Source organism: Pinus tabuliformis, chromosome 2_2, assembly GCF_031772625.1.
Source record: "Pinus tabuliformis cultivar Carrire ecotype Pingquan chromosome 2_2, CPIR1, whole genome shotgun sequence".
Taxonomy (NCBI): Eukaryota; Viridiplantae; Streptophyta; class Pinopsida; order Pinales; family Pinaceae; genus Pinus; species Pinus tabuliformis.
This window is the reverse complement of record NC_142300.1, coordinates 997,780,814-997,852,902: the sequence shown is the minus strand read 5'-3', so window position 1 is coordinate 997,852,902 and position 72,089 is coordinate 997,780,814. Positions and strand designations below refer to the sequence as shown.

Here is a 72,089-nt window from a genome sequence, read left to right as displayed (position 1 = left end):
GAATGTTAATGAATTGGCCAGTAGACTTGTTCAGGAAGAAGGACGTTTGAAAAATCAAGTGAATCACTCAGTAAGTTTTGTGAGTAATAAAGCTGGTAAAGAAAAGAAAGGAAAATCAAGTCATTTCAAGAAGAAAAAGGTACCTGCTAAGAATGGGCAGGATAAGGAAAAGAAGGAACTAAAGGATGTTCAATGTCATTTCTGTAAAAAGAAAGAACATTATCAAAGTGACTGTCCGAAAAGGAAAGCTTGGTTCGAAAAGAAAGGTGATTATCTATCTTTCGTATGTTTTGAATCAAATTTAGTTGAAGTTCCTATTAATACATGGTGGCTTGATACTGGTGCTACAACTCATGTTTCCAATAATATGCAGGGATTTCTTACGATCCGAACCATAAATCCAAATGAAGATCGTTTTCTCTTTATGGGAAACAGAATGAAATCTTCAATTGAAGGCATTGGGACTTATCGTCTAATTCTAGAAAGTGGATATGTATTAGACTTATACAGTACCCTTTATGTACCTTCATTATCTAGAAACCTTATTTCCGTAAGTAAATTGGATATTTCTGGTTTTAGGTGTATGATTGGATCTGGTTGTTTTGATATATATAAGAATACTGATAATGTTGGTTCTGGTATTCTAATTGATGGATTATATAAATTGAAACTGAATGACACTTATGCGAATTCCTTGTTGAATGTAGTAAATAATGTTGGATGTAAACGTAGCATGTTGAATGAAAATTCTGCTTTCTTGTGGCATAAACAACTAGGTCATATATCCAAAGAAAGAATGATGAGATTAGTAAGTAATGAAATTTTGTCAAATTTGGACTTTAGTGATCTAGAATTATGTGTGGATTGTATTAAAGGTAAACAAACCAAACATAATAAGAAAGGAGCCACTAGAAGCAGCCAGCTTCTTGAAATAATACACACTAATATTTGCGGACCTATGGACACTTCAGCCTTTAGTGGAGAAAAGTATTTCATCACTTTTATTGACGATTTTTTCCGTTATGGTTATGTCTATTTGCTTCATGAAAAATCTCAATCTGTGAATGTCCTTGAGACGTTTGTAAAGGAAGTTGAGAGGCAATTAGATAAAAAGGTGAAAATCATAAGGTCTGATAGAGGTGGTGAATATTATGGTAAATATAATGAGTCAGGCCAGTGTCCAGGTCCGTTTGCAAAATTCCTCGAAAGTCATGGCATATGTGCGCAATACACAATGCCAGGTACACCACAGCAAAATGGTGTAGCAGAAAGGCGCAATAGGACGTTAATAGATATGATTAGGAGTATGATGTCAAATTCTACACTACCTAAGAATTTGTGGTCGTATGCTCTCAAAACCGCTAATTATTTGTTGAATAGGGATCCTAGTAAAGCTGTTCAAAAGACTCCTTTTGAGTTATGGACTAACAGGAAACCTAGCTTAAGACACCTGCATGTTTGGGGTTGTCCAGCGGAAGCGAGAATTTATAATCCACATGAAAAGAAATTAGATTCTCGAACGATCAGTGGGTATTTTTTAGGTTACCCTGAGAAATCTAAAGGGTATGTGTTTTACTGTCCTAATCATAGTCCAAGAATTGTAGAAACTGGTAATGCAAGATTCATTGAGAATGGTGAAGTCAGTGGGAGTACAAGAAGAGAAATAGTAGAAATAAAGGAAACAAGGGTAAATGTTACATTGCCTAGAATAGTTCCTCCATCTACTATTACACCAAATGTTGTTCCAGCTGTTGTAGAACAGCATGATGATAATGAACAACATATAAATGAAGAAGTACTTCCTGAAGGAAATGACTTACATAATGCTGATATGCATGAACCACAACAAGTAGCATTAAGAAGACCTCAAAGAAATCGTAGGTCAGCTATTTCTAATGATTATGTGGTTTATATGCAAGAATCAGATTATGATATTGGAATCAATAAGGATCCAGTTTCGTTTTCACATGCTGTAGAAAGTAAAGAGTCAAAGGAATGGATTAATGCCATGAAAGAAGAACTGAAATCCATGCAACATAATGAAGTTTGGGATCTCGTTGAGTTACCACATGGCTGTAAAAGAGTCAGATGCAAATGGGTTTTTAAAACCAAACACGACTCTAGTGGTAATATCGAACGGTATAAAGCTAGACTTGTTGCTAAGGGTTACACTCAGAAAGATGGTGTTGATTACAAGGAGACATTTTCTCCTGTTTCGAAAAAGGACTCACTAAGAATAATAATGGCATTAGTAGCTCATTATGATTTGGAGTTGCATCAAATGGATGTGAAAACAGCGTTTCTGAATGGAGATCTTGATGAGGATGTTTATATGGATCAACCTGAGGGTTTTTCTGTAGAAGGTAAAGAACAATTGGTGTGTAAACTTAAGAAGTCAATATATGGGCTTAAACAAGCATCCCGGCAATGGTATATTAAGTTCAATACCATTATTACATCTTTTGGCTTTAAGGAAAATACGATTGATCACTATATATACCAAAAGATCAGCGGGAGCAAGTTTATTTATCTGGTCCTTTATGTTGATGACATCTTGCTTGCTGCAAATAATTTAAGTATATTGCATGAGACTAAGGAATTTCTCTCAACGAACTTTGAAATGAAAGATATGGGAGAGGCATCCTATGTGATTGGAATAGAAATATTCCGTGATCGATCACAAGGAATATTGGGATTGTCTCAGAAAGGATATGTCGAAAGGATTCTAGAGAGATTTGGAATGAGTAAGTGTTCACCTGGAACAGTTCCTGTACAAAAAGGTGATAAATTCAATCTCATGCAATGTCCTAAGAATGATGTTGAACGAAAGGAAATGGAATCAATTCCATATGCATCTGTTGTTGGTAGCCTAATGTATGCTCAAACCTGTACTAGACCGGATATCAGCTTTGCGGTCGGTATGTTAGGGAGGTATCAAAGTAATCCAGGAAGAGAACATTGGCAAGCTGCAAAGAAAGTTTTGAGGTACTTACAAGGCACGAAAGATTACATGCTCATGTATAGAAGATCCAATGAAGCGGAGGTGATTGGATATAGCGATTCAGATTTTGCTGGATGTATCGATACTAGAAAATCGACTTTTGGTTACCTGTTTATGTTTGCTCAAGGTGCCATATCATGGAAAAGTGCGAAACAGACTATCGTTGCTTCATCCACTATGGAGGCAGAATTTGTTGCATGTTTTGAAGCCACAATTCATGCATTATGGTTGCGGAACTTCATTTCAGGACTTGCGGTTGTCGACACCATTAGCAAGCCGCTGAAAATTTATTGTGATAACTCTGCAGCAGTATTTTTCTCAAAAAACGACAAGTACTCTAAAGGTGCCAAACATATAGAACTAAAGTATCTTGTTGTGAAAGATGAGGTTCAGAAACAAAGAGTGTCAATCATGCACATCAGGACAGAACTTATGATTGCAGACCCTTTGACGAAAGGGTTACAACCAAGACAATTTAAGGAACATGTTCAAAGAATGGGTCTTGGTTGTAATAATTGATGTGTGACATTCTGAGCTCTTTTATGTGTTTCTGATATACAATTATATGTCTCTTGTTTTAATGTAGTAGTACGTATTTTATGTAATTTTAAACAAGAAAGAGTCTTATAAAGATATTATGTTTAATCATTATGATATAAAACATTATGTGGACCATTATGCTGTTTTATATAAATTATGAGTATGAATTGAAGGATTGCTGGTATTGTAGTATATGGAAGGGAATGCATTGAATTAATAGTGCACAACCGCCATAACTCTCAGCAATTTATCATAGTATGATGTTCAACACTTAATATTATGAATAGTCGGGTCAAGTGGGAGAATGTTAGAAATCTGCTATTAGAAACAGCAAATGGTTGTTTCTAATCTTAAACTGCAAATGCTGTTTCTACTTTTAACGTTATGCAGTTTCTAATCTTAATGTGACCCGATAGATCATTCTATAATTAAAGCATTAGATCTGTGATTAATCTTAAGCGTTGAATTGGTATATGATGGACGTACCAGATTAGAGTTAAATGATATATAAAGGATTGGGTCCTCTCTCTCCCTCCCAAGAGTCGCATTCTTCTCCATCAAGAAGCGCATAAAGAAACAGGGCTAGAAAGAGAAACCGAATTCCGAGAAGAAGAGTAACCGTCAGGAGTCAGAAGAAAGAAGATGGTAGCCATTACATCTTCCACTGTTAATCAAGGTATGTCATCTTAAACAATAGATCATATTAAGTTCTGTTTGTGAAATATTCGGTATTGATGATCTTTGGGCTGTTAATTGGAATTTTTACATCCATTCTACCCTAAGTTGGGGGCTTCGATGCCGTTAGCGAAAATGCACCCTAATTCAAAGCAATCCCCTTTGTCGAGGACATCTCTGACCAAAGCACCTCTCTGACCAATAGAATAGTAGCATTACCCGCCTGGACATCACACACCTACACCTATGTCTGAACAAAAGTGATATAACCCTTGGCTGGAAGAAGATATGGGCTTGCTTCTTGCTGGCTTAGCGATCCATTTAGTGTCTGTGGGTTTCACTAACTTGCCAGCAAAGTTAACAGATGAGAATTTACCCCATCTTTATATTTTAATGTTTTATAGATGCTTCCTTGGATCTGAAGATATCGTTTTGCTTCGTTTTTTAAAGGTAGGATCGGTATTATGGGAAGTCACAACCGGATATAATAGGTGACCCATTGAATCCCATGGTCAAGACAAGCACATATGGCTATCTCACTTCCGAGCAAGCGTTGGTTGATTAAGCGACTCTGATTACAAATTTTAAGAAGAATTTATCTACGGAAAATACATTTAAACCGATTTTATGCTAATTTGGGCTGGATTTGGTTGCATGGAATAGAGCAATCCCCGGTATAAAAAAACAAAATACATTTTATTCCCTATTTATCCAGCATATAAAGCAAAAAAGAGACCACATTTAAGCTGTTGGTGTACACGACACAAAGTTCCATTGTCCCTCTATCTCAACAAAGGGTGTTTAGCGGATTAAAAAAAATGACATGGTGTGAGTGATTGAAGGACCCACCTGGTTAATCATACCTCTGACTGTAGATGTGTTATTCTTGACGACAGTGCGATGCAAAACGCGAAGACCCAGAGCCTGGAGAGTTCGTTTGTGGAGTTCCCTGGCGCCAAAGAGGCCCCTCACAAGAGTTATATACAGAGGTGAACTCCATGTGATGGCAGAGGGGGCCTTGGTGCCTCCATACACAAATATTACCACGGAAGTGGGCGCCTTGATGCCTCCATACACAAATATTACCACGGAAGTGGGCGCCTTGATGCCTCCATACACAAAATTCCCATCCCACTTCCAGTCTTCTCTCCCGCCCTCAACAATGTTTTCTCTTGTTCTCGACAATGGTGGAAACTTGTAACTTTGTAAGTCGCTGCAGAGTCACAGCAATTAATTACAAATCGTGTGAAAACCACTCACTTTCAATGCAACGTCTACGAAATAAATTTAACTTGTCTTCGAAGTAATGGCTGGAATCGACAGTTAAAATGATGCCTGGGTACGATTTTAGAAATAACAAGGCAAGTGAAACCAGGGATCCAACCTTGAGAGATATCCGGCAATTTATCTGGCCGGTTGCAACCCTTCAGGCCCCAGGGGGCATTTTTTTGATATTATTTTTTTTTTTTTTTAAATCCAGTAGAAATGAAAACTAGCATTTTTTCTGATGGTTAATTTTAACTTCGCCCTTCTAAGACGGGCGAGCTAGATCTCTAGATGAGCTGTGACGTGTTCAATTTCTGGAACCTTCTATTTTCCCTGCAAGTTTGAGATGACAATTGTTTTCCCTTTTTCATCTCAAGAGCACCGGTTTTTGGTGCTCGTTCTTGGTTTTTGAATATCTATACACAAGTGCGCAATAAATACTCTAGTTTTTTAATATATACACACAAGTGAGCAATAAATACTAGCAATTATATCCAGAGGTGCAAAGGAACAACCATAAGAAAAGTGAGGGAATATGGAAGGAAATAATTAAGGGAAATATATAGACAATGAAATACATTACGAGGTGTGTGGGATTTGGATGGAGATGAGTACAACATCAATAAAGTGGGGGAATATGGAAGGAAATAATCAAGGGAAATATATGGACAACGAAATACACTACGAGGTGTGCAAGATTTGGATGGAGATGAGTACAAAGGTCAATAGGAGATTATGTGGGATTTGGAATTGATAAGCCACATGTCAAGGTTCGTGTCATACTCAAATTTGAGGAAGACGAAAAAAAATGAGGCTTTGTGATTAGGTGGGGTGAAGAGAAGCACATATTTTTCGTTTATGACAATTGTTTTCCCTTTTCAACTCAAGAGCACCGCATTGAGGTGGTTTTTGGTGCTAGTTCTTGGTTTTTGAATATATATATACACAAGTGAGTAATAAATACTAGTTTTTGGTGTTCGTTCTTGGTTTTTTAATATATATACACAAGTGAACAATAAATACTAGCAATTATATCGAGAAGTGCAAAGGAACACCGATAAGAAAAGTGGGGGGAATATGGAAGGAAATAACGAGGTGTGCGGGATTTGGATGGAGATGAGTACAAAGGTTGATAAAGTGGGGGAATATGGAAGGAAATAGTCAAGGGAAATATATGGACAACGAAATACACTTACGAGGTGTGCGGGATTTGGATGCAGATGAGTACAAAGGTCAATAGGAGATTATGTGGGATTTGGAATTGATAAGCCACATATCAAGGTTCGTGTCGTACTCAAATTTGAGGGAGACAAAAAAAAATGAGGTTTTGTGATTAAGTGGGGTGAAGAGAAGCACCTATTAGCGTAATTACAACATTAATATAGTATGATATTGCAAGCAACCGGAAAAGATAATATTAAATGTTGTCAAATTTAGAAGGGAAATGTGTTTATGAAGAAAGATGCATGAGGCATCATCCGATGAGCTACAACTTCAGCAAATGTTTCAGACAAATATTTTCCTTCAGCCAGACTAGAAATCAGACTGGGCTAATGAAAGTGACTTGTTTCTTCAGAAAACATCACAAGCAGGCATTTTATTTGGTTGAGATGGGTAAAAGTAGCATTTCCAACAGTTGAAGCTAACATAATAAGTTCACTTGTAACAACAATAAGATAATATGAATAAATGTGAGTTTGCAAGACAATACCGATAATATTTGGGGATTTTGGCTTGCAAAAGAACTTGTATTCATCAAGAACATCACGAATTGTTTAAGCCTATATAATTTTCATGAATTGAGAAGATTTATGAATTAGTTTTTGTCGCTTACACAACGGTTTGTGCTTGACATAAAGACACTTGGTTTTAGGAGCACTCATAGAAGTGTGATATTTCTCATAGAGAGACTTCCTTTTTTTAGAAGAACCTAGGCTATGTGGCAAAGAAACCTTAAAATGAGACTTAGGGTTGTTTGCTTGAAGAACTCGTGTGAGACAAGCTCACTGAAAAATCAAGCATAGACTTGGTGGTGTTGATGGTACCTTCTTATGGAGTCTTTGTTGTCACTTAATAGCTTGGTGGAAAGCCATGCTATGCCTTTGCATTGTTGGATAGGGCTTGATATTTTGATAATTGATACCCTAACTGGGGCTTAGAGAGCATTGGAGAGTCATACTAGCTTGTGATGTGCATGAAGGACTATATTGTACAAAATCGTGATAAATTGTGAGTGCACTCTTGTAGCTTCATTCTTATATATATATGAAGTTTAATTTAATGTTAAAACTTTGTGTACTTGGAAATCTGATTTTAAGTGTAAATTCTCATGGCGAATGAATAACTTATACCACTATTTGTTAGATCAATTTATCATGGACAACTAACTGATAAATAATTTGTATTTAAGTAATTTTCATATCTATTACATGTTGAGATTTGCACCCTATAGTTTGGAAACATAATTCCTTACAATGCAATTGTTCAATGTTTATTTTCGTGATGCACATTGGAATAAACATTGTTGCAATTTATACCTGTTCATGGAAAATAGATCTAAAAACCTCAGGGTTGAAGCAATTTTTTCGAGTTCATGTTAAGAAACAATTTTGCATAATTCGTGTAACTATAAAAGCATTTTAAAATTCCTAAGAATGTTGAATTAAACTTGAACATAATTTTAAAAGAAGTTAAAGAAGATAGAAGTGACTTGATCAAACAAAACAAGTCAATAGCATCATTTCATATAATCCAACATAAACAATTATAAAATGCAAACCTAAACTAAAAATACCATTATCCAAATTCACTAAATAAAAGAAATGGTGGGTAGATCATTGAGGATCCTTAGAGGTAATGAAAGTAATTTGAAAATGCTCAACGTTATTTCCATAAAATAAAATTGGTGCCCAATCTTAATAAATTATCAATAATGGGTAGAGTCCATTTAAAACTCTATCATCCCACAACCTGTTTGACAATTATTTATGGTAGAGTAACAAGATTTGACAATAAAGACATTATTGTAAAAATTCAATGAAAGTACGGGTCACCAAATTCTTTGTACAATATGGATACAAAATGCTCAACTTATTATGATTCTTTCTGATAATAGACCACTTGTAAGTAATATCATGTACTCGTAAACCCATATAAAAAACTACCCAAATTTATTAAAACTCTTGAATACATCTATAAATATACCAATGACAATGTTACAAAGTGAACTATTTTTTCTGATTTACAAAGCATTCTTAAAACTAAAATATTGTTAAAATTTGAGCATAAAATGTAAAACATCTTATTTATGAGATGTATATTTCAATATTGGCATAGTATGGGATTTCTTTGTTATGCAATTTTTATATGTCAAATCACATTCAAATTTAAATTCATATAGTAACATTGCTACTATGATTTTAAGTATCTATGAAGGCATTTAAAACTTCCTATGCATCTTGTATTATAACTGCGCATAAAATTTTAAAATGCAATCAAAGATGATCAAGTGTGATTATCAAACAACATAATGGAATCAAAATCATTTGTTATAGTTCAAGACACAACTACCAAAATGAAAACCCAACTAAAACCACTGGATATCCAAACTCAGAAGAATAAAATGGTTGTAAGCAAATCCAGGAATGATGTTGCGGGATCTAGAGAATGCTCAGTCCCACAACCAGAAGACAAAAGAACACAAAAACAAAAGAACAAAGAAAATTCCAAGACTAACTATAACTAATTTCTACATAAATACAAAAATACCATATCCAAACATAACCAAATTGATAATTGATATGATGATTATCACCATCATCATATCATCATTGATTCATTAAAATTTGAAATGTCCATGGATCATGGAGATTCCATGATTCATGAACCAAATGATCAAAGTTTTTCAAATAGTAAACCCTCTAATATCAAGATTCAAAAGGTAAAATTTGAAATCAAATGATATGTCAACTCGATGGTTCCCACGTGTGGAAACTCCATTGGTCTATAGGGGATTTTGGCAGTTTTGGAAGGGTTCACCTAGGTTTGAGTCAAGCCAACCTATGTTGGGTGGTGAATGGGGTACTCATAGAAGTCCCGCGACTATGAAAAAAAATCAAGGTCTGGGTTGGTGAGTCGGGTACCTATAAAGTCCTATAGGTATGACAAAAGAAGCAGACACACCTAAACATTGTTAGTAGTGCCTGGCCAACTTCCAACAATAGGTTTAACAATTCAATTCTCATTTTCTCATAAGGATATGACCTTATGCCATAAAACTAACTTAATTATAACCATACCTTACATGCAGTGGACAACTTCAAACTAATTTGTACCAAAAAAGTAACTTATATCACAATCATTCTGGTGATCCAAGTTGACTCAACTCCCAGATTTAACCAATATATTTTGCTTTCGTGATGTGATTATAATTGCATTTAAAATAACATAAAGGAACATAGATGCATGATGTAAAGAATAAGGAACATGACAATCATCAGCGACATAAAATAACAAGATGTTGATAATTAAGCTCGTCTAGGAGGGACTACATCTCTGAGCCTTGGTGTCAAGATGGTGTAGGCCGCTGCATTAAGTGCTGTCAAAAGTGAGGATGTACATAGGTGGTGACGTTGTTATCATACAAGGAAAATTCCCTCACGCGGGAGTGGCTCCAAGAGATGTTTCGTTGAAGGAACTCTCATTCAAAAGGGACTCCTATCAGTATGACCTAAATTCATTCATGATGATAATGAGCATCCCGCCAACATGGCATCAAAGGGATCTCAATACAAACATACATGGCGACACATGAGTATCCTCTCAACATGACGACAAAGGGATCTCAAACAAAAAATGACGAATCATGACAACAAGTACATCCCACAAATGATTCTGTGTCACATCAAGCAGGAATCATGAAACAAGTAAGAAAACAAGATCCCACATCAAACATCAAACAGGGATCTATGCAACACAATGCATCTCATAGAAAAAGAAGTACATGAACGCACTTCATATAACTCACCTTTTGGGGCCTTCTAAAGAAAAGGATGTCAAACTGTTGAAGCTAGTTGTACCATCAATCTTGCGGCATCAGATCTCATGGAATGAATGCTCACATGTTGAATGCTGACACCTGTACTCCACTTTGAAAAGTGGCCGAACAATGAAATGATCAAATGGAAAATCTAAATGCACCATCAGATTTTTGGCATCGAATACTGCAAAATCGACCATCAAATTTCTAAATTTTGAGAAAGTGGAAATATGGGGCTTAAAGAATCTTTTAAATTCCCCCTAGATTCCTCAAAGATTCCCTCCTACGGGTCATCTAAAGATCTGCTGCTCCGATAAGAAAACAGACTGTGCCATCATGTTCGTGTCACTGAGAGGTGTAAGATCGACATAAAATTTGTCCAATTTGGACACTGCAAAAATTTCACCCTCCTGAGAATTTCGCCCAATCATGGGTCTACCTTCCTCTTCTCTGGGCTCATGGTTCCACCTGCAATAAATTAATTAAAAAAATTAGCGTCTCAATTTCTGTGCGCGCTCTTGACTCCTCCATGTTTCCATGCCTCCATTCCGTCGTTCTACCCCACCGTTTCGTCCTTAAATCCCCCCGTTCCGCACTAATAAAAAATGGGTTTATATATAAAATCAGGCGGAGTTACCAACATTGGCGCATTGGTAAATAAAGCAATTCGTTGAGGAGGGGTCAGGGGATCAAATCCCGCACCTTCCAAATTAACATAGAAAAACATTTTGATTTTATTATTGGGCAGCGGGTCCACTGTTTTGGTGGCCTGCACCCCATTCCCTGCCATCGATTCCGTGTAGTATTAATGGTGGAGGGGTATGCGTTAAATGGAGGTACATGGGGCTGCCCGGTGGGGGATAGCCCACGTGGACCGGGCGGGTTCAATCCCCGCCAATCCTGCATTAACATGTCATTATGGTTGTGTGTTGGGATGTGGGCCAGGTCCATTGGAGGTGGCCCACCCACCCATTTAATGTTGTGGAGCGCAATATGGTGTGGTAGTTGAGGGAGAGTTAGGCAAGGTAACGACGACCGACCGAAAATTTAATTTTTGATTTACGTGATTGGATGGGGAGGCCAGTGAGGGTCATGGCCTGTCGGCCATTTTTAAATATGAATTTTTTATATAGTTTGGGGGTGGCGGGGGTGGTGGCTCGCCACCTCATTTATAATTTTTTGATTTTTATTTTAAATAGGGCATTTTTTTTATTTTGTCTAATATAGGGGATATTAGACAAATTAACGATCCAACAAATTTACCCACTTTTGGGAGCTAGGTTTCATGCCACGGGGTTGGTCAAATTATAGGATGCTTAAACCTAGCCCACAACCCAACTTTGACCAAAACTTTGACTGGCTCTTTCTCCCTCATACAAGCTCGGATTGACCAACTGTTCACACCGTTGCGATCAAGACGACGAGCACTTCGATCTGGTGCTCGTTTGGGAGAAATCTGGCCACTTTGAATTTTTCCCCTTCCTGAGTCATCTTCGTCTGGAGCCACCTGGATCAATCCTCCCCACTGACGAGCTTTTGATCCTCCAAAAGCATGAAAAATAATCTGTAATTTCTCTATACCTTGTTTGCATCACAAGTGTCCTGAAAAGGTTTCACTTCCATCTCCTTCACCTTTGTTCTTTGAAGCCTTAAGTGATGAGCCGACACCTGCAACCTATGCAACCCGTAGTACCTTGTTTTGCAAATTACATGCTTGATTTTCATGTCCAACTAATGACCCAAGCATCCCACACTTGCCACGATTTTATAACACATACTCAGTGGTTAAGTTTATATCGAAATGGAAACAATACCCCAACTACGAAACAAGGCCAACATATCATTGTTGCTCTAACAAGTGATGGAAAACACATCATCACGACAACACATGATTTACAAAGATAAGGCCAAACACTATTTTTGCTTTGACAAGTGATGGAAACACAACATCACTTTCAGAGTTTAAAATGCAACTCAAGACCAAACATCATTGTTGCTTAACAAGTGATGGAAACACATCATCACTTTTACATTTTGAAATGCAACAAATGATTTACAAAAGCATGACCATGACAAGCTAACATATCTAGAATCCATTTTTCACTTATCACTGTGAATGGGTCATCCCCCTGTGGTGGTTTTGCTTGTCGAACAATTGTTTCACCTAGTTCATGCACCGACACTTTGTCTTTAAGGTGTTGCTCTGGATGGAGCCTCCAACATGTGGCTCTTTGATGGTCACTTTTGTCGCAATGACTACAATAGGTCTTCTTCCTCGAGATCTTCTTAACATGTTTCTTTCCTTGCTATTGAGAGGGCCTAGCATACCTCCTCCTTTTGGGTGCTGATATTATTTTCCAGCACTTAGAAAATGTAAGGTTATGTCATCCACAAAAGGTACATGTTTTTCAATGCCATGTTTTATGTTCATCATTAACAACATGATTGTAATCAAAATGAACATTTGAATGTCGAGACCGATTATACCTTTCCTTGTCGACTCTGGTGTAAGTATGGCGATGAGAGCTTTCCTTAGCTCTTTCCCTACAATGGACACTACCATGGGATGATTGGGATGTGTTCCCATCATTCTCTTTTCTCGACGATTTCGACGATGTTTCGGAAGAATTTGACACCTTCGAGCATTCTCCTTCGGTGTATCCCAAGCTTGCAAATCGAGGTCCTTGCACAACCTCCAATGGTTGAGTTATGCCTTGGTTATTAAAACCAAGTTCTTCTTCCTCCTCGTGCCTCGTCCTGGTAAGGAACCTCATCCATGTAATTGGGATCTCCAAATCTCCAACTGAAATCATACTATGTGAAGATGAAACTGAAAGGAAATCAACATCTTTTACCTCCATTTTCAAGTTGGAAAGAACTGATAAGGCCTGCTCATCATCTATTGTTGGTGGTTCACTATCTGTCTTGGCGGATTCCCCAACTTCTTTCTTGAGGTACCCAAGTCCTGCTTGATGGGGTAATTCTTCTACTTTGATGGGGTTGACAATTCCTTGGCCATTAACGCCCAAGCCTTTTCCTTCATACCCCATTCTCTTCAACAGTTTGGAGCTAATTCTTGTGGTATGATTCTCAAAAACAGTGAAATCATCATCAAGAAACATACATGAAGATGGAGAACTAGATTTTACCTCACATGGGTCACACTATAGCTTTTCCAAGGCCTCGTCCTTAGCTTGCAACTGTCATAGAAAACTTTGTTATTCCTCTTTCCCTTCATGTAAAAGCATCTATGATTCAACGTTCTCTGGTTGAAGATTCTGGTTGTTGTGCTTGAGTTCTTCCAGGGCCTCTTCCATGGCTCACAACTGAAGCTGCAATCGCTCCTTTTCCTCAGTCTCTTTTTGTAGAGCTTCATACATTTTTTCCACCCTTTGGGAAATTTAGAGCATGGTTTCGTACATCGCTTTTTCATCCTCTGTCGCTACACATTCCATTGTTCATGCTTGCAATTCACATTCACGCAAAGACTGCTCTGATACCAAACTTGATCCGAGTTGACTCAACTCCCGAATTTAACCAAGATCTTTTGCTTTCATGATGTGATTATAATTGCATTTAAAATAGCATAAAGGAACATAAATGCATGCTATAAAGAAGAAGGAACATGACAATCATCAACAACATAAAATAACAAGACGTTGATAACAGAGTTCATCGAGGAGGGACTACATCTCTGGGCCCTAGTGTTAGGATGATGTAGGTCGTTGCATTAAGTGTGTCAATAGTGATGATGTACATAGATGGGACGTTGCTATCATACAAGGAAAATTCCCTCACGCAGGAGTGGCTCCAAGAGATGTTCCGTTACAGGAACTCTCATTCAAAAAGGACTCCTATCAGTACGACCTAAACTCATGCATGATGATAATGAGCATCCCGCCAACATGGCATCAAAAGGATCTCAATGAAAACATACATGGCGACACATGAGTATCCCGTCAACATGATGACAAAGGGATCTCAAACAAAACATGATGAATCATGACAACAAGTACATCCCACAGATGATTCCGCATCACATCAAGTAGGAATCATGAAACAAGTAAGAAAACAAGATCCCACATCAAACATCAAACAGGGATCTATGCAACACAATGCATCTCATAGCAAAAGAAGTACATGAACACACTACATATACCTCACATCATGGGGCCATATAAAGGAAAGGATGTCAAACTATTGAAGCTGGCTGTACCATCAATCTCACGGCGTCGGATCTCATGGAATCACTGCTCGCACGTTGAATGTTGACACTTGCACTCCACTTTGAAAAGTGGCTGAACAATGAAATGATAAAATGGAAAATCTGAATGCAACATCAGATTTGTGGCATCGAATAGTGCAAAATTGACCGTCAAATTTCTGAATTCTGAGAAAGTGGAAATTTGGGGCTTAAGTAATCTTTTAGATTCCCCCTAGATTCCTCAAAGATTCCCTCCTCCGGTTCATCTGAAGATCTGCTGCTCAGATCAAGAAACTAACTGTGCCATCAGGTTCGTGTCGCTGAGAGGTGTAAGATTGACATAAAATTTGTCCAATTTGGACACTGCAAAAATTTCACCCTCCTGAGAATTTCACCCGATCATAGTTCTGCCTACCTCTTCTCTAGGCTCATGGTTCCACCTGCTATAAATTAATTAAAAAAATTAGCGTCTCAATTTCTGTGCACGCTCTTGGATCCTCAATGCTGTGATGCCTCCATTCTGTCATTCTACACCACCGTTCCATCCTTAAATCCCCTCGTTCCGCACTAATAAAAAAAATGGGTTTATGTATAAAATCGGGTGGAGTTACCAACATTGGTCATTGGCGCATTGGTAAATAAAGCAATTTGTTGAGGAGGGGTCAGGGGATCAAATCCCACCCCTCCCAAATTAACATACAAAAAAAAAATTATTTTATTTTTGGGTGGCGGGTCCACTGTTTTGGTGGTCGCGCCCCATTCCCTATCGTCAGTTCCATGTAGTATTAATGGTGAAGGTGTATGCGTTAAACGGAGGTATATGGCATAATCATTACAGTTGTGTGTTGGGATGTGGGTCGGGTCCACCGGAGGTGGCTCGCCCACCCCTTTAATGATGTGGGGCACAATATGGTGCGGTAGTTGAGGGAGAGTTCGGCGGGGTGATGGTCGCTGACCCAAAATTTAATTTTTGATTTATGTGATTGGATGGGGAGGCCGACGGGGGTCATGGCCCATCGGCCATTTTTAAATATGATTTTGTTATATAGTTTGGGGGTGGAGGGGGTGGTGGCCCGCCACCTCATTTATATTTTTTTTAATTTTTATTTTAAATAGGACATTTTTTTTTCTTGTCTAATATAGGGGATATTAGACAAATTAACGATCCAACAAATTCACCCACTTTCAGGAGCTAGGTTTCATGCCTTGGGGTCGGTCAAATTGTAGGACGCTTAAACTTGCCCACAACCCAACTTTGACCAAAACTTTCACTGGCTCGTTGTCCCTCATACAAGCTCGGATTGACGAATCGCTCACACTGTTGCGATCAGGACGACGAGCACTTCGATCTAGTGCTGGTTCGGGAAAAATCTGGCCGCTTTGAATTTTCCCCTTTATGAGCCCTCTGTGTCTGGAGCCACCTGGATCATCTGGTCATGCTCACCTTGGACAACAAGAAGACATAAATGGAAGGTTCTTCTTTGAACTCAACTTATATTTAGGCTTCCTACAGTTCCATGAAAATTTACATCAAAAAGAGAAATTCACACTTGTTTATCAAAATTGCAAAATCAAGAATAAGAAAATTTCCTTAAAGATAGGGTTGTAAAGGTTCTTTCAAAGAAAATTATACACAAGGAAGAAGAAATATAGGGCACCTTCACCTGCGGCCCATCTTCCCTATAACCATTTACATGTCAGGCCCTAAAATCATCTTCTCTTCCAGGCTACACCAATTAGCGGGGGTTCTACACCTTCTGCCATACAACACCTCATATGGACTCATTTTTAATGATTCATGGTAGTTGTTATTATAAGAAAACTTAACAAAATGAAGATATTCTTCCCATTTGGTTGGTTTTCCCATTTGTTTGTGGGTGATAAACAATACTAAATTGAATCTAGGTACCCAGCCTTGTAAAAAGAGCTTTCCAGAATGCAGATGTGAACTTTACATCCCTATCTGAAATTACTACCTTTGGCATGCCATGCAACCAAAATATTTCCTTCATAAAGATATTTGCAATTTCCACCGTTTTATAGGTGGATTTAACAAGAATGAAATGAGCAGCTTTTCTTAACTTATCCACCATTGCCATGATGGATTCATGTTGTTTCCAGGTTTTGGGCAGTCCAGTTATAAATCCAATGTAATCACTTCCCATTTCCATTCAGGTATAGGAAGCGGTTGGAGTAAACCAGCAGGGTGTTGATGCTCAACTTTAACCTACTAACATTCTAAACACTTGACTAAATACACAATGATATCCTTTCTCATCCCAGACCAAAAATACTCTCTCTTAATCACAGAGAATAATTTCTGATGCCTAGGGTGAGTAGGATAAGGATGGAGTGAAATTCATCCAACAATATTTTTGTAATAACCACTTGATTAGGAACATAAACCCTTACTTTGAAAGTTAAAAAATTTCTATCATTTATACCATACTCAAATGGTTTTCCAGAACCTCGTACTTGTTTATTTTTCTGCCATAAGAATTCATAATCAGGATCCTCAAGGGAAACTTATTTAAGTTGTTCTATCACATCACTCTCAATGTGGTGGTACTGAATTTCATAAACACATTGCACTTTTCTACTTAAGGCATTAGCTACATGATTTTCCTTCCCTTCAAGGTGTCTTATATCAAAGTCAAACTCTCTCAATAATGTATTCCACCTGGCTAGTCATGCATTTAAATTAGTTTGTTTGAAGAAACCGGTTAAGCTAATGTGGTCTGTCATTAACATGAATTTCTTCCCCAATAAGTAATGGCACCACACTTTTAAAGCATGCACCACTGCAGTAAGTTCTAAATCGTATGTCAAATACCTTTTCTCATGCTCCTTTAGCTTCCTTGATTCATAGGCTACTACTTTACCATCATGCATCAAGACACCTCCCACCCCTTCTTGGCAAGCATCCATACATACAATAAATTTATTTTCTGGATCAACCACTTTTAATACTGGAGAGGATGTTAATAAATGTTTCAATTTCTCGAAACTATGTTGACACTCAGTTGTCCACTTAAAAATTCTCCATTTCTTTTGTAGAGATGTTTTTTTTTTTTTTCCGGGGAAAATAGAGTTCATAATTTCTATTAAAAGTAGATAATAGAGATTACATGCTGTTAATGCCAAGGCATATGCAGAAGTGTGGCGATAAACCACTTACAATATCCAATACTTCAGGGAAGTATGCAAGTAAAGCCCTCAGGGGGCATCCAGAAACAGGGTATGTAACCCCCAGCAGGAGGAAACGCCCACCCAAAACTAGCTAATAAAAACAGTAAATAAAACAAATGCTCAGAAACCGGGTATGTAAACCCCAATACAAGAGAATACCCTACCCAAAACAGCTAATAAAAACAGTAAATATCGATGGCTCCAGTGGGAAGTGCAGGAAGATGCAACCAGAGGGAAGAGGCACGAAATGGAGGCCACACCCCCATCCCCTCAACTCTCCACCAAATACCCGCAGAAATCCACGCAACTGTCCAGTGGAACCAGAAAAAACGAACCAAATACAGCCATAGAAGAGGGGCACGAATCGCAGATCCCTCAACACTCTCCAACGCTGCAATGGTAGACAAGCAGAGGACCAAAAATAGAACCCAGCATCAGCAAAAGAGCCCGAACAGGTCCCAACATGCTGCGGCGGGTCGGTGCGGGGGCAGAGGCGGCTAGGGCAGCCACCTCGCCCCCATGAAGGATTTCAGGCCCGAAGCCTCGGTTCCACACAGCAGCGCGGAAACAAAACGCACAGATGCCAAAACCCCTTGTAAAAACCGCCTAGACTGAAAATGTGCAGAAGAACGCCGCCGCCTCGCAGGTCAAACCCCGGGTCACCGAAGAGGGTGTCTCACCGCAGTCTCAAAACCTCCAGATCCGGAACCGCAGAAACCTTCTTTTGTAGAGATGTTATGGGGTAAGAAATTCTATAAAACCCCTCAATAAAACGATAGTAATAACCTGGTAATCCCATAAAAGACCAAATATCTACAACATTCTTAGGAATAGGCCAATCTAGAATGGCCTTGATCTTTTCCAGATCAACAACAATACCTTTAGAGGATATTACATGCCCCAAATATTGAATTTGTTCCTTAAAAAAGTCACATTTACTGAATTTGGCATAGAGTTGATTTTCTCTTAAGGTTTGAAGAACTATCCTCAAATGTTCCTTATGTTCCTTTGCATTTTTCGAATAAATCAAAATATCATCAATGAAAATTAGAACAAACTTGTCTAAATAGGGGTGGAAAATCCCATTCATTAAACTCATGAAGGTTGCAGGAGTGTTTGTAAGACCAAAAGGCAACACAATAAATTCATAATGGCCATATCGTGTTCTAAATGTGGTTTTACAAACATCTTCATCCTTATTTCGAATTTGGTGATACCCCGATCGCAAATCGATCTTAGAGAATACCATGGCACCTTTAACTTGGTCAAACAAGTCATCGATCCTTGGCAAAGGGTACTTATTTTTTATGGTTAGCTTGTTTAACTATCTATAATCAATGCACAATCTCAATGTTCCATCTTTCTTCTTTACAAACAACATTGGCACCCGCCCAAGGTGACACACTTGGTCAAATGTATGCTTTGTCAAGTAGTTCCTACAATTGTATCTTGAGTTCAGTTAACTTAGGAATACTCATACAATATGGTTCTTTTGACACCGAGGAAACTCTAGGAATAAGTTCTATGGTAAAGTCAATGCTTCTTTTTGGGGGCAATCCCAATATCTCTTCAGGAAACACATCTACAAAATCTTGAATGACAGGTATATTTTCTAAGGCTGTTAATTTATCTTTGGAGTTGGCATAACCCACCCGCACTGCATAAACTTGGAAACCTTTTCTGACACATTTCTTTAATTGATTAACAATAATGGATCACATCTTAACATTTCTCTTAATGCCCTGAATTTCTTTTCTATTTCCTTCATCTGTGAGGAAACTGATAGTTTTGTCTTTACAATTTACTAGGGACCAATGTCCCTCCAGTCAGTCCATCCCAATTAACACATCATATGACCTTAGAGGTAATATGTTTAAATTTAATTTAGTTTCTTGGCCTCTAATCCCCACAGGACAACCTTTTACTTTGGTTGTCACCTTACTTTTTTACCCTGTGGCCCGTTGCACTAACCATGAATTTTCAAAATTAATACTTGACGGGTGAAACAATTCAATTGTTTTCGGACTAACATAACTAAGACTTGCTCCTGGGTCAATCAAAATAGACACAGACTGGTTAGCTATATTAGTTTCGAACTCCACCATGGTGGGTTGATACTCTGCCTAGTGATCTTCTAAGGAAACACTAATCTTTGATATGTTTCTAGCCACATATCCTACTGGAGAGGCTTCTTGAAAACTTGATGTGAGCCTGATTCTAGTGTGGTGAGGACAATTATTGTAATAGTGAGGTTATCCATAACCCCAACATTGAAGGGGAGGTTTCTGTGACTGCCCAAATTCTGTTTTGTTTGATGCTTCATCTGCTTTGCGTTCTCTAGAAATTATGTTTCACTGTTGACTCTTTCCTAGGGTTTCTCCCATAGGTTTTCTTGGGTATACATTTTTCACTACCTCATCTGGCACTCTTATTATTACTCAAGAAACTCCTCTGCCCCTTTTTACCTCACCAACCTTTACTATGTTCTCCTTTTCTCCACATCTGTTGATAGCAAATACGAGCCTTCCTTATGGTTTCGTCCATTGTCTTGGGATTATCAAACTCCAACTTATCCTTCATGTAAGTTGGTAGGCTGCTTACAAAGCACTACACTTTTTCTTTCTCCTCTCGTATGTAAGGAACACAACGCAACAAATAGGTTAACTTGGTTATAAATTCATCCATGGACTATTTTCCAAACTTCAGATAATGAAATTCCTTTGACTTCTCATCCTAAAATCTATCAGTTAGGCATTTTTCCTTAAAATATTTTTGGAAGGTATCCCAAGTCACCTCTTGTTCATCAATGTTGAGAATTGTTTTAATTTCTTCCCACCATAGTGTGTCTTTACCCTACAATTGATAGACTACTAGTCGGGCTTTTAAATTATCATCATATTCATAAATCTAGAAGTACTTATTCATATTAATCAACCAGGCTTCTGTAGCATCTTTCGCTTCTCCGTCAAATGACAGGGGAATTATTTTCTTGAATTCCCCTTGTAATTAAATCTTTGGCCTCTTAACCCCCCTGCCACCACAAGTATTGCCTGAATCTTCCTCGTTATGCATTCAAGTTCCCTCTCCTTTTGGATGATCTCCTTGTTGTTGCCTTGTCTCTTCCCTATTCCCATTATCTAGACTAGGATTTATATTTCTTGGGTTCTGCCTATATTAGAGACTTTTCATGATGCTCTCTTGCTCCATCCTTAGACTCTCATTATCGGCTTATAGATTCATCATGTCTGCTAGTAATTGTTGAACAATCTCCAACAGAATAACATTCACCTTTGTAGTGCCTTCTCCCAGCTGGACCCACATCTCCGGGTAAGATCTGGCTCCACTGGGTGGGGTGGTTCCTATTCCCCTCCTCATATTATTCCAACTACCTCTATTTCTCTCTGTGCATTATAAACACTTTGGTTAATCACAACTTTTCCTGCACAAGGCTACAGTGCTGCAACCTGTGGCTCTGATACCACTTGTAACATGTAGAGCACATTATCATTTAACATATTGTTTTTATTTTCTTTTACCATGCACTTTACAAACCACACATATGTATATATCTAATTAATCATGTATTAGTATGAAATATTTTTGCTGAATGGCAAGATCAAAGTTTATAAATGTTTTAACTTAGGCCATAGACAAATTTACTGTCACCTTAACCAAGTGATTCAAAAGAATTCACAGAATCTTCTCAAAGAAGTTGTGACTAGCAACTGTAGGTCGCAGTAACGGGTAGCCGGAGTGATTTGAACCATAGCTCACCCAATTCCTCATCTGATGGTCCTTCGTTCCTAGTGAGGAATTAGGGCAACCAACCCTTGCTTCCTTCACGCTCAGCCTGCTCATTCGGTTGGAACAACCACCTAGACGAGCTTTGTAGCTCGCACATAACTGACTCTTTTCACTTGTTTTGTAACCCTCCTTGCTATGCAAGTGAGCTATGATGTCCAGATTTACACTTTTACTTAATTGCAAAGTCGGCTAGGGTTTTATCCTCCCTCTTTTAATGCTTCCAGCCACTAATTCTTGTAGGAGTGTGTATCTTTTAAATTTGGGTTATGGTTATCCTAGTTTGATGGCGGAAATAATGGTTTGGACATGTGCTCTCCTTTAAACACGAATGGAGCTTCAGGTAATCCTGTTGCATAAGAATTAACCCTTCTAGGGTTAAGGGAGAAATTTTTACCTAAACTACAGGCTAGAGTTGTTGGGATTTTTCATACACAGTGAGGCACCAAAAGCACCGTCGTTGCCACCCTTCGTTTACAATTTTATTTCCAAATTATTGTTGTAAGTTCTCGTTGATTTTTTGCAGGTATTCTTTCAATGCCACTTTGAGGCAACGACTGCATGACTATAACCATATCCTCCCTGTTAATCATGTGTGAAAACTACTATTTCGCAGGGTTTCTGTATAAGTGTTATAATTTAATAATTGGAAGGTTTCCATTGTTCCCGTGCATGAAGGAAACAATGACCAACCCATTCTAAGTTTTCCTGCTAGAGTTTTAAATTTGTTTGAGTCACTACTTGTCTCACAAGTGGTTGAGCCTTACCAGGGCCTTAACCCAGAAAGGGTTTTTCAGTTAATGCATGTACTAAGGTTACCAATGTTCCAATTCCTGTAAGTTATATGTACTAATTTAAGTATATGAAGAAGTCTCCTTGCTGAATTCATGCTCTTTGGATATGTTCCATTTATTAACTGCGCACAATTTCTGGGTTATTGTCAGTTATGTGAATGATGCTTTTAACTTTGTTCTTAGTTGGTTTATACTTCAATAGAGGCATGAGGGGGACTAGACCCGACAGGTAGGTTAATCGACAACCTAGGTATCAACCCCCATGGCATCATAACTCCACTAAGTGAGGGTTTACCCTATGCAATTTATGTTTACAGTTAATTTGTTATAAGTTTTAATTCATTATGACTTTGAATGCCATATTTGAGCATAGAAAACGCTGGTCAATTATTCTTGTTTCCTAGAACCTTGCAATAATGTAATTAGGGATTGAGTAATTTTTAACACTTGAATCAATTTCATTACTTATTGTTCTCCCTCTTAGCCATAAAAGGGAAACACCACAAATTGCGCAACTATTTTTCATTTCCTAACTCCTTAATGGTTTAACATTCACCAGTGTCGAGGGTTTCAACAATGCATTCAACAAGTTATGATTTTGATCCTCCAACCAATCCTCCTAAGTTATACTATATCAGGTGGCTGGTTCTGGGGGGCTTGGACAAGAACGGTTCTAGGCTATTGATTTAATTTTGGCTTGGCCTAGAACTAAATCAGTTATGCCCCAGTCATCTTCTAAGAAAAATCTAAATTTTACTCCTGAATTTATGTTGGTAGTAACAGGTCTGGGATCCACTTTTCCCTACATTTAGTTTATCACTACCCTAAGTTACAACGAGCAACAAACATTTTCTCTGGTACATATACTTATCTATTTAACGTTTATCTCACGAATTTGATAAGGCTAAGACCTTTCCACCCAAAACAATGTAAACTTTGAAACGAGAACTGATACTGTTACCCGTTTCGTAGAGATAGCAAAAAAGCGACCTAATTTTGAAAAGGCGTGATGCAGAACACACATGTCTTTTTTAGCATAGTTTTTGGCACTTTAATTTTTTTTATGTACATTACGTTTTGGAATGGTAGTGATTTTCATGCTGATTTTAAAAAGTGGGTATTCTGCATCAGACCCATTTTTTAAAAGACCTATTTTTTAACTTTAAATTTTCTAATGTATCAAATGTAGATAATTATTTTGTAAATTTAATAATTTTTGAAGTGATCGTTTTCTTCATATTTTCTTGTTTTTTATTTTTATTTTTATTTTTTTGTAGTGAGGTTTTTATTGTTTTGCATTTTTAAATTAGAAGGTCGATATTTTGAATTTTCGATATTCTATATATTTATGCATCCTTGATTAATTTTTCAATCTACATGAAATAATTGTTTCTAAAAAACAATATTTTTTAACAATGGACATAAAAATAACCATTTTTAACATAAATATAACTAAAAAACTACACGTTTTGATAATTTTTTGCTAGAATTGACATGTCAAAATCACAATTTTTATACCAAAATTTTAACTGAAAATGGTTAAATAATAGTTTTTTTTTTATGAATTTCATGTCAAAAAAATAACAATAATCACTTTTTTTTCAAAAAATAATGATTAACTTAAAAATTAATGCGAAAATCACATATTACAAATATTGAACGCATAACAACCTTAATTGAGTGTTTATTCTTCTCATAAAATGTCAAAGTCAAAACATTGCAAAGCTTGATTTCCAAGCATAACTTAAATTTAATCAACAATGTCATGTAGTCCAAACTCTTCGTCTTTTAGAGTTTCATCATTGTCTTCTTCCACAATATTTTCTGCTTCCTTTTGCTCATTTTCCTCTTCTAATGGATCTTTGATGTCTGCGAATCTCCCAATGTATGTCTTTCCAAACATTCCATGTAATGGTGGTTGGGGTTCCTTTTCCTTTTTTGCCACACGTGATTCACTAAAGTCCCCTTTCTTCAACCCAATTTCTTGCATTGCATCTAGAAGAAATTGAAGAGCATTAATTCTTTGCTGAATGAAATTGCACTGTATTGGATCTTTTTCAATTGCAATGCAATTTCTTCATTTTTGAAGGCAACATGCTAGTGTTGTACCTAATTATCAAGCACAAAAGAAATAATAAAGTAAGTTAGTACAATGACATATAAATTAATAAATAATATATTGAAATTCAATTCCATATAATAAAACTTACCTGAGCCAGAAAATAAATCCAAAACCCAATCTCCTTCATTTGAATGCTGTAAAGACATGGCTAAATCAAGCTCCTAAATAACATTGGGTTACATTGTTTAAGTGCTCAAATGGCTCAATCGAGCACTTAAAAAGGGCTCAATTGAGCAATCATTTTTTCCACCCAAACGTGCCATTTCTTGCCAAAAAGTGTAACCCAGCTCCATGCTTTCACCCTTATAGATTATGAATTTCTAAAAATCTATATCCTAATTATTATTATTATCCAATTTTAGGGTCATAGCCAAGCCAGACACCAAATTGGTGTATGAAACCCCCTTGTTTGTGGGACAAGAGACCCACCTCCACGCAACGATTTGATTATTGTCTACGAAGGCATACCTGCTCTAACCCCTTCTGGTTTTTGAACCTATGACCTCTTAGGAGGAAAAACATGCTCTTAACCATTAGGAACTTGACCTGAGATGCCTCATGTTTAACTCTAATGTTATAGGAGCATTTTCTCAAGAACTCTATCCAATAATTGGACCTCACACACTCTATTGACCTCTAATTTCAGTTCTGTGGCATTTCAAAGTTTACCCTCCAAAACTCATTTAAGGCCATAAATCACACTTAATATTGGTTTACTATATTTGTGAAATTTCTAATTCTTTATAACTAATCATTTAGTTTAGGTTGTTGTTTCTAAAAGGGTATGACCCAAAGCTTAATTATGTCCAATGTCACTTCATAATCTAATGATATGTAAGAAAGATCTCTTCCACTTGAATTAATAAGACACTAGAAACCTCACATACTCAAAACAAACCTATTGAAAACCAATTTGATTCAATAGACCTTATCAAAACAAACATACAAGAGAATGTAAAAATGAACATTTTATCAGGAAAGGCTGAAATGTTTAGAAATTTTCTTGAATAACTATTTCAAATACCATTTAAGAAAATATGGTAATGCAAGCACATAGAACCAATAAATAAGATTTATAAGATGCAAGAGAATGTTATTGCCAAGGGGACAAATCTCTAGTCTCTCTACAAACAAGCTACACCAAAACCATAAAAAAAACTAAGCAAGTTATTAAACCTTCCTAATTTTAGTTTATTAAGCATAGGTCACTATGTGTTAAATATCATAGTCTAAAAATAAAATAAGTAACTTGCACCTCAAACTTACATTGAAAAGAAACATTAATACAAATGATCCAATTTCAATTGAGAACAATAGTTTATTATAAGGAAAACAAAAAGAACAAACCCTTCTAATTCTAATTGAAACAAAGAGAAAATTTCAATATAAAAAACTCAACACCCATATCTAGATACATTATCACCGCATCTCTTTGACTACAAATCAAGCACTGGAGAAAATTTTTAATATAAAAACCTGAGCACCCATATATAGATACATCAACACCCCATCTTTTTGAGTAAAAATCAAGCACTCCTCTTTGTACACTAAAAAGGAGGGATGAATCAATCTATCTTGGTTTATGAGGAGCAATGAAAGGAATTTTTTTTATAATCTTCTAGTTTAGATCGACTAAATAAAAAGGTCTAATAACTAATCATTTAGTTTGGGTTGTTGTTTCTAAAAGGGTATGGCCCAAAGCTTAATTATGTCCAATGTCACTTCATAATCTAATGATATGTAAGAAAGATCTCTTCCACTTGAATTAATAAGACACTAGAAACCTCACATACTCAAAACAAACCTATTGAAAACCAATTTGATTCAATAGACCTAATCAAAAAAAACATACAAGAGAATGTAAAAATGAACATTTTATCATGAAAGGCTGAAATGTTTAGAAATTTTCTTGAAATATATAACACTGAATTGTTGAAATAGATATGTTGCTTCGCTTCATATATCTCCCAACATTTCTTCGCTCATTATTCCAATGACTAAACAAATGATGAGGATGTTGTCATGCCAGAGATATGCAAGTTGAAAAGTATGTATGACGACTCTTCGCAAACAAGAACTGCGGCTAAATTGCAAACAGTTGTTACCATGCACGGGTGACAACTCTTTGCTTTGGGTAAGTATGAGAGGAATAAAAGTTCTGGATCTTAGAATTGTTAATAAGCAAAGATAAAATTGGGGAAAGAGGAAAACCACTTTCCTAATTTTTCAACCAAGTATTTTATTATGTTTTATTACAAGAAGATAGCCAAATTTGTAATTAATAAAGAAAAGTTAAATTTAAATATATTTATCAAGTATTTTAACCAAAAACCTCTCTAGTGGATTCTAATCATAGATAATTTGATGGTGAATTCCAACAATCCGTTATGCACAAGTGTAGTTATACTCACAACAACGTGTTTGTTTTTAGTTGCATAAGGAGTGGTCTACCAGGCGACTAATTTTCCCAAGAATTGTTTTCCAATGACGGCGAAACACAAACGATTTCCACAGGTTACGACGCCATCGATCAACGATTCCGGTTACTTGACGATGACGTTATTTCACCGTTTCCACTTTGCCGTTAGTGTCGCGTCTGCCCTTTAGGTGGAGCTTCAAATTTCATTACCACCGCGCCCATTTTAAATTATTCAAAAACTTCCATTACTGCGCATTTGATTTTGAATTTGAATCTCTGTTCTGTTTGTGCCCAAAATATACATGAACCAGAAAGATGCAGCGATGGGAACGTCGTGAGCCAGAGTTTGCAACAGTCAGGAAAGAATCATTTCGAAATGGCAGATTAATTGTATTGTTGCTGCTGCGTTCATTGGGACCAACAGTGTGCCTTCACGACGACAGTGTGCACACCCATCATGTAGAGAAGAAGCCTCTAGAAGGATTGAGAAAGAGAGCATCATGTGGCCCTGGAGATGAGGTGGGGATCAAGGTCAAAACTAGTGCAGAGGAGGAGAAGTACCACCATGTGAGAGGCAAGAACGGGAGGCTGCGCATCCCTGTGCAAAGAGCGTTGCCAATTCTGAGAATCGCTAGGTGGTGGGGCGATACTTAGAATCGCCCCGCCACCTGGCGATTCTCAGAATCACCCTATCTGCTACAAATCGCCCCAAACAATGCTTACTGGGCATCCAATATGATATTAAGCGGAGAAATCCCAGAACAAGAGTTCCACTTCCTCCTCAGAGACTAATACCTATATATCGAACTGTGCATATAGATCAAAATCTATATTCATAAGCGAACTGATAATTAAAATTTTTCATGCTCATGTAACATGCAATTCTTTTCACGAGTCAGCCATCGTGTTTTGAAAATTTCAGTGCATTATTGATTTTGAGCGGACAGCCCTGCGAAAGATCTGCGGTTAACGAGGACCGAGGCTCCATGATTATGGTTATATATTATGGTATGCTCTGCTTTGGCGCTCTGCCCAGCACCTCTGCTCTGCCTGTGGGTAGACTGTTTTGAGATTCGAACATGTGATGTATTCGGCTTGTTGCAGCAGCGGTTGAGGGGTTCCAGACCAGGGTCGAGGTGCGTTCATACTATCTGCCAGCTTGGCTGGCGAGGATGCCGCGATACACTTTGTCATGGCAGCAAGGTGGCATTATTCCTGGTTTGGCTTCCTTCGTAATTCCGGGGATAAATTCTCTTTCTCAGACTCTGTTCTGCATGCGAGTTTCTTTGCTGGAGCTACTAGTCGGTCTTCTTGTCACCTGATGGAGGGTTTTAACTTTCCTCATTGTTGTAGTGGTTTATGATATTAGCTAGATAGTCCAGGGAAAGGAATCCTCGATCCTGTATTTATCTTTGGGATTTTGGCCCTGTTCTTGTAGACCGGGGTCTCTGGTTGTTGTAATGCCGACATCACTGTGGCTTCAATTTATTATATTAATGATGTATATATTTGACCGACCTCATGATACAATTCTTGGGTCCGCTATGTTGAGTTTATGGTTCGACTATTCTCCGGAGTCTGTACTGGATTTTGAAAAAAAAAGAGGGCCATGGTATCACGCACTACAACGTTTGATTATCATTCGGAGCCTCTACCCCAAAAGAAATTCCAAGATGGCGTCCCTTTCTTCCCAATCGAATGACATCGTTTGCCCCCAAGTTACAGTAAAGCATACGAAGCTCTTCATCAATGGAGAGTTTGTAGATTTAGTTTCAGGTATTTAATTTCTTGATCCATTGCACAGTATTTTAAAGTCAAATCAAGATTTGTGTTTAGATCTTTACGGCTGATTTATTTGTATTGTTGCAGGAAAAACGTTCGAGACTTTGGATCCTCGAACAGGGGAAGTGATAGCATTGTTTGGGGCAATTCGTAGCAAATGGGGCGATTCTGAGAATCGCCAGGTGGCGGGGCGATTCTCAGAATCGCCCCACCACCCGGCGATTCTCAAAATCGCCCCATCTGCTACGAATTGCCCCAAACAATGCTTAAAAACAAATATACATTAGACCTTTGGATTCACGTACATTGATTCTATACTTTTTAGATTGCCAAATATTGAGGAAGTTTCTCCTCTGATATTTAGTTGAGAAGGGTTCCGACATGGCAGAAACCTAAACAAATACAAACACATGTAAGAGAGCTTGAATCAAAACTCTACAATAAGCTGGTATAGAAATGATAAAGACTAAATTATCAGCGATTTCCAATACTATAGAATTGTGTATTGGCATTGTCTTATAACATGAATTCTAATGGAAAATAAAAGTCCCTCACAGATAAATTGCATGGGATTTGATTGGAAGGATCCTGCATTTCAACTTCATGTCTCTCCTGCTGACATTGATAAGGTATTGATACATTTTGCTACACTGGGAAGCTGTATAGTAACCCCTTTTGTCAATTGAATTTTTAAAATATGTCCATAAACTTAAATGATCAAAACAATGACTATAAGCATCAAATTTATTTGGAAGGTTGGGTTATGGATATTTCATTTTACAATTTTCAAAATTCGATGCCTTCTTATAGAAATTCTAGTGGAGAATGTCCTAGAAGAGGGCTAGCTTCTTAGAGAAGCATGGAATAAAATAGAACTTGTGCGTTGAGGAGACATACATTAATTTCATCATGTATTGATCATGCTAATAGTTTGGAACCCTCAACAAATTCTGAAACCTTTTGCTTCATATACCATCAATGCGATATCAAGGAGACAATCTTGAATGAACTTACAGTTGTTTATACAGTAGACCGCAACATGCAGTTCTATCTATGAGTAGAGCTTGCTCTGCAAACATTTTAAGGCTTCAGCATGGATTTCACATCACACAAATGTCTTGGGAAGAACACCAAAAACCATTTCCATCTCGTTGGTTGAAGTGGTGGTTTTGAAAGCATATTTCAATTCTATTTTGTAACTGAAAATATCATATATCAAACCTAATTCAGTGTAATGGTTGTTACCATAGTCATAGTGGATTCAACCCTAGGATTACACATTACCTGAATTTATCAACAACTTCTCATGCAGGTTTGCTTTCAAATTTCAACCCAGAGAATCAACCATTAAACAATGATATATTTTCGGTTAGAATGTACCATGTGACATTGAATGGTGGGATCTGCTTAAGGATAATGGTGATGCTTTGAATCCTCTATCAAGTGATGATACCTTTTGTTGTTGATTAGGAGGACAAACTTGGAATGAACTTCAAAGTGCACACTATGAATATGTTCCTTGTAATGGATTGGAAAATACATTATATAATTATCATCTTTACTAAAGTTTGTCATGTAGATTTGAAGCTTCCCTAATGTCCCAAGGATGTTAAATCATTATTTCATCTAATTGTATTAGAGCTGCTGAAATCTTATCCTCTTGTTTAATATAAGGTGTTTGCATGTTGCTCACAATCACTTATTTCAAATTGTTTAATAAGCCCCTCATCATGGTTACATATGAAAAAATGTTAAAAAACCTTGACTTGATGTTCATTTAGATAAACTTTGTACAAATATGCCTCAAAGAAAATGTAAGCTGTGTTTGAAATTTGTACAATACATTCTTAATGGTTAGAATGCTACCTGTTTTGGGGAGTGACATAATATTGGAAGGTATATATTCATCCTAACACCTATGTGCTGCTGACATCTAGTAAGGTCTGTGTTACTTTCACATGTTTTGAAATAGTCGTTTAATTTGATCACTATTGCAGACTTGGCTCAGAGGTTTAGTACTTATATCTTGATGTTCAACATTGGAGAGTGATAATAAATGGTCATGCACAAAATGATGCCTCTTTTTACTTCTTTTTTACTTTATTATTGTTAATTATGCCATGAGGGTTTCATTATTGTTGATAATACCACAAGGGTTTTTTTACTTTATATTTGTTGATTATGCTCCTCATGAGTCACTTCAACAAAATAAGACAAACATAAAATACCATGTAACTATATTTAAAACGCCATCAAAGTTATTATAGTGGTTCATAAGATGACAGTGACAATGACCTTCCTTTAAAGGTTTGGAAAGAAATTAAAATAGATTATTATTATGGCCTTAGATACTCTAATCAAAGTAAATCGAGTGGTTGTAGGTAGCTCATCGTATTCTCCCTACATGTGGGGTATGATTTCACTGACGATGCATTATTAGGATTGTGATTGACACTAGAGTTATCTTCTGGGAACTTGCTTGTTTTTTCCAATTACTTCATTCTTGAGAGAAAATCCTCTGGCGTCCAAGTTTGGGATTTATTGATAGCAAATGAAGTTATGCTACCTTCATTTCTCGAGAACACATTTATGAGGGAGTAACAGGGTTCTTGAGGTGTAACTGAGTTGCTTTAGAACAAATGAAACTTGCTTCTGGGATTCCTTGTGAACTTTTTGTGAACATATTTTATGGAGAGGGTGATCAGTTTAGTGAGGGTCATTAGAGGAGATTCACTGTAATCTAACTCCAGTTCCTCTTTTTAGCGAAATTCTGGCCTCCTATGAGTTTGTCATGCTCAAAATTAAAATAAGGATAATCAGGTAAATGTGCTTGATGCGATATGGTAAATTTGTCCATCTATGTTTAGGTGATATCAATTCCTACTATAAATCATCATCTAGGTTCTAAGGAATATCTCATTCCCTTAGCATGTAAAGGAATTATTGGTCATTAATGAATATTTAATGATTATTAATTAATATTACATTGATTATATTTCTTCTACATTATCAAATAAAATTTGCAAAATGAGTTACATGTTTGATGTGTATATTTGTTTTTTAATAGTTAGAATTTGTTTCTCAATCTTGCGTGTGAATTCACTATCTAATTTCCCTTATCTTTGATGACCTGCTCAGTGTTGATAGGCCTCAACAATATAAGATTGTTGTATGGAACCTTTTTAGTTTTAATCCTCACAAGTTTCAAAACTTCATTTTCATTCTTCCAAGTATCCTGGTGCTCTAATGTGGTGAGGAATTTTTCAATCGCTCATAATTTATACTCCTCATTTCACCCTTTGGTTTCTCTAATAATCTAGTCAATAGAAATGTTAGTTTCCACCATGGAATCTCTGCTATGAATATATTTTTTTGTGTATAATTTTAATTTAGACTGATTAGGATAAACTATATTAAGGTTATATTTCCATCTCTACTAGTTCTTGATCGTCTATTAAGATTAATGATTCTTGAATTCTCAAATAATGGTGTACTGTCTTCAATGCATCTGTTTCTAAATAGCACTGGGTTTCTGATAATTTAATGTTGTATTGTCTTCTATTAAGAGCTAGGTTTTAGTTTACATATATGTTAACTAGACGTCATGCAGAAGTTTTGTTCCTTGTTCTGATTTTGTTAATAAATGTATCACTTTGCTCTTTGTGATTCTTAGGGATTTTATGTTTTCGATTCCATCTTATGGCATCTCATTTCTTTAAAAACGAATCATTTTTCTTCTTGCTTGTCTATACTTCTTTTTTAAGCTACAAAGAAGAATTTATTTCATCCCATTTTCTTCCAAATGGAATCTCTGTCTGACCTCTACTGTATTTTGGATTCATTTGTTCTACTAACTTACTTTATAAATGGTAACATTGGAGAGGCTTGTGAAATAACTTTGAGCAAATTATCCCGTTTGATGAAAATTTGCAGCAATGGATGAGTATTCATCGTTTCCACTATCTCCAGCACCTTCGTCGATTATGCCACGAGGGTTTCTGCTCTGTGCAAACGATTGACAGAATATTAAACTAATTTTTAATAATTAAATATTTTTATAAACCTAGTAACGATAATATGGCAATTGCAGTAACATTATAATGCTACAGGGTTAGTAGACATACAACTAAAAAGCTATATATTTATTTAGATTTGTACATAGCTCTTGTTACAAAAACCTTCTTTTGGCATAGGTCTAATTGAATTCCAGTACATTCATTTTGTATTAATCTTTACGTCCACAAATGAATTCCCGTGCATTTATTTGTTTAGAAATCCATGTTTGTGTAGGATATTCATAAAACAATTTATATAACTAATGCATGCATCATATCTTGAAATAAAATTAATGATTTCCATATGGTGTTAAATGAGAAGTTATGAGGCATTTTTATGTTGTTGCATTATATGTCTTAATTATGATCATTTTTATTGTTTAAAATATCTACAATGCAATATTAAATTAGAGATATAATGTATGTTTTATTCAATATACAAATAATGACTTTTGAATTCATTTAGTGATGTAATTTGTTCAAAATGTCATGGTTTTTTAATTTTATAATTGAAAAAATTTCAATTTCTTTTGTATCTAGCATGTTATAGTTGAAAGCATGTTGAATTTGTACTTAGGAAAGAAAAATGATATTCTACCAAAAACACTAATGTGTTTTTTTCCTCATAAGCAACTTTGTTCGGCACATAAAAATTTGGTTCTACTAGAATTTTTTAAAAAGTTTGAAAATTGACCCTAAAAGAAAAAATCATTGTTCCAGTATCATCATTTTTTCATTCTGAAGCTATATTTTGCACGAAAATTTCGTAGTAAATTTCGCAGTCACTGCCATTTTTAAAACATGTTCAAAATTGACCCCTAAAAAATAAAATCATCGTTTCAGTATACACACTTTTCATTTTTAGCACTGTTTTTAATGTTTTTTCAGGGTTTTTTGGCCAAAGTTCCCGTTTTGAGTTTATAGTTCCTGTTTCAAAGGTTAAATTGTTCCAACCTTGAGAATGGCAATTACGTCTGCTTCTCCCCCTAAGCTTTCGCTCCATGACAGTAGACAACAATGTTCTTCCTTCGAGTCAGGTAATAGACATCAAGACTATAGTCCAGTCTAATACTTACTGATCTCTATCTCTAATGAAGTTATCCACTGGCTCAAGTCCAGTTAAGGACATCTCTCCTTAACAACGTGGTGTCAGTTTTACAGACTCGTCTTTCCTTCCATTCAGAACAACAAAAGCAGAACCCTCTTCTTTCCAATGAGATCTTCCTTTATCTCCAGGAAAGAGAGGTGTAACTATTTCTAACTACCTGGAGGTTGGAATTTGTTTACCGGTCTACCATCTTGAATTATGAGATTTCATAATAATAAAATAACATTACTATGTATTTAAATATTAAAAAAAATTTACTAGGCTTCCACGAGCCTTATTTATGATAGTTTCAATATTACAAGTAATATAATTGTCAAAAATTTAAATATCATCTGGATGTTATATATATATATATATAATTAGATATTAATTAGAAAATAAATTAAGAAATTAATTTTTCGCAAATTTTCTTTTAATTAATTTTCAATTAAATAATGATTTCAATTTATTGAGTTGTTTATGTTAATATATTTGCAATACATTTACGTAAATGAAAATTCTATGATTAAAAAAAAAAATTATTAAGAAACATTTTAATATATAATTTCTAATAAAATAATTAACTTTTCTTATTCAATGTCTTGAAGGATAAGACCTCTCCCCCTACTCAATCGTTGATTAAATTGTATTTGTATTTGAATGGTATGCAGATCAATAGCCTAATAAAAGTTAAATGGATCGAATTGAATTTAAGGAGATGGATTTCAAAACATAACGATTATACATTAAATTCTTTTTTTTTGGTCAAGTAAGAATGGAGCCTTCTATTAACCATACAAGTACATTACATATGTTACACGTCTTTGCAAGTGCAAAGACCCAAACAAGAACTATCATGTTGTGGGAATGCCATCTACAAGAAAAACAAAGCCCAAGATCAAACCAATTCTCACGGATTTCCAAAAACTTTTAAACAGGAAGGAGTGTTAAACTCCTGACGGCTCTCTGTTATCCACTGACAATTTGAGAGCTTCCACCAAGCTAACGGACCCTTCCAAAAGTCGCAGAGTTCTGCTAAACTTCCAATAATCCAAACCCGATGGTAACACAAACCATAGTTCAAAAAAGTTTGAAATCCACCCCTCTAAAGATACATCAGCACTTCTCCACCATTGATATATTCAAGATCCAACGGTCACAACACTTCTCGACTTCGAAACATGCTCCTCATCTATCAACTGTCGATCTCGCTCCACCATATCTAACGGCTCACACATATTTCAGCTGGTCAACTTGTGCACTTCAAATCCGCTCGAAAAGCAGTTTCCCTCTCTCACCTCATTGTTTCGTGACGCTGAGTGAGTGGAATCAGAGCCAACTGGGAGAAACCATTTACGCCTTTTCCTCCGCTCAAAATCCACTTGTGGGCTTCTCCAACCCATTTCTACTAATTCGGATCTGACGATAACTCAAACCATAGTTTAAAAAATTTTGAAATCCGCCCTTCTAAAGATGCTTCAGAACTTCTTCACCGTTGATCTATTCAAGATCCAACAGTCACAACACTTCCCGACTTCGAAACTTTCTCCTCGTCTGTCAACCGTCGATCTCGCTCCACCAGATCTAATGGCTCACACGTATTTTGGCTGGTTAACTTGCGCACTCCAAATCCACCCGAAAAGAGGTTTCCCTCTCTCCCCTTGTTGTTACGTGTCACTGTGTGTATGGAATCAGAGCCAACGGGGAATTACCGTTTACGGCCTTTCCTCCACCCGAAATCCACTTGTGGGTTTCTCCAACCCACTTCTTCTCATTAACTGTCAGGTAACTTCCTCACCCAAACACCATAGATCTATCTCAACCGAGATCTATCAGTCCAAAATCAATCTCCATGCCACTACGTCCTTGGTCTTCCTCCGCTGATCTCGACCATCCACTCAAATCCATTGGAATATTGATGCCAATACAATCTGCAGACTGTTGCCAATCAACAAGCAAACAGTTTAAGCATCCATGTACTCTCGCCTGTCTCCTGAGCCTCATCGATCCATCCTATCAATCCATCGATCCCTATCTTTGGCAGCCTGACAGAGACAATCCTCTAACAGTTTGCCTGGGGGTATCAACTCCCAAACATGTTGAGTGTCCCTTTCCTTACTAATCACTCCTTCATTCACTAGACGATCAGCTAACATATTAGCTTTTCTTTTCACATGGACAAAGTTTACAGTTTTAAGGTTTGTAGGTGGGTATAAATATGGAGAAAGACCTGTGAAAGCCTCCAATGTTTCGAAAATTTATTTGGTGCCGTATCATTGCATATTTTCTTGGCCACTTTAATGATCAATTCCGAATCTACTTCAATGATGACATTGTGTGAATTTGAGTCCACCAATATTTCTAGGCATTGCTCTAAGGCCATGAGTTCCGCCATGTTATTAGTGGCCTTCCCCAAGTGGCCATAAAAGATCTCCTTTATTCATCCTTGTTCATCTCTTATAACACCCCCAAAACCAGCTAACCCTCGGTTGCCCTTAGACGCTCCGTCTATATTGACTTTTAAGAAACCATGTGGAGGAGGCTTCCAAATATTTATATCTGCATTTATTTGGCTCACACCCTTAATTATGCCCTGTGGGCCTATAGACTGGAGACCCAAATGCAGTAGTATACACGCATCTTGGGGCAGAGGAGGGTCCTTAGGAAGTTTCCAAAATGAGCTTTTGATTGTGTCTTTGAGTTGCCTTAAAATTTGATCAATTATGTGTTGGGGCTTGCTTGCTTTGTTCTTGAAGATCCTACTATTACGTTCTTTCCAAACATCCCAGATGACAAAGCCTGGAACCAGAGTCCAGGCTTTATTGATGATTTCATTCCCTGAGAAGTTTTTCCTCCAATTCTTCAAAGTGTTGGAGATGTTGATTCTATCCCTATCAATGTGCCTAAATATTGAAGCCACCCATTCCCACATGGTAGAGGTGAAAGGGCAGAGGTTGAGAAGGTGATCCATCGTCTCCTCTTGTAAGCCACATAGGTAACATTTGGATGGGCCAGTGAAGCCTTTTTTCAGGAGATTCTCCCAAGTTAAAATTTTCCTTTGATGAACTAGCCAAATGAATAACTTTATTTTCATCCAGTGGGGGCTCTGCCAAATATTCTTCCATACTTGATCAAGGTTTTGGTAGTTAAACCCTGTTACTATCTATTTAGCTTCTTTGAGGTTGAAGTTTCCTTTGGTGTTCCTTCCCCATCTTAGTTGGTCAAGCAAGGAGGATACCAAAATCCTCCTATGCTCTAGATCCTGAGCAAGAGAGTCTGCCTAGGCCTTCAGAGGGCTCTCTTCATTGTGGCCTAGATCCTTCCAAATTCTCCATTTTCCATTGTTCCTTACCTGGTCCCAGAAGTCATTTACCATGAGTAGACCTTTGTTATTGGTATCATGCTTGAGAGCTGCTAATTCATCCTTATACACGTTGGGTTCCTGTTGCCAGTTATCCTCCCAAAACCGAGCCAAGTTCCCATCTCGGATCTCCCAGAAACTATGCTGCTGAACAATACCTTTATTTTCCCAAGTAAAGTTCCAAATGTGGGAACCCTTAATATGCCCTGACATTCGAATGTGATCCTTTTCCTACCAATTCTTGGCATATTTTTATTTCCAAAGCTTGGCCCAGGGGGTTTTCGATTCCTTGATCCACCTCCACCAAAGTTTAGCTCCCGAAACTCTGCTGAGGGTTTCAGGGTCATGAAGCCCCAAACCACCATGGCTCTTGGGTTTGCAGATCTTGTCCCAGGCCACTAGAGCCCATTTCTTTTTCTCTTCTCCTCTGCCCCATAGAAAATCCCTTTGTATGCTATTAATCTATTGTTGAACTCCTTTAGGAGCAGGAAGAGTTGAGAACATGAAAATGGGAATTGCCTGCAAGACAAGCTGTGTGAGCACAAGGCGCCCTGCCAAATTTAAAGATCTGCATGTCCATTTTCTGACCTTATCCTGAAGTTTATTTATTATTAGCTCCCATAATCCCTTGCTTAGAGGCTTATCTATAAGAGGTATGCCCAAATACTTGGAAGGTAACCGATCCCTTTGACACCCAAGAATCCTAGTGATGTTTCTCTGAATAGCAATGTCAGTGTTAAATAAAAAAACTTTTGATTTGTTGAGGCTTACCTCTGTGCCAGCTGCCATAGAAAAGTCATTTAAGATTTGTTTGATTGCTCTAGCCTCCTTGACTGTGGGTATGCCCTACAGCATTGTGTCATCCACAAATTGTTGATGAGTACTTGCCGCTCCATCTAAGGTGAGTTTGATACCCTGGAATCTTCCTTCAACATTTTCCATTTTAATCGCTCTGCCTAGCCCTTCCATTATGAAATAAAGAGGAAGGGTGAGAGTCGATCCCCTTGTCTGAGACCTCTGGAGGGTGTGAAGGTTCTTGAAGGAGTGCCATTGAGCAAGATGGAAAAACTAGTCGTGGTAACTAGTGTCATAACCCATCTTATCCAGTTTTGGTCGAAGCCATAAGCTCTTAGAACCTCCCTTAGATAAGATCAACTTAGCTTGTTGTAAGCTTTCGCTAGGTCCAGCTGAATGATCATACCATCTTGTTTGTTGCTTTTGAGAGAGTGTATCACCTCGTGAGCTTGGATGATGTAATTGAGGGTTTGTCTTCCTTCCACATAGCCCGTTTGCTCCTTTGAGATGAGAGCTAGTAAAAGGGGCTTGAGTCTATTGGTGATCACCTTGGAAATAATTTTGTACATCACATTACATAAAGCTATAGGTCTAAAGCCATCCGGAGTCATGGCTTTTTCCTATTTTGGGATCAAAGCTATGAAAGAAGCATTAAGAGCCTTCAGAACCTTTTTGGATCTTCTCGATTCTTCCACCACCTCAAGGATATCTTGTTTGACTGTTTTCCAACAGGCTTTAAAGAAGTCTACATTGAACCCATCTAGGCCTGGAGCTTTTCCATTTTTCATTTCATTAATCACTTCACTGACCTCCTCTTCTGATGCTAGCTTGTTAAGATTTTGGTTGTCCTCTCTAGTAACCAGCTAAGGGTTGTATTGGGTGAAATTGTTGATGAACCTAGATCTATCCACCAGAGGCTCCTCTGCTATACTGAGGAAGTGTTGAACAAGGACAAATTCCATATCTTTGTGAGAGACAAGTTCTATCCCTTAAGAATCTTTGAGCTTTGTGATTCTATTGTGTGCCCTGTGATCCATGGTGGATTTATGAAAGAACTTTGTGTTTCTTTCTCCCTCTATAATCCACTGCACCCTCGATTTCTATCTCCAGAAAATTTCCTCTTGCATGCATTGATATTCCCATTCTTCCTGCAGGGAGTCGGCTAGATTTTTCCGCTCCTCGGTAAAGCCATTTGTGATGTTGATTTGATTGATCTCCTAGAGTTTCTGCTCAGCTTCTCTTTTGTCTTTGAAGATATTGACAAATTCCTTTTTGTTCCAATCTTTAAGCCTGGATTTGATATGTTTAAGTTTCTGTTGGAGCAGGAACATTCTAGTGCCTTGAATGTTCAGATCCTCTCTCCACCATTTTTCAATATCGCTGGTGAATTCAGGGTGAGAGGGCCAGGCATTTTCAAACCTGAAAGGTTTTTTTCTTGGTGTACCCATAAAAGTGGCTTCTAGTTGTATAGGTTAATGGTCTGAAACTCCAAAGGGAAGAATAGAAGCTGACATGGCAAGGCCTGAAAGAAAGAGGTCCTCTGAAATAATAAATCTATCGAGTTTAGAGGTAACTTGTGAAGCCCCTCCCCTCTTGTTGTTCCAAGTGAAGGTCCCATTTATTGTTTCAGTGTCCACTAACCCCATGTTCCTTATGAAGTTCTAGAAGGCCATGGAGTCTCTGCCTAGCTATTTGATACTGCCTTTTTTCTCTGTAAGAGATCTTATCATATTGAAATCTCCTGCAACGATCCAGGGCATATTAGGGTGTCTTGCTCTTAGTTCCTCAAGGGAGGTGAGAAGCTTGAGTTTATCTTCTTGCTTTTGAGGTCCATAGACATTTGTGATCATGTATATCTTCTAATCACCTAAAGGTTGACATACCAAAGAAAGATAGTCCCTGGATGCTTCAACATCTAGGATTCCAAATTTCTGGGGATCTCAGAGCGTAAGAATCCCCCCAGCCGAGTTATTTGCTTTAACCTCTAGATAATTATACTTGATTAGCCATTTATTATGAATTTCTCTAATCTTATCCATCGAACATTTTGTCTCCTAAATAAAAACCATATATGGTTTTTCTTCTTTTATTCTATTACTGAGATTTCTTTGTTTCCTTCTATTTCCTATGCCTCTAATATTCCAAGTTGTGAGCTTCATTAAGAAAGGTTTGTAAAGGAATAATTGGTGAGATCTTTCATCTTACGTGAGTTGATCAAGAGTTTCCCACATTCGTTCAACAGTTCATTCTATCTTTTTCTTCCTCTTTTCTTGCTTGGGTTCTTTGGAGATTGTACTTGTGTCTCCTCCATCATTTTGACCCCTTTTTGCTCCTAGGTTTCATGATTTCTTTTGACTCTAGAGCCCTTCAGTTGTGATCTCCATATGAAGATCTGTTGAACCCTATCATATTCCTCTTTTGGCAGGGAGTCCACTCCTTTGGTCGTCCCTTGTTCCAGAAATTTCTCTAGATCTAGATTTTCCCTTTCTAGAATCTCCTGCAGTTCATGGTCCTCCGTTCCCGCCTCACTTGGAGTCATCTCATGGTCCCTACTTATCTCCATAATGCTTGGCAGATCATCCTTTTGCTGGCTGTTTTCTATGATATCTTCCATGCTAGCATCCCTTTCCTTCTCAGTGATAATGTTCTCCATTTCCTGGTTTGTTTCTTTATTTCCATATTCTTCTTCTAGGATCTTAAAGCTATTGTGGCTCGGTTGTCTTTCCTCATTGATATTTTTTTGTGGCCGCTTCCTGCCTTTCCCTTTGCCCCCAACCTTGGTGAAACCCTCGGGATTTTTATCCACAGTGGTTTTCACATTTCTCTCCATATTGTTTGTTGGGCAGTCTCTGTATAGATGCCCATGTTCATGGCATTTGTGGCACCTAAATGGGATGTGCTCATAGTCCACCGCCTGCACCCATTCTTCATCATATACTTCTAAAATTATCGCGTCCGGAAGTGCTCCAGATAAGTCCATTTCCACACATATCCGGGTGAAGGAGGTGTATTTTCCTTTCAGAGTCACATCTGAGATCTTTAGAAAATGCCCCAGTTTATTGCCTATTGTTTTCAGAGATTTCGGTAGCCAATAATCCAGAGGAAGGGAGTATAGTCTAATCCATACTGGTACTGATGTGAATGTTTTGCATTCTGGGACAAAGTTCATCATCCATGGCTGCATGTAGAGGCCTGCAGTAGCGTAGAAATATGGTCCTCCTTTGAACACTCTATCTTTATCCTCTAGGCTTGTGAACACCACTGTGAAGAAGCCCTTAGATCCCAGATGAAGGTTTATTTCCCCCTTTGGTTTCCAGTGGCTCCTTATCCATACGTGCAACGCCCTCTCCGTCGGCCATATCCCCATGAATTTGCATATAACCGCATATTCCGCCATATGATCCCTATGTGCTTGTAGCACTGGGTCGCTTAAGATGACCCAAGGAATGATGTTCGACTTGGGTTTGCATGCCCCAGTTGTCCTTATAGAAGGAGTTTTTTGACTGCTACCCCCTTTCTCCTTCTCCTTACTAGCTTCCTGTTGATCCCCTTCTTGTTCATGAGGTTTGTTTCTTCCCAATATTTCCATGTTACTTTCCTATGTTGTCTTCTTCAGAGGTTTCTTGAAATGCTGCTTTCCAACGTCCTTGCTTCTATCCATAACTATTTGACTATAGGAGGGAGCTACACTCCCCCTACGCCTCCTACCATGGTACCCAATGTCAAACCCTAACGCCAGCCCTAGATCAAGTTGCAGAGCCTCCGCCATCTGTCACCAGGTTTCCGATTTCCTTCTTATACATTAAATTCATTATTAATTAAAAATATAAATAATTTATATTTTGAATTAAAAAATAATATTATATATATATATATATATATATATATATAAATATATAATTAAAATTTAATTAAAAAAATTATATGATTAAGTACTAATTACAAAATAAATTAAGAAATTAGTGTTGTGTTAATTTTAATTTTTATAAATTTTTCAATTAAATAATAATTTTAATTTATTGAATGGTTTATGTTAATATATTTGTAAGGAACTTAAGTTATATAAGTGAATTTTATGATTTTTAATATAATTATTTAATGGATAAATGTGATATTAATTGATTTATTAATTTGAAAATAAAAACAAATATTTTATATTTTTAATTTTAAAGTTTTAATGAAAATATAATTAAAAATATTAATAGTAATGTATATTTCAATGATATTAGATTATGGAGTAGACAAATGATTTAGTTATATTTGTATTATGAAATTGATAGTGCCAAAAATTTTACAAATATAAAAGTATCTTTCAAGTTTCTTTGTCTTTTGAGGTTGGAAAATTCACTTTGTATGTAAGGTAAGCCTAGATCTTTATTTTGAATGTTGATTATTCTCTAGCCTTCAAACATGTTGTGATGTCATAGAGACTTTTGTTTACTCAATCAAATCCATCCTTTCACTCAAAATTGATGAAAAGGTTCATTGATTTTTCTTTATCAACCATCCAAAAAAGTTGATTATGCTTAACATGAGAATAGTATGTATTGGCCACTACGAGCACCTTATTGTAATTTTGGTAATAATTCACTATATATAAGGATCTCGATGGTTCATTTCATTATTATCTACTTAAGTCGTTGAACTGGACTATTTTCCAAAGATCTTGAGGGGAGGCTTGAAACATAAATACCTTACATAATTTCATATGATCTAGCTTAATCTTGTGTTTCTTAGCCATTCATACAGTGGATGGAGGTTCTCTCAATAACATATCATTTCAGAATGCCATATGTTGGAGCATGTTGTCATTCAAAATGTATCCAAACACTTCAGTGCATTCTTATAATATTTTGGGTGATCTTCCCCTATTGTGAGAAATGAATTATTTGTAAAATGGTTCCATTAACTAGTTGAGTAGCTTCTTGGCTCATTAGTAGATATCTATTTACGGTGTGTACACCATATTTTTCCTATAGAAAATAGTTGAGGGCATGTGTTACACTAACATAATAGTTTGGGTACTTGTAATTTGGATTGGATCATCATATAACATGTCATCTATCTCAATACTGTTGGGGTGGAAAAATTCGAGTATTAGACTTGTAGGGACAATTTTAGTGGCGAGTCGTAGTTTGGAAAATTAGGGTTTAAAGCCTTCCAAAGCCAATTTTAGGCATCAAACACCATTATTTGTGATTTTCAACATTCAAAACTTGTGGCAACACCCTTAACATTTTTCTGCACTCTAAGACCTTTTCAATGGTGTGAAAATCGCCTCAATTGAATCTCGTATGTGAAAGTTAGGCCTCTTACATGTTGACATACATTGTTTACTGCCATGGTCCAAGTGGATGCCATGTCGTCCCGCATTACTCACACATGTGGGGCTAGCAACGTGTAAAATTTGAAGAGGATTATAGAAGGTCCAAAACATATCACTAATCGAGGGTTGGGGAAGTAAAAAACCTATCCCTAGATGATTGTTGACTGCTAAGAGGAGAAGAGGTTCCCTTCTTTAGAATTTCACTTGTTACATATCTAAGAAAAACATATAGGGTAGTATTTTGAGGGCATTATAAAGGAGGAGGAATCTGTAGTAATAATTTAGGCCACCATATCGAAAAGTAACTCTATAGTGAGTTCCAATTCCTTGATATGTTGATTTTGTAGCTAAATCAAACAGCGAAAAGTATAGGCCTCACCTTCTAGTTGGGTTTTCTCCCATATTTGATTTCATAGAATAAATATTGTGTTCATTTATGTGGATGGTTTATACATGTGCGTATTATTTCAATTAATTCATAAAATCAAGCAAAGCTAGTAATTAACTAATCTCGGATCTAGGATATTTTTTTTGCATAGTCTAAGATTTCAAACTATGGTAAGATTTGTTGTAACAAAGAGTTCTAGTGGAACATCCATGGAATTTTTTATTAGTATTCAATTAGTTTTATTGGGATTATTTATGGAAAAATTACAAGATCCATGATTGTGCTTAAGAAAAAAGTCATAGAACCTTAGCCATGGCAGATGAGTCTCTTCACAAAAACTCTTAAGATTCAACATAAGATATATTTGCAAGGTTGGAAGAGAAATATGTTGAGATGTTTCACAATATGACTCTCCTCGTGGTAGCTCTACTAAGCAAGCTTGGACCATTTATGGAGTTTGTAATCTCTAACTCAGATATTAGATTATAGGGAAAATCAAGAGGAATGGAAGACCTAGAAAAGAGTCAAGGAAAGAACCTGGAAAAGAGCATCCAATTTCTAGTGCCATCACCTATTCACAATCCCTATCTAAAATATAAGGGAAATTGGATATCAAGCCATACTAAGGTGAGGTTAATGCAATAAAGTTGAATCATTAATTGTAATGACTAGAGTTTTATTTCAATATCCATTTCATAGAAGAAGAGTAGAATATTTCATTTGCTAGATTGAAACTACAAGGGAATTTATTAAACTCGTGGAAAATTCACGTGAAGACACATAAGTTGGAGGGTGGTCCAATAGCAACTAAATAAGAAGATTTCAAAACCTCATTAAGTCCCAGCTCTACCCTATTGGGTGTGTAGAGGACCAATGGATCTATTGGAATTACTATTAGGCCTCTATTTTACCAATTGTAAAGTTACTCTTTTGATCATTTAAACTTCCGTCATTTTGGTTGAAATTACCATTTTTTCATATTTTCCATAAAATATGCATGACACAAGGCATTCCACAACATCTAAGGTAAAAAAAGGGTTATTGTTATCAATTTTTTTAGAATTGATAGCTTATATAAATATTAAAAGATGCTTTCTTTTGTTAACAACTAGATATTACAAGAACTCCAAGTTCTTGTAACTGGAATTAGATCTCATGCATTAGAAGGTGGAAAAATAACTTGACACTTGGAGGACATTCTAGACACTTAGATGCTGCTTCAACACCCTCAAGGTGGCAAAAAGATCGAGTATGTGTTCAGTCAAGTTGGGAATTTTGAGGTCTAAAATGGGCCTCCTAAGAAAAATGTACAACCAAAATAAACTTGATAAGAACCAATACGATTCAAGATAATGATGTCAACCATAGGGGACGATTCACCATTTTTCTTGTAAAAAAGTAAAAATTTTTAAAAATAATAAAATAATAAAACTACTTTTTCAACTCGTATTTTCAACTTATCTCCCTAAGGTTTTACTTAAATTTCGAGCGGGAGTAATTTTTGGATGAGAAATTTGATTCCTCATCCAAGGAGTACCCATGTTGCATACTTTCGATGGACCCTACTACACGAAAAATGAGAAATACATGAAAAAACGTGATTGCAATCACAATTTTCATGTGTTTCTCATTTTTCATGTAGAAGGATTCATCAAAAGTATGAAACGTGGGTACTTCTTGGATGAGGAATCCAATTATGCACCCAACGAGTGTTTCTCCTCGAATTTTGATTAAACCCATAGGGAGATAAGTTGGAAAAATAGTTTTTTTTTTTTTGTTCCTCTAAAATTTGATGATGTAACCTAATGTTATTTTATTATTTCCACTATTATTTTGTAATTTCCTTAGGAAACCCATTTTAGACCTCAAAATTCCCCTAATGCAAAGTCCCAGTCAAACAAAATACAAATGTAATAAATATACAATTAATAAGCATCAATATATACTAGAGACTATATTTAATGACAATCCCATACTTTCATGCACTGTATGTCATGAAATCAGGTTGATTTATCAATGAGAATATCCTGATCAAATAAGAATCATTTCATGACAACTAACGTGGTGATAAATTACAACAAACATGAAGTCTATGGATATTGTGCGATAATACTCTAATTATTATTATTATTATCCAATTATAAATAAGATTCATTTCATGACAACTAATGTGCTGATAAATTACAAGAAGCATGAATTATATGGATATTGTGTGATAATACTCTAATTAATATTATTATTATCCAATTTTAGCACCACAGCCAAGCCATACACCACATTGGTGTATGAGAACCCCTTGTTTGTGGGACAAGGGACCCACATGAGACCCAAGCCAAACACCACATTGGTGTATGAGACCCCCTTGTTTGTGGGACAAGGGACCGACTCCATTCAGTGATTTGACTATTAAGTCTAGAAAGGCATACATACTCTACCACCCTCTGATTTTGAACATGTGACCTCTTAGGAGGAAACACATGCTCTTAACCATTAGGCCCACTCAAGTTGTATATGTGTATATATGCTCTTAAGAATATATGTTCGAGAAGATTTTGCCTAAGCAATATTTTGAAACTAAAATCAAGGGAGTTCACAAATTTATCAATCCATGAACTTGTGTGTGTTTAGAAAAATAGAGTTAGTGTGGATGTAATGTGTAGATTGTACTTTGGTTATTAAAGAATTTTATTGATTTAATGAAAACAATTATTTTATCAATTCTCAATGCTTATCTCATGCCTATCATCAAAGATTCCTATTGATTTAATGAAAGTCTTGTTTGTATCTCATGAGTGTCGTCTTGCTTATCTAATAGTCTCGTTAAGTAAGGTATTTACAACCTCAAGCATTTGAATTTATGCTATTGGTCCAATTTCCCTTCGGGTAGACCAATAGCAACTCATTTTGCTATGTACCATCTTTCTAAAGTAATATAAGTGCCTAGATTTCTAAAAAAAGGTTTGAAATGAATTATTTAATTAAAAAAATTACATGTTCTTTTTAAATATTAATGAAAACTTTTAATTTAATTATTGTTATTATTTTTAAATTTAAAAATATTACGATAAATTTAGTTTGGTATTTATGACCATTATATAAGGAATGTCACGACATAGGTCCATTTTGTCCATTATAACTTCCAATTAAAGATTAAACAAGGATTAAGTAAGCAAGACACTCAGTAACCATTATACAATGACCTTTTCCCAAATATTAATTAGTTAAATAGATTTTTACTTTTTAATATTGTAAATCTATTTAAATAAATAAATAAAAAATATAGTGTGCTTGGGACAACTCAATTGGCAATGGCCTTGGAAATGAAATTAATACATCTCTATACTCATTGGACCCGTCTCCAAATATTAATTAATCAAATGAATTTCTCTTTTTAACAATAGTGTTGTTCTCTCATCAATAAAAAGAAAACGCCTAATACATGTATTATCTATTAATAAAATTCTTCTCTCTAAAAACAAAACCTATCCATTAAAGAAATTTATCTCACTTAAACAAAATAAAATTAGTGATCATTTGATATCTTAATGGATTTAGCTAATATAAAATAAAAATATTTTTTTAATATTAATAAAATTGTTCATTTAATCTCATTATAAATATACTTTTTACAACCATATATATATAACAATTAATGATTTTCATTTGAATATTGTAAGCTTGCATTTTAAAATAAGAAAGGTCCAATAAAGTTTATATAAATTGAAAATTACAATATTCTTTTCATATATTAATATAAAAAAATGATTTAAAATTAAGATGTTTTTTCAAATTTTAATGAATTAAATTTAACTTGAATTAACTAATCTTTTCTAAATATTATTTAAAACAAAACCTTTTAAATACTAATAAATTTCTTGAAATTAAATATTGTAAATCTCCCTTAAAAAAAATCAAAATAAATGATATATTAATAAAATTACTATATAAAATTTTATATATTAATAAAATTTATATAATTTAAAATTACAATATTATTTTTAAATATCAATTTAAAAATTATTTTTATTTAAAATTACATTAACCAAAAAAATTCAAAACACTTTTTATTAATCGACTTCATTAACTTAAATTACAATGTATTTTTTTTTTAAGATATACACTAAAATTCAAAAGCACTTGATTTATTAACCAAGATCCATTAACTTAAATTACAAAGTTGTTTTAGATATCAATATTTTTTTTTGTTTTGATGAAAGTTTTATTGAAAGAACTCCTCGATGTTCGAATTACAATATACTTCCCATAAATATAAATTATGAAATAATAATGAAATTCTTGAGATTACCATTGCTCTTCCAAAATAATAATGAACAAATTTTGGTTTAAGTGACCATGTTTTTTTAGAACTCTCCGTAAATATCTTTTTCCCTATATAATTAATTGACTTTCTTTCCTTTACTTCGACGAGGGAAATGTAGCCTTCGAAGACTAAAAATGTAAGAACGTAGTAGAACATACTTGATATATTTTTAATATAAATTAATGTTTTTTCTTCATCGAAAAGAGAACGTCAAAACGCAGTCGCTCGATAAAAAGCCAGAAAGAGATGGAGAGTTCTGTCTTTGAGTTTTAAGAAATCAAATAGATTTTACAGCCTTGGCCTTGCTCATTAATTTACTCTCGTATGCGAACGCAAAGGCTTCCTGTACTCTCATATGCGAACGCAAAGGCTTCACGGGAAGTAGAGACAAAGAAAACTACAACGAATGCATCCAGATCCCTAAAATTTATATATTAATGAAATTTTCCTTAAAAAATCTTTTGAATTTCCAAAAAAACCACTAATTAATGATATAATTTGAATGTATGTGAATTTCATCCAATACACTTTACATATTAAGGAATTTTTTTTGTTGGGGATGCGAAACTGGAACTTGGAGAGAGGACTGTGGATAGAGGACGCAGAAGAAGAGCTAGGGTTTCAGGTCTTTGAGCTCCATGGAGGCGCGCAAAGGGGGAGCTCCACTCCCTCCTACAGGCAAGCAGTGGCCAGTTGAGGTAAGAAACCAATAGAATCTGTCAGAGATCCTTCAGGAGAAGGGAAAAGGGACAAGGAAGAGGATCAAGATTTTACCAAATCAAGGGAGGAAAACAACACAAAAGACAATGAGGAAGAAGACAAGAAAACGGGAGCAGAAAACAAGGCACAAAAGGGGCCATGTAAACCCAAGGTTGAGGTCACGCCCAGAGTAGTTTTAAATGATCATACTCTGCAAGCGCACAGGGACCACATGCGGACCTATGCTATCATTTGTAAATTCATGGGATTATGGCCCACTGAAAAGGCATTGCAAGCGTGGATTAAATACCACTCGAAACCAAAAGGAAGCATAAACCTATATCTTGGGTCAAAGGGTTTCTTCACTATGGTCTTTACAAATATTGAGGACAAAGACAGGGTGTTTGAAGGAGGACTCTACTACGCTGCAGTAGGCTTCTACATGCGGCCGTGGATGATGAATTTTGTCCCGGAGCGAGAAACTTTCACTTCGGTCCCAGTCTAGGTAAAACTCTACTCCCTACCTCTTGATTACTGGAAAATGGAATCGTTATCTGCCATAGAAAATAAACTAGGGCTTTTTGTCAAAGCCTCTGAGGCCACCAGAAGGGAAAAATACATTTCCTTCGCACGAATATGTGTGGAGATGGATCTCTCTGGAGCTCTACCGAATGAGGTCATCTTGGAAGTTTTTGATGAAGAATGGGTGCAAACAGTAGATTATGAACACATTTGCTTCAGATTTTGTAGGTGCCATGAGCATGGGCACCTATTTAGAGACTGCCCTCTCAGTAAAATAGAGAACAGAAGTAAAGCAACCACAATGAAAGATATTGAAAACTTTCACAAAGTGGGATATAGAGGAAAAGGGGGCAAAAGGGGGCAAAAGCAACAGCAAACAGGAGGGCAACAGGCCAGTCTAAACAGGTTCCAAGTTCTCGAAGAAGAGGAAGAGATAACAAAAGTAGATCAGGTAATGGAAGGAAGCCCAGGGGAGAAGGAGAAAGAAGAAGATAGGGAACAAACACAGGATAGTAATAAACAGAAAGAGACTATGTTGAGCGATGAAGAACTTGAGATGGACCAAGAAATGACCCAGAGTGAGATGGAAACGGAGGATCATGAACTGCAAGAAATTCTTAATAGAGAACACCTAGATCTAGAAGGGTTCTTGAAACAGGGAACCATGGGAGGGGTAGACTCAGTACCTTAAGAAGAGTTCAATAGAGTACAACAGCTATTCCTATGGAAAAATCAGACTAAAGGGTTGGAAAGGCAAAGAAACAATGAAAGGTTGGACAATGAAGGTGTGAAAACTATGAAACCACACCAGGATTAGCTCCTAGAAACGCAAGAAAGAAAAGAGGCAAAAAAAGCAGAAAGAGTTATTGATGGAATGTGAAAATCTAATGATAGATTTAGGTAAGATGAAAGACCTAACCAGTTACTCCTTTACAAATCTTTAATAATGAAGTTCACATCTTGAAATATTAGAGGTCTAGGTAGTAAAAGAAAACAAAGAATACTTAGCAATAATATGAAACAAGAAGCTCTGGATATGATCTTTATCTAAGAAACTAAATGTTCCATTCAAAAAATAAAAGAGATTCACAGCAAATGGATCAATAGATTTGAGTTTCTAGAAGTTAAAGTAGATAATACAATAGGAGGCATACTCACTCTTTGGAACCCCCAAAAGCTTGGCATAATAGATGCTGAGGCATCTAGGAACTATTTATCAGTGGTTATTCAACCTGTGGGAGATAGGGAGACTTATCTGGTCACAAATGGTTATGGCCCTCAAATAATGGATGATAAACTTAGGTTTCTAGATTCTCTTGTGGATCTAAGAGATAGACATGTAGGAGTACCATGGATCATAGGTGGGGACTTCAACATAATCAAATCACTTTTGGAGAAAAAAGGAGGAACCAGAGCTTTAAGCAAAGACTCCATAGCATTTCAAACTTTTATAGATAATATGAAGCTAGTTGACATGGATATGAGTAATGGCCTCTTTACTTGGAACAATAAAAGAGGAGGAGAGTCTCAAGTAGCCTCAAAGTTAGACAGATTCATAATCTCAGAGGACCTTATGCTCACCAACAAGGAAATGATAGCGAGAATTCTCCCCTTTGGAGGCTCGGACCATTGGCCTGTACAACTTGAGGTTCAGGGCATTGGCACCCCCAAGAACAGACCTTTTAGATTTGAGAACATTTGGCTCACCCACCCAGATTTCATCAGCAACATTGCAAAATGGTGGACAGAAGATCTGCATATTCAGGGTACAAGAATGTTTCTGCTACACAAAAGACTAAAGCACATCAAGCTCAGACTTAAAGACTGGAACAAGAATGAATTTGGCAATATTTTTGAAGCGAAAAAAGTTGTTGAAGACAAAATGCAGGAACTCAATCAAGCCCTTATCAAGGATGGCTTTGACAAAGTCAGAAATGATCAAGTTACCAAACATCATCAAGACTAGGAGAATTTATGTAAACAAGAGGAAATATTTTGGAGACAAAAATCTAGAGTTGCTAGATTTTTCCACAGATCCACCATGGCAAACATATCTCATAATAGGATCTTTTCGATCAAGGACGAGGGAGGTCATCTTCTTAATTCTCATGAAGAAATAGAAATTGTGTTAGTACAACACTTTCGAGGTATAACAAAGGAAACCATTTCAGACAGAGATCATTCTATCAGGGACTTAACAAGGCATATACCTAGGCTTGTAACAAGAGAGGATAACTTCAATCTTAATAGGCCAGTGACTGTGGAGGAGGTTAGTGAGGTCATCAAAGAAATGCAGAATGGTAAAGCGCCAAGCCCTGATGGTCTCAATGTGGATTTCTTTAAAGCTTGCTGGAAAATTGTTAAACAAGACATTCTGAATGTGGTGGAGGATTCCAGAATGAATAGAACCATTTTGAAGGTGCTCAATACTTCCTTCATCTCCTTGATCCCCAAACAGGACAATGCTCAGACTCCAGACAGGTTTAGACCCATAGCTTTGTGCAATGTGGTGTACAAGATAATTTCTAAGGTTGTTGCCAATAGACTCAAACCACTTCTTCCTACTTTAGTTTCTATGGAGCAATCTAGTTATGTGGAGGGCAGACAAATTCTCAATGACATCATTCAAGCACATGAGGTGGTGCACTCGTTGTTAAGCAACAAGAAGGCTGGCATGATCATGCAATTGGACCTAGCCAAAGCTTACGATAAGTTGAATTGGACCTATATCAGGAAGGTCCTTATAGCTTTTGGGTTTGATCATAACTGGGTAAGATGGGTCATGGCCCTGGTGACTTCTTCTAGCTTTTCAATTCTGGTTAATGGTTCTCCCTCCAAGACCTTTACTCCTTCAAGAGGCCTCAGGGAGGGAGATCCTCTCTCTCCTTTTCTCTTCATCCTCATGATGGAAGAACTTGGTCAGTTAATCAAGCATGCGAAATAAGTTGGCAACATCAAGGGGCTCCAACTTTCTGAGACTAGACAGGCTTTGTCTCATCAACAATTTGTTGATGATACCATGCTGCAGGGAATCCCCACGGTCAAAGAAGCTCTAGCCTATAAACAAATCTTGTGTGACTTTGCCATGGCTACAGGTATGGAAGATCCTGTGTGACTTTGCCATGGCTACAGGTATGGAAGTTAATCTCTCCAAATCTAAGAGTTTTTTCTTTAATACCAATATTGCTATTCAGAGAAATATCTTCAGAATTATAGGCTTTCAAAGGGATGTCCTTCCCTCCAAATACTTGGGAGTTCCTCTAACTGTTAAACCTTTGCACAAGATCATTTGGGAGCCGGTGATTAACAAGATGCACGATAAAATCAAGAAATGGACTACTAGATCTTTAAACTTGGCTAGTCGGTTAGTTTTTACAAAATTTGTTTTTCAATCTATCCCAGTCTTCATGCTATCAGCGCTTCCAGCTCCAAAAGGAGTTTTGCAACAATTTAGAACCATTCAAAGAGACTTTCTTTGGGGTAAGGGGGAGCAGAGAAAGAAATGGGCCTTCGTAGCCTGGGATAAGATTTGCAAACCTAAAAATCATGGGGGTCTTGGATTGGATGATCCGAAAGTACTAAGCAAAGTCTTAGAAGTCAAATTATGGTGGCTTTAGGTAAAAGATCCAAAGGCTCAGTGGGCTAGTATCTAGAAAGAAAAATATGCAGCTCTTGGCAAGATAATGATCACATAAGGATGAATGGCATCATAAAAGGCTCACACATCTGGAATAAGCCCTGAGAGAATAGAAGCTTGGTACAAAAAAATAGTTTCTGGGAAATTAGAGAGGGAGATCTTGCTTTGTTTTGGGAGGATAAATGGCAACAAGAACCTACACTATTAAGAGAGGACTTTCTGGACCTCAAGAAAGAAACTGATACCAAAGGGTTTCTTAGGGTAAAATATTTTTGGGATCAAACCAATAGTGAAGGAAAATGGAGAACCTGGAAGAATATAGATTACAGGGATGATAGCCCCTTGAAAGAAAAAGCTGAGGCACTTCTAAAAATGTTGGACCAAAGGAAAATTTTAGTGACAGGTGGGCATGACCAACTTAGATGGGGTAACAATAATGAAGGTACCTTCAATCTTAAGGAGGAAAAATGCAAACTCCTTGAGCTGGACTCCAATGTACCGGACAAGGTTTGGCAGAACCTATGGAGGCATCAAGGATGGATGAAGATCAAACTCTTCATGTGGCTGGTTCATCATAAGAAAATTCTGACTTGGGAAAACATTAGGAAGAGGGGTGTTATGGGCCTTCTAGATGCCAGCTCTGTGAGGCCCAGGAGGAAACAGTGGAGCACCTTCTCAATGATTGTATTTTCACCTCCAGTTTGTGGGATACTTTTGCCACTATTTTCCGATGGATAGACAAGGACAAAGGAAGCATTATCAACACCCTAAATAACTGGAGACGAAACTTCTCCGATAACGAATTTCTTTGCTCAGCTTGGGCTTTAACGCCAAGCTTCATAATATGGAATGTTTGGAAAGAAAGGAACAACAAAATCTTCAAAAATGAATAAAGTTCCTCCCAACGCATTTTTGAGCAGATCTTAAGACAGCTTAAGGAGACAGTAGGTACTATTGTGAGAACTTCCCCAAAGAATCCACCTTCAGAAGCTAAAATGCAGATACTTCTTCAATTGGGTATGCAGGGGCTTATACCACAGGACTTGGATAGGAATGTAATGAAACTGGACACTAAGCAGGATTATTGGCATCCTCCCGGTTTTTTGAAATACAACATTGATGGAGCCTCAAAAGGCAACCCGGGTATTGCTGGCTTTAGAGGGGTGTTAAGAGATGAGAATGGTTGTATCCTTTTTATTTTCCATTGCCATTTGGGAAGAGCCATGGATAATATGGTAGAATTAATGGCTCTTGAGCATTGTTAAGAATTCCTGAAGCAGAATTATCTCTAGAATATAATAGTTGAAGCTGATTATGAGTTAATCATTAACTCGGTCAAGAGAATCAGCTATGGCACGGAGTCAGAAAAATTCTCAAAACACTGGAGGTTGCTGCAGGTCTTTCAACGGATTCAGCTTCACCTCCTGGGCTTACGTATCGTAAGTTTTACCCATGTGCTAAGGACGACAAATAAATTGGCAGACATCTTGGCCAATCAAGGGGTGATCTGCACCAAAAGCAGGGTCAAGCTGAGTTGGCAAGAGATGTGTCATAATAGATTAAAAGCGCTGTGTCAAGATCAGGCGGATGAGGACAAAATGGTGTTTCGCAACAGAGCCACAGAGACGGGATCTAATTAATTTGGTCTATTGATGAAATGTTTTGGTTTATTTATGAAGTGTTATTTCCGAAGTGAGGTCATTTTTGGGATGCAGGTCACTGTCGGCCTCCTCAACCCTGGCAAGAACAAACATAGAAGTCTCTGGAGGAGGTTGCTTAGCAGACATTGTTTCTTGGATAGATGGCTGGACGGAGGAATTTTCAGCTTCCTTTGGTTCAGTTGCCCAAGGAGATGGGTTGGTGCGAGGGGCCAGATTCCTGGCTTTCTTGGCAGACTCAAACCCCCAGTTTTTCTTTCTGAGGTGGCAATACCGCTCGCAGGGTGGTTTCTGGATTATTGCAAGGCCTTCAAGCTGAAAGTGGTTTTTCGGAGTTGGGAGCGATTCCACTCACAAAGCAACACGTGGCCAAGGGACGGGAAGGAATACCACCCTCATCGCGCTGTAATTCTCGGTGCTTTTGGCACGTGCAATATGTTCTACAGTCGTTGGATCAAGCACGACGAATCTACGGTCAAGATTAAGCGAGCATGTTGGTGGGTCCAGGGCATTTATAGCGCAAACTCAAAATCTCTAGGTTTTCCTTCTGTGGTGGCAAGACCGCTCGCTGGATGGTTTCTGGTTTATCGCAGGACCTTCAAACTGAAAGTGGTTTTTCAGAGTTGGGAGCGATTCCACTCACAATGCAACACGTGGCCAAGGGACGGGAAGGAATACCACCCTCATCGCGCGGTAATTCTTGGTGCTTTTGGCGCGTGCGATATGTCCCACAGCCGTTGGATCAAGCACGACGAATCCACGGTCAAGATTAAGCGTGCATGTTGGTGGGTCCAGGGCATTTATCGCGCGGTCATTTTCCATGCTTTTAGGTCTTGCGATATTATCCTCCGTCGTTAGATCTGGCGAGGAGATTCGATGATCGAGGTAAAGTATGCAGGTTCGGGTGTGCGTTATCTTCTGTGCTTGTTGCGCTTCATGATGGGTATCGGTGGATTTCGGGCGGACTACATGCTCGAGGATTATCCCCCTATTCAGACGCGAAATCCTTTTAGAACAGTCCCTATTTCCTCATCGAGTCTGTTTCTAATTTTAAAGTGGTTGCATGTTCTCGCCCCGATTTAGGCCTCGACCGTCTGATCTCTAAGGGGGGATCGAACGGTCTCGGCTTTTGTTTGTATTTTGTGGGTTTTGTAGTTTTGTTTGTGGGACCTTGGCTCGGCTTTTAAGTCTTTAGCTTGGTGTCGTAGGCTTTAAGTGGTTTGACATTTCTTTGACCCACAGTTCCTTTGGAACTGTTGTATTTTATGTAATTTGTTTTCCGATTTATTGAAATAGAAGGTACAACTTTTGCTTTAGCAAAAAAAAATGAATTTCTTTTGCTTTAAAATTTATAATCAAAAAATTGTTCATATAATTTAAAAATCAATTAACTTTTCAATATATACTAATGAATTTCTTTTCCAATCTCCAAATATATATTAGTTAATTTTTTTTCTAATTTTTTTTATTTAAATAGTAAAATAAGAAAGATAAAAAAAAAACATACATATAATGAAATAATTTTCCAATATATATTAATGAATTTCTTTTCCAATTTCGAAATATAAATTAATTATTTTTTTCTATTTTTAACTTAAATAATAAAAAAACCATATATATATATAAAATAAAATTCCTCACTTTACTCAAAATGCCCTTCTAAATGGTGCTTTTCCATTTCCAAATATCAACTAAGTTTAGTCAAGGAATTTCTTAGTAATTGAATGGTAAAACTGCCCTTAAACATAGGGTAAGAATCAAATAATTCCTATAAGGATCAAAGAACTCCTATACATAACATAATTGGTAAGTCGTCAATGCTATTGAAATTTGTTAGAAAGGGGTTTTAGTGGTCCCGCTGTATGCTTCTTGTGTACACAGAATGAGGAAACAATGGCACCAGGGATCAAAATTGAACACGTCAGAGCCCTTCAAAGGGTCTCTGGCAAGTCAGAGGAGTAAGAAGAAAATTTTACCAGTGAAAAAAAATTTAAAAATTGATTTTTGTCATTTACAAAAAAAAATTGGAATAATATCTTAAAATTTTTTAAGAAGTGCTGTCAAATTGTTAATTTTTTTTTAAATTTCATTTTTCTTGAAATTAGAATTTTAGGAATGAAAAAATTAGAATTTTAGGAATGTTGAATTTGTAAATTTCTTTTCATGTTAAAACTTAAGTCCCATTTTAGAAACTCCCATTTGAAAAACAACAGTTTCCTTTTGAGTTGTTTTTTCTAATTGTGCATATGATGCAAGTTCTTATTACGCCGTAACGCGTTTCCCTCTGAAATCAACTCCCCTCTCTGCTTACCTGTCATCGTGTAAGCCACACAATTATATGTTAGATGATTGCAACAATTTCAGCCGTTGATCGTTGATTCAAAAGGGTTGCCCAAACGGTTTGGGCGTTTCATTTGGCGGATCAAATAGTTTCATCAGGGCAGCTGAACCGGGCTCTCTAGTGCTACATGCGTCCCACTAACCCTGTTGGCGGGCTTTTCTTGTACTGTCTGTGGGTGGAGTTGATTGATCCCAAGGCTGTACTGAGCAGGCAGCACATTCTCACAAATCCCGGTGTTCTCAAATCCATCGTTGAGAAAGCGGACATGAGAGAAAGCGATACCGTCCTGGAAATCGGCCCGGGTACTGGAAATCTAACCCTAGAGTTGCTGCAGGCTGCCCACAGAGTCATCGCAGTCGAGATCGATCCCCGGATGATCGAAGTAGTTCACAAACGCATAAAGGGGACCGAAATGGCTCAGAGATTGGAGGTGAGTTCCAATTTCCTTTGCATCTTGTTTTTACATTCATTCACCTTATTTACCTCATTAACAATATGTCAATTCCACATGGATTGTGACTCTTCATGCCCACCCCAAGTTTCAAATCCTCAGAGACATGTTTTCCCTTCATGAGCTGTTGCTTCTATGCACCTGTGTAAGCAGCGGCTCAGGCTCCGGCTCCATGTGGATGGGGCAAGGTGTAGGTCTTCTGCCACAATCACTGAGACATATGTTTTCGAATATCTGTTGTCAGCCTGCTATAGTTCGTTGTGATATTCACATAATGGAAATGGGCATGCTTTCTGCATGACCTGACTTCAGTTCATCGTGATAATCCCATAATGGAGAAGGGTGTGCTTGCTGCATTTGTAAACTGGAAACATCAACCAAAAAAAAATCCTACATTGACAACAATACTGAAGAAGGTTTATTTGTGAAATACCACATACATTAAAACTTTTTCAAATATTTGCCAATCTGAAAACTAGGTTTAGGGTGAATTTCTCATGCCTATGTGATGAAAACTGGCTATGGGGTGAAGTCCTCATGCTTATGTGATAGCAGCCTTCTTTTCTTCAGTTACTACCTTTCTCCAATCTAATGATGCTTAGAAGTACCTGTGTGCTTTGGGAAGCCATAATCTTGTAACGTACTGCACTTTCTGTCTGGCAATGAAAAATGCCAATTTTGGCAATAAAACACTTCTTCTTTTTGCAAATTTGATGTTGCAGATGGATTCCCTACCCCCTTATGTCCAATTGGGCACCTCAGTATTAAATTTATGCAATTCAAACCTGTAATTCCAAGATTCTGGCAAAATTTCTGCCAGATTTACAAGGAAAATGCACTGGAAAGAGATTATGTTTACTGCAAGGTTAGCCTAAGCTATGTGCTTTGCAGGTTCCCTTGTGATGTCTTCGTAATTGTCTCTTGCAATTCCTTTTTTGTTCCTTGTGATTGTTGTCTTTGGTGATACCTTATTAATTTTTGGGATTACGATAAATCAAAGTTGCTCTTCTCTAATATGACTATCTCCTTTTTCTTTTCTGTTATGGACAGTTGGTGCGAGGGGACATACTACGAACAGACTTGCCAACTTTTGACATATGTGTAGCCAATATACCTTACCAGATATCATCTCCGCTCATCTTCAAGCTTTTGTCCACCATGCCCAAGTTTCGAAGTGCCACCCTCATGCTTCAGAAGGAATTTGGCCACCGCCTCGTGGCAAAGCCTGGTGATTCCCTTTTCAATCTCCTGGCTGTCAATGTGGATCTTCTGGCCAGTACCAAGCTCCTTATGGATGTGAGCAAGAGGAATTTTACGCCATGCCCTAAAGTGGATTCCTCTATTGTGAGAATCGAACCAAGGGCAAGGCCTCCTCCAGTCGACTTGAGTGAATGGAATAGATTCACTCTGATGTGTTTCACCAGAAAGAATAAGACTCTCGGTGCAATCTTCCTGTTCATCAATTTTAATCTTGAAGGCATATATCCCTGCTATTGTTTATTTGCTCCCCAAGATTATCTTCTTTAAAGGCATTTAGAGCATGGATGGCAGCAATTTCTCAACAAACAATATAGGTACATTTGCATTGTATGAGCAAATGGAGGAATTTTTTCTTTTTAGTTAAAAGGACGAATCATCTTCGGTTTTTCTTTGCAAGCAATACTTTAAGCAGATAGGCGTTTCAATATGAATTAGTTATGTTTTTTCGATCTCTTCATATTTATTTTCTTCAACATGTTTGAAACCTTTTCTTCTGGGAACTATTGTTTTTGCAAATATTTTACCTTGAATCAATTCGTCTCAGCATGCATTCAAGTTAGTTAGAATGGAATCACATAGGTTTCAGCAGTTTAGCCTAGTCGGTTGTCTCATTAGTCAGGACTTATGAGATGTATGTTAAAAGACTGAAACCTGCTTATGTTAAGGTGAATTTGTGCTGAAAACAGTTTTCAATACTCACGGATCAGACCTTGATCCGAAGAAACTTGTGGGTTAATGGAAACTCATGATCACAGATATAACTGAAAAAGGGAAAAGGAAACCCTCCTATTGAACGATTTCCTCTGCGAAGTTTTTCTCAAGCTCTTGTCAAATACAAGGCAAACTCTTACATTCCAGCTTAACAGAGTTCTTCGCAGAACTGAGGTTTTAAACATTTTAAATCTCATCCTGATGATGAACCACAGAGGCTGGTTCGAAACGTTGATGCACTTAAACAACAGATGCGATGAATCCGGAAGACACAACCACACAGAATACAAATCGCAGAAGTCTCAAATCCATAATTTTGTTCGTAACTGACAGGAAAAATATCTTGAAGATGGATCACTTTCAGCTGCATAATTTTTTTAGTGTCTTGTACTCTAAAGTTGGAGTACGAGGGAAAATATTCCTTGCTCATTAAATAAAGCCTCATCTGTGACTCCGTCGGTAACAACCACTCTTTAGAAGGTAGGCCCCGATATAAATACCAACATTTTGAAAGAGAGTCTAAAATCCTGAAAGGCTCTAAAGGATCATAGTGTACAACGGTGACTTCCCCACAAAGATTAGTCTTGCACATTACACAAGACTTGATCGAAGGATTTTCTGCGTAATGAAAAAGGCAATATGGGAGATTCCAATCACGTTCCAAGGCATTTTTTAAAATGTGGATGTGACAAAAGGTTGTTGTGGAACATGCTGTTTGTATATTTTAACACACTAACACCTTACAACAATGAACTAACAATATTCATGATGAAAATAGCAATAGGGAAGATTTATCTGCATAATGAAAAAGACAATATGGGAGATTCCAATCATGTTCCAAGGCATTTTTTAAAATGTGGACGTGACAAAAGGTTGTTGTGGAAGGTGTTGTTTGTATATGGGAAATTTCTTGATCATTGTGTATAATCCTAATGTTGATAGATATGTCTACTAAGTGGTTCCAGTTAATGGGGCATTGATTTGAGTGGTCAATATATTTTTATTATTTATCAAAGTAATCTTTTGTTGTATTTGTGTTCTTCAATTTATGCCTTACGGCGTTTCCTTTGCAACATCTGATGCAAATGCTAGTTAATTATTATGTCACAATTACCTTTTGATACCATTACATTTGGCAGTTGTTCCCATTTCAAAAACAACAGTTTCTTTTCGAGTTGTTTTTTTTTAATTGTGCATATGATAGAAGTTCTTATTAATTATTATGTCACAACTACCCCTTGATACCATTACATTTGGTAGTTTCAATTGAGAGCGACTAGATGTCAATATGGGCCATGTATTAGGTCTGTAATTTCACTGGGTTGTGCTTGAAGGTTGCCTAAAGCAAGGTTTGATGACGATTTAAGTTGGAGAGGAGCATAGATTCATCATTCAGCAAACGACTTTCAAGCAAGGTTTAAGCATGATTTATGCTTGGAGAGGAGTGCATTCAACAAGCTTCCTAACATACTGGATTTGATTTGTTTGCGGATTCCCAATTCCTGGTATGTTTTCATATTAAAAAAGGAGATACCAAAAACATATACACATTTGTACATTCGTTTGTTGAATCCTAAACCTGTTTAGAATTTTACTAAATTTTTTCGTTCATGCAATAAACTTAAATTTGATTGAGCTACTTGTATATTGGCTTGAACGTTTTGGTCACAAAAATTTCCTACAAAATTAATCCTTATCTAAACTGGAGCAGGAATATAGGTCTCCTTTTTATCCATTAATGGTAAATGCATTCGTATATTAGTTGTGGCTCATATCAGACCTGCCTTATATACAACATCCATGGGGTTGTTGTTCCACCATTTTCCTGTGGCTCATATCAGACCTGCCTTATATACAACATCCATGGGGTTGTTGTTCCACCATTTTCCTGTGAAAAAATAAAAAGAAATTTGAAAATAATTTACTGTTGTCAATTGAATTGCTCTTTTTTTTTATGCTTTTCATTATAGAAGTGCGACCTGAATATGTGCCCTTCTAAATGAAATTAAGACCTGCCCTTCAAATTTGATCACTGAATGGCACGCCTGTTTTTCCAATGTTAATTTGCTCAGATTGTGTAGAATTATATTGGTGAATCTTTGAATATTGTTGATGTAGGGCTATTGTGAAGTTTATAAATATGTTTATTTCGGTGGAAAAAATTTAATGCTACGCGGAAATTTTTTAGTGGGGAATTTAGAAATAACATGGTTTTTAAAGATGAAGTTTTCCCTTGGTTTTGATGTGATATCATATTATGGTTTATTTTTTCTGAATATTTAAAATATGAAAAAAAGTAAAACACGGAAAACTTCCCCTCTGTTTCCTATTTCCACAGGAAGCGTCGCAGGATTTTTTGACTTGAGAAGTTAGAGGGATAAGCACATTTATTCATAAAGTCCAGTACTTTGTTTGGCTAAACATATTCATTCATAAAGTCCAGTTCTCTGTTTGGCTGAACGGTGGTTAGGGGTCTGAAGCGAAAGTTGAAGTTTTAGGACGGTGGTTAGGGGTCTAACGCCAAAGCTGAAGTTTTAGGATATTGGATACTTTTTTCACTGGCAAAGTTTTGAAGATTGGTGATATGCAAGTATATGGCAAAGTTTTGAAGATTAGTGATATGCAAGTATATGGGGATTCTCTTGTAGTAATTGAATAACTATTGGGTAAAAATAGATTGCAGGGATTGATTTTCCAAGGTTGATGTTGAGGATTAATAGATTGAATAATAATTTAGAGTTTTGAGATTTAATCATATTTGTAGACAATGGAATGGGAGTATGATAAATTCTCAAAGAAGCACTTTTTAACGCTGAAAGATTCATATTTTTTGAGAAATGGGTAGACTTCAAACCCATTTATTTTAGAAAATTTGGGTTGCCTTCTAGTTATTGCCTCATTCTTGAGATGGATGAACTACTTTATATTATTGAGAACCTTTTGCGGTCTTAGGAATTTCTTGAGATGAATTAACTACTTTATATTATTGAGAACCTTTTGCGGTCTTAGGAATTTACTCTGGAGTAGATGATTTTCTATTGTGCTCTTTCTGTTGGTCACTTTTTGGATGTATTCTATAATCATCAAGCTATGATAATAGAAATGGTCTTAGTTTTTTGGAACTCTGGTCTTTAAAGTTATTTTGACTAAAAAATAATTATTATTATTATTATTATTTTTTTATTTTTTATTTTTATTTTTTCAAGTACTTATTCTTTTTCTTATTTTTAATAATAAAAAAATAGAAATATATGTATTTATTAAAATACTTAAAAATTTATCGAAATAAATAAGAAGATGTATCAAAATAAGGCAACACTGTTATTCGTAATTTAAAAATGTGTATTCTTGAGCAAATCACAAACATTAATAATTAAAATTCTAACCATAAACATTAATTTACCTTAGATTTGGATTTAATGCATCGTTTACTCTCTCTTAGTGCATTGTTTACTCTCTCTTAAAATGTAAGTATTTTTTTTTTTTTAGAACGAAAAAGCATAATTGTATTATATTGAGACTATATAAAAGTTCCAGATAGTACATTATCAAGCTTTTTGAAGCTGGAAGATCCTAAACTTGAAAACAAAAACTGGGGGATGTGTCCCACCATAAAGGGAAAAAAGATCTGAGCTGTTCCACATAAAAAACAGATAAAAGTTTTTTATACGACACATCCGGATTTTGAGATGTAACCTTGATTTCAGAGATTGTTGGACAACCATAAACCATACATATACAATGATATAGCAAAAAGGATGGAGAAGAGTAGACTTGGAGATAATCAAAGGGGAGTTAAGAGCCAGGGATTGAGAAATCCTAGATAATAAAGGATTTCTCGCCATATATTACCTTCATGGACCAGGAACCTGTTTCTAAAAGAAGACCTTCCTTTGACAGGTTGTCCGCTTGCTGGTTCTAAGCACGGTAAATGTGTTGAATGGAGCATTCTTTCACAAGTCCCCAAAAAAACATAATCCTGTCCATCCAACCTGTGAGGTGTGGGCACTTGATATGGCAATTTCCATTTACATGATCGATCATGATTTTGGAGTCACCAAAAATTGAAATAGACTTTGTATAAAAAAAAATGCAGAAAGCAAGAAGACCCACTAGAGCCCTCGCCTCAGCCATGCTATTTGTGCCCTTTCCTCCATTCCATGAAATAAAATATTGAAGATTCTCGTCCATTATGATGTGTACCCCGCAGCCACAAGAGTTTTGCTGAGCAGCACCATCAAAAAACGCTCTTGGGGTCCTTGAGAGATAAACTTCTTGCTCATTTCTGTTGACACTTTTCGTTTTGGGTTGCTTTTTTGGCACGGAATCATAGATGGATATGATATGTTGCAAAATAGTCTTGAGAGGGTTCTTCATTTCTTTGAAAATTTTGTTGTTCCTCCACCTCCATGCACACCATAGGACAATAATAATAATTGATCTCCATGAATCTCTCTGCCCACTCCACCATTCAAAAGCTGCATGCGTTGAAGCATGAGAAACAAGAGGGAAACCATATAGAATTGCCAATTCATGCCATACTTGTTGAATAGATTGGCATTGGAAGAACATATGATAATTGGATTCCTCGGCTGATTCACACATTAAGCATCTACTCGGCCCGTGCCAATTCCTTTTCTTTAGATTTTCCCAGGACAGATTTTTATTGTGGAACACTAGCCACGAGAAGTATATTAATTTGGGAGAGCATCCTGATTTCCATAAGACTGGAGGATACTTAGGACTAGAGTGCATGGTCTTTAGTTCAATCAGATCTGTATAAATATCCTTTACACATACCTGTAAATTTGCTTTTGGCACCTTCTAGATTAGATAATCTTCTGACCTGAACCGATGAAAACCGCAGCTTCTCAGCCCATCCCTGACAGTGTTCCAAAGCCTTTCCAGAGACTCTGACATGCCTAGATCAATGGCCTCTTTCCAAAGAGGAAGAGGGCCTTGCCATACTGCTATGAGTTTATCCCACGTAAAAATACCTTTTCTATGGAAGAAGATTAGAATTCTTTCGGGAATGGTTATGCTCTCTCCCTGCACAAGATGGGGTCTATTCCAATGAGGATTCTGCTGCCGGATTGTAAACTCCATTTCATATTCTTTAGAAAATATTGCTCAATTTTGCGAAAACTGAGCCATATCGCTGACCCATACGTGGCTCCGATCCTTCCCAATCTGAACCAATATTCCAAGTATTTACCTTTCATGTATTTCTTTTTTATAGTAATGCTCCACGGCCCTTCCCTGAATATTCCTCTCCACAGTGACTTGCACAGGAACGCTTTCCCAAAAACCCTCAAATCCAATAATTCCCATCCTCCTGAATTCTTCGGCATAGATATCTTTTCCATTCTAGTAAGATGATATTTTCTCTGTTCTGATTTGCCGCCCCATATAAAATTTGCAGTTATCTTGTTCATTTTCTAGATGATACTTGTAGGGAGAAAAAAAATGTGTGCCCAATATACAGCCAGTTGCATTAATACTGCTTGTGTTAGAACAATTCTTCCTGCCAATGATAGACACTTGTATTCCCAAGCAGATATCTTTTTTTAGTACCTATCTATTAACCATTGCCAGTCCATTTTAGAGTAACCCTTTGCTTTTAGCTGAAAACCCAGGTATTTTAATCCGTCCTTGATAGACCTCATCTCTACCCCAAACAACATAGAAATCCATTCCACTGTATCCATATTGACGTCATTGTGGAAAAGGATGGATTTTGACTTGTTTATTTGTAAACCAGTAGCGCTTTGGAACCCTTTTAGAATGTCATTGAGACATATCCATGAGACCCTGCAAAGCATTGCAAAAATGAGCACATCGTCAACAAATAAGTTGTGCGAGATGTAGTTGTTCCTGCAAATCTTAACAGGCCTGCACCTGTTTTCAAAAACTACCCTATTAATATGAAGGCTTAAAGAGTTCATTGCCAGGATAAAAAAAAGAGGAGAAAGGGGGCACCCTTGACGAAGCCCCCTTTCTGCTGGAAAAAAAGGAGAAGGAATCCCATTTATGATGACAGCATAGTTCACATTCTCTACACATGCCATGATCTAGCTTATGGTATTAGATTTCAGGCCGATTTTTGCTAATAAACGTCTAATGAACCCTCAATCTAAGCAATCATATGCTTTTTGTAAATCAATTTTCAAAATGGCAGCTTGAGATTTTTTTGAGAGCATAGTAAACAATTTTTCTTGAGTATTAGCGACGTCATCCAATATATTCCTTCCCTTTAAAAAAGCATGCTGATCCTTTGTTAGAAAACTGGCTAATGTCGCTTTAATCCTTTCAGCAATAATTTTTGTGATGATTTTGAAAGTTATATTGCATAAGGAAATCGGCCTAAAATCTTGAAAGGAGCCCGCTTCCATTTCTTTTGGGATAAGTGCTATCTAAGTGGAAGATGTAATCTGATGTATGCTACCTGAGATTCTTGTTACTTCAACCATCCTCAACAGATCTTGTTTGATGATATCAAAAAAGTGAATAAAGAATTCTATTGTCCAGTCGTCTGGGCCAGGACATTTATCCTTTTTAAAAGCCTTCATAACTCCTAGAAGTTCTTCCTATGTTATGTGCTGAAACAGGCTTTCATTTTTTCCATCATCAAACATTTGTGGGACCAGATCAATACCCCACAAGATATCCTGAAACCTGCACTCATCCCCTCTTTTATATTGGTTTTTAAAATGTCTCACAGCTTCCTTTGAGATTTCTTGTTGTGAGAAGAGGTAGCCCCCCTGTCCATCACTTATTTTTCATATGGAATTTCCCTCACGCCTGGAATTTGCATACTCGTGGAAAAATTTTGTGTTCTTGTCACCTTCCTTGAGCCAAATTGCCCTGCCGTTGAGCCTCCATGAGGCTTCTTCCTGCTTCAGAAGGTTTTGTTTTTTTCCTTTCAAGCTATTTTATGCGACATCTCATGCTAAAAGGAAGTGAGTTGGCATCCAAAGCCTTGGATATACTGTCCAGTTCCCTCTGAGTTTCTTGAAGGGCCAATATGTCCAACTATCTTTTTTTAAATTGCCATTGTTTGACCACCTTTCTCATAGAGGACATCTTGTCTCTAAAGGTCATAAACGGGAGTATCATGTCTTTTGCAGATAAATCCTTCCATGTTTTTGTTATGACTTCATTGAAGTCTGGATCTTCTAACCATATTCTATTGAATTTAAATGGGTACCCATTCCTGAAGCCCTTTTCCCTCCACCTGAGATAAATTGGCCTATGGTCGGATATGAACACATTCCCAATGGACGAATAAGGCATGCCCATTCTATCAATAATGCTGACATGTACAATAAATCGATCAATCCTTTTTGCAATGTACGCCTCTTCTAATCTTCCATTGTCCCATGTAGGCATCATTTTGGATGGGGTTATATCTACTAGATTCCTGTGCAGAAGTTCATACTTAATGCGATCTGTGAGCAGGTCTCTCTTCCTACAATTCCCCCATTGTTCCTCTGAACTTAGAGTTACGTTTAGATCGCCTGAAATCATCAATGATTCAATATCAAAAATTTCTGAAGCAAATAATTTTTCCTAGAAAGGGATCCTGTTCTTATAAGGGGCATAGATATTCAAGATATTAACGGGACAGTCTTTTCATCTGATAGATGCTGAGATGACAATGCCTGCAAAGCATTTATAAGCTTTAGCTCTGATCCAGACTGGATCCCATAAGACCGCCAGCCCCCCAAAAGACCCCTGGCTTCCGAAGCTACCAGATGCCATGAGGGAAACATTTTTCTAAAATAGGATATGGACACATGATTGCTATGCATGGTTTCTTGAATTAAAATAATTTTTGGCTGAGCTGAGTAGAATAGATTCTTTAGCACCAACAATTTTAGGTCTGCTCCAAACCTCTAATGTTCATAGATATGATGAAGGTCATTGGGAAGTTTTTTCAGCCACACTTGCTCTAAGAGGCTGAATCTCGGACATATCAATGATGGGAACGTCAACAAGGGAAAGATTTCTCACACCGCTGTCTGCAACATTAGACCTTCCCCTAAAATGTCTACTACCTCCATTGATTTTCTTTCTCCCCGTTATATTTCTTGTAGAATTCGGGCTTATGAAAAGAATTTCTTGGTTTATGGATGGTTAAAGGTTCCAATTCAAGAGATTTTTTGCTTAGAAGAAAGTCTAAGTCTCTGTCATACAAATTTGTTGGAGATGAGACAGGTGAATTTAAAGGGGTGGCAGAAACCATTGGCTCTTTGCCTTTCGTGGATGGGTTGATGTTCTTTTTGGGAGTCGGCGAAGATGATGAAATAAAAATGGTTTGGGAGCCCACAGTAAAGTCCTTGAGAGGCTGTATGGTCGGTGGGGGAGGAGGAATTGCTTTTTCATCATTCGGTTCCGGGGGAGGCGTACAAAGGATAGTTTGAGTCTTATTATTAGCAGAGAAGCCAATCCTAGACGAGCTTTCAGGCCTGGTACCGTGGCCCTGAGAAAGGTCCTGAGAGAAGTACTAAGGAGATTGGTTGATATTTTTTTCCAGTTCTTTAAAAACTTGCACAGCATCAAGTTCCATCGGAGACAAACTGGCTGTAGAAGATGGCTTCTCCTTTTCAGAGAACAAGGGAGAGTCTGCCCGGAAATTTCCATGAAACAATCTGCTTTTTAGAGCCGGGCGCCGAGGGAAATTTTTAATTAGGTGTCCTGTCCTGTGACATGCAGAGCATCTGAAGGGGATTCCCCAAAAATCCAGTCTTTGTTTTATTTTTAAGTCTCTCCAGGCAATCTTAATGTGGTCAGGAAACCCACCCCTGTAGGCCTTTTCAACAAGAATCCATGCTATACGCTTGTCTTTTTCCCTAAGACACCTTGGGTCAACGTAGACAAATCTTCCAATGGAATTACCTATATCAGTGAGAGTCTCCTTAGACCACATCTCTAGGGGAAGGTTAGGGAGATTGACCCAAATCAAGTTATTCGAATGGGTGTTTTTCAGAGGGTTGTACCCGATCTACCATCTGTAGAGAGTGAGGAATCTCCTTCTATGAACCCAAGGTCGCTTCTAAATGGTTTCTACATCACTGGCGCTTAAAAAATGAAAGCAGTACCACTCCTTCATGAGATTTGAAATAATGGGAGTGTATCCAATCAGTGGTTTCCACTAAACCTCAAGCCTTTTTCTCATTGTGGTATCGTCCATTTCTGGAAAGTGCCATCTACCCACCAAGGCAAGGTCCTATAGACTTTCTATATGCTCAGTTAAGTGGACGCTATCCAATTTTATTGCAGTAGGTGGGGGGGGGTGGTTTTGACAAGATTCCGAGCTTTGTTATAGCGGCTTGCATGTTCACGCACAACCTTATCCTTCTGTTGAAAAACACTTTTCCTGTTGACCTCCCATAATGGTTTCTCTCTTTGAACCCCTTCCCTATCCCTGTCAGCATCAAGCGTCGATGGTTGGACAATCACGTCATCCACAGTAGATTGCCATCCTCCAGATAACATGGTGTCCCCCATTCCTTCTCAGCCCGAATCGCTACCTGTATCATGGCCTCCGTGGCCGATGCATCTGACCCACACTCCATGCGCCTCCAAAATCTTCCCCTTGGCTTAACTATAGTACCTTTTGTCCTGGTTAGATTTCCAAATCGGGACTTATTACCAGAAATAAATAGGCAATTGACCGATTTCTGAACATAAAACCCGAATGAGGTAATACCAAATGAGGGAATTTAAGGCACTTCTGACAATGGATCTGGCAGCAGGAAGACTCAGGAAGGATGGTTCCAGATTTTGAGAGAGGCGCAGAAACAGATACAGCTAGTTGGCCGGAGATAATAACCAAGGATGATGACACCTATTAATGTGAATGACAGAAAAGGGATAAGCCTAAATTTTTTATTCCCACAGGTACGAGACACATCATCTAAGGTACTTATCCCAAATCCCTATGAGATTTGAAATACCATGCTCAACAATATTTCAAAAAACCGGTTTTGGACTTTTAATTTTCGGTCCCGTGGAAAGGGTTTTCCGGCCCAGAAAACCAGAGATTCTGTTTTGGTGGAAAAAACCTACAGGCTACAGTCCATGGGAGTCCCAGAACCTTCAGAGAGTGAGAGTGTCGTCTACAGTAGCAAGCCCATGAGCTTAGGCAAAAACAGTCCCTGTCAAGAATTCTTCCTAGGCTTACAAAGAAAAATTCTTGCTCCTTGCATATTGTTAACTAGATGATAAATCTTGGCAAACTATGCAACAGCAATATATTTCAAAAATACACCACCAAGCTCCTATCCAGCTAAAATGTTATTATCATGGGACATTGTACCTAATGCTACCCATAGAAACCATCATGAGGTTTTCATTGTCTTTTCCTTATTGCAGTCTACATTTTTAATTAACTTACTTTGATACTGAATGGAAATCACATTTCTGACGCAGATCTGGACTATTTACACATTACACATGAACCAAGATGAGGAAAACAACACACAATCTAGAAATCAACTCATTACAAGCATTTGCAATGCGTAATAAATCCGCACAAAATAGGATTCTGAAACATATACAGCCGCGCTTAATTAATACCTTATAATATAGGGAATATTTGTTGCCACTCCAAAGACCCTGAAATCATCCATATTGGTTTGGGCGGATTTTTTAACCATGGCCATTGGAATTTGGTTTTATTTTGATCAGTGATATCAATGTTTTAACATTTGACTTTTTAACCTTTTTTAAAATATGTAATTAATATATTTTTTTCATATCTCAGGTGGTAAACATCTTTCTCAAAAGGCAAGTTATAATTTTTTTTTATCTTCAGTAACGTAAGAAAATAATTATATAAAAGTTAAGAGCTATATATATTTTTGGTAGATTTTTGTTTATTATTCATTGCTCTTATTATCCCGCTGCAATGGGTGTTTAGCTGACTTGCAATTAGATAATTTAAATATATGTTTTTGTTTTAATTTAATAAAGTTTAATTATATATATGTTTATAAATTTGTTATTTGTAATTATTCTTACTATTAGCTGAGGATTTGAACATTTTATTTCACAATACATTGTAAATTGTAATTTTGTCATTATTACTTTCTATTAATAAAGTGTACTTATTCTTGTCATATCAATATTTACTATAAGCTAATAATTATAATAAAATATACATATTTTTTATTATATATTTTTATTAATTTAAAAAGAAAATTAATTACATTAATATGATGATGATGATTAACATCTATTAAGACCAATGTGGTCTATTGGACCTCAAGAAAAGAGTCTAATTGTCATTTCTATCGAACCTCAAGACAAGAGAGTTTAATTGTCATTCTTTAAAATCTTGTTTCTGTGAGCAGGGAAGGAAGCGTTCCAAGATTGCTATAGTTGGGTTGGATTAATAAGTCAAGAAGATTGGAGGTGTGGTTGATAATAGGGAATTGAGAGCAGATATGGAGAGCCGGGCAGTCTAAAAGGAAGTGATTTTCATCTTCCACTTTCTTAGTATCACAAATATGACAAATTCTATCGCCCCAAGGAGTCTTGAGACTAGATGACCGCCCGATCTCACTCCAAATCTCATGAGAGTTGGTTTTAATCCTAGCGATGTTTATTTTCTTCTTAGTGCTAGTCAACATAGAGAGATGATTTTGGTTATCAAGGGTGGGGTTGATCACCTCTTTATAGTACCTTAGCTTCCTTTTACCCTCCAGCTCCTTAGCATCCCACATCTTGTCCTTAAAATTGGAGGTAATAATATCGTTTGTAATGTCCTTGCTTCCCATGATGATCTCTTCCTTAATACCCCAAAGGTTGAGCCAAGACTGAGCATCTTGATGCCACCCGCGCTTGAGGAGTTGGTGGGGGTTTTGACTAAATTTAGAAGAAATTTTTGAGAGCCTCTTGGATTCTATATTGTGAAGCTTCTTCTTATACATCAGATATCTAAACATAGCCACACTTTCAATGGGGGACATGTCAACTTCAATCAAGAGGATAGGATAGGGAGTATTTCCCTTGATCTTGAGGTTATAGGTTATGAATTGCTTTTGGATCATCTCAATCTTTCTCCACGACTCCCTAGATATACTACACCCCTAAAATTCACATATGTATAAGATAACAAGGGTGACGAGAGTCTCAAAGAGGAACCTTGTTTAACTCCGAATGTAAAGATCGATTGACTCACAATTGTCTTCAAGCTCATAATAAGCTTTCCAACCTCCAATAGTTCTTTTCTCGATGCTATAATTCTAGTTGAGCTTATGAGGAAAGTCAATACCCAAATATTTATGAGAAGAAGCCTGCTCAAGACAATGGTTAGTATAGACGAAACTACCATGAGTGAGATTTTTGGATTTAATGATCATGACTTTAGTCTTGTCGATATTAACTGTCATGCCCATCTTGGAGCAGTGGACATGAAGAATCTTAAGCTGCTTGACTAGGTCATCATGGCTCCTTGCAAGAAGAACCATATCATCATCATAAAGGAGAAGAGTAATGATAATACCAATGAGCTTGGTGCCTCTGTAGCCCACAGTTTCCATACACTCCTCTAGTTTACCGATGTAAATACCAAAAAGGGTAGGGGAAAGGGGACATCCTTGCTTAAGCTCGGTATTACATTTAATAATAATACAATATT

General features: G+C 36.9%; 1 protein-coding gene across 1 annotated transcript; it reads left to right on the top strand.

The window, feature by feature from the left end:
* The first annotated feature begins 28,722 nt into the window (after positions 1 to 28,722).
* Positions 28,723 to 58,999, top strand: LOC149196715 (ribosomal RNA small subunit methyltransferase, mitochondrial-like). The gene is made up of 5 exons (XM_089408399.1): positions 28,723 to 28,825; positions 28,919 to 28,974; positions 50,101 to 50,129; positions 57,232 to 57,451; positions 58,523 to 58,999. Exons 1-5 carry the CDS (start codon positions 28,723 to 28,725, stop codon positions 58,997 to 58,999), a joined length of 885 nt encoding a protein of 294 aa, XP_089264525.1.
* The last annotated feature ends 13,090 nt before the right edge of the window (positions 59,000 to 72,089 follow it).

Bases quoted from the DNA above. Each gene is read 5' to 3' on its own strand.
- LOC149196715 (XM_089408399.1), top strand. From the start codon at position 28,723: ATGGCGTCCCTTTCTTCCCAATCGAATGACATCGTTTGCCCCCAAGTT. The intron at 50,130-57,231 runs GTTGGAAAGGCA...TGTACTGAGCAG, and splicing joins TGGAAAAATCAGACTAAAGG to GCAGCACATTCTCACAAATC. The intron at 57,452-58,522 runs GTGAGTTCCAAT...TGTTATGGACAG, and splicing joins AAATGGCTCAGAGATTGGAG to TTGGTGCGAGGGGACATACT.